Below are 72,089 nucleotides of genomic sequence, written 5' to 3'. Positions count from 1 at the left end.
GCTGTCTATACACACTACGAAAATTTTGTATGAAAATTAGAGATCTAACTAAAATAGAATCGAAAAGAGACTGATATAAGAAACCGACAATTGATAGCATAGATTAAAAATAACACAGAAAACCCAACAGAACCGAGCAATTCGACACCCTTCTACTGACACTTGATAAATCTTCCTTCAAAGTTATATAAAGGGGTTGATGTTCTCTATGCCACAGTGCAGGCTGCGTCCAGATACATGGGTCTGTCATTAGAGGGGTAGAGTGATCATTTTGCCAATCCCATGTGTCTGAACCTGCACACCCGGCACAGAGAACATTAAGCCATACAAAAATATAAGTTATGAGAAAAGATTCCGTGACACCAGTGTCCAGGCCCCCAAAACTGCACACGAAAAGGGAACCCTCTACCATAAGTTAGTTTTATCCGTCAGTTGTGGGACCGATCATCCAAGCCGAAAGAGGCGATAGAAGATAACATGATTCAGATTGCGTTGGTAGGAACCCTCTGCCATAAGTTATTTTTATCAATCAATGCTTCAAAATTCCGAGGCAGACAACTCTCCATCTCTCCCAGTCTCTGCTGACTTTTTCTCCCATCGCTCCTAACTGCCAAGTTAAAACTGCAACTCAAGGCATCTCTCTCTCTCTCTCTCTCTCTCCCTCTGCCTTAGAGTGGATCAGAGGAAGGAGGGGAAAATGGTCCCTTGCCAGTTGCGGCCTTTAACTTTTGTCATTAGCAACATGGGTACCCATCACCAAACGCTACTGATAGTAACAGAGGCAGATTGAATGTTTAATTTCGAATTGAAAGTTTGTTTCATTGTAGCCTCATGATAAGAAGACAGCAATCAAGGTTCTGGTGAATTGTCTTCTTCTACAAAGAGTCATTTATTAACCAATGGCCATTGGCAACTGTGTTCCCTCATCCTTCTTTTAAATATTAAACAAGCCTGCTTCTGCTTCTCACCGTTTAGAGAGTGCAATATCAGCTATGTCCCTAGAAAGTATTGTTCGGAACCTCATATTTAAGCAAGTTGATAGTAAAATCTGTTCTGAACTCTACTACTGTAAGGTCACCCGCAGTAACTGTACATTTGTCCTGTGGATGGGTCACCTAGTTATTCAGTTTTAGAGGCATCAACGTTCTTCTTTTATCACAAGTCGAATAGTTAAACAAGTCCAAACTTCTCAAACACAAATAGTTAAAACTTCAGCCCTAATGTTTTCTTGATAACTATGACATACACTTTATAAATTATAACTATTAAATATTAAATAAGATTAAGTATACATCTTAAACAGATCCTAGCAGTTCCAATTCAACCAGTTCCTTATTGGTCTTTCATCTTGTAACCGTAGGGAAACCCATCCCAGAACCATACCATTCCATTTAGTAATGGAACAGATTGGTTGTGGGTTTCAGCAGCACAGTTCCTAGTTCTAGACCCAAATTAATACCCTTATATGTGGTCCCTCCGTAATCTTTGATTTTGACATCCCAAGCCCTCACACCCTTCGGGGGAAAAAAAGTACTGCAATATAACAGTTTTTTTTTTTTTTTGGGTGGGGGGGGGAGGTTGGGGTGGGTAAAGTGCAATATAATTGTCACGTATGCAAATATGCTAATCAATTTAAATTTTTCCATATCTCTGTTATATTATTCATATTACCTGCCGTATTATTTGGAGAACCTATATTTTCAACTCTTAATCTAATTTTTCATTAAAATTTAATACACAAAAAATGTACATAAAAGCTTTTCATATGCAAAAATGCACTATGATAATTTTGGATGATCAAACCTAATTAAACACCAAAGAATCTGACACCCAAATTTATTATCCATGGCCATCATATGCCTCAATTTATTAAGGAAATATAACATATGACGTGTGACAACATGAAACCTTCACCCTACCATGTATAAATGACGTCTCAAGGAAAGAAAACATTGGTGTTCTGGGTTTTTTTTTTTTTGGGGGGCGGGTGGGGGAGAGAGAGAGAGAGAGATGGGTTACAAAGGTTGGTTTTCTGATTGATTTGCTGCAAGCCTGCAATGGTAAATATTGCTGGAGCATACGAATTTCAGGACCCAATATGCTATCCTCCATTTTTGGATAAAGAATTGTCAACATAATAAAAACTAGGTAAGACATCACCCTCAGGGCAGGAGCAGATTGAACCATACTCTGAGGGATGTCGTAACTCATGTTAACTGTAGGACCAGACCAGACCAACCAACATGGAAATGTTGCATCATCATTGATGATCCACCAACAGATAGGAAGGAGCAAAATAATTCAATTTTAGATAAACCACCAAATGCCTCACATAACCGTCCTCGAACAAAGGGGATTCAAGATCCATCAGCAGTCATGGAGACAGCCATCACAATGCACCTGCACTGTGGACAAAGTAAAATAAGCACCCACCTACCTCTCTCTTCAATACTCAAGTGGCTTTGATATTGGAGCGGGTGTATGGGCTTTGAAATTTTCCATTTGTGATTTTAACTCGCTACGGAAAGACATGAAGATCCTCCGTCGTTGAGCAAAATCCTGGTTGAACTGCTTTACCTTAATCTCAAGGTCCTTCCTCCTCTGTATTTCGAAGTTCAACTCGTTCAAGACATTCTCATTCTGGTCAGTGACCAGCTCAAGTTTCTCTGAGGATTTCAATAGTTTCTGAACCAGAGAGGCCCTCTCCTCTTTCATTAGATTGCACTCTCTTTCCAAGCGATGGCATCTTTCAATAGAAGCCTCCAAGAGCTTGCCATTGGAGTGAAATTCTTTATCCAGGAACTGGTATTTCTCCGTAATTGCGCTAAGCTCACTGCCAAGCTTCAGAAAATGCAATATTTCAAGAATGAATAATTAAAGGGAGAATGAAAAGACATCCACAGGAAGCAACATAGAGGTTCTACATCATCTTCCTACACTGCACTATTGATGTGCAAAGGCAGAAAGGAAAACAGCATAACCAGCGTTGCTAATGACAGGTTTCGAAAAACAGACAGGACATCAAACCGATAAAAGATCTGGTTATAGTTTTCCAATTTAACCACAGGATTCATAGTTGGAAAACTAGAAACTGAGTACTAGAGCAAGCTACCTGCCAGTTCAATCTAGTATTTTTGAACTATGGTTTCTGACAGCTAGCTGTGATCCCTTCATCTCTCTTTTCATTCTATTCCATTAAAGGTTCTATTTATCGGGAAATTTGATAAAGAGGTTACTAACTGGACCAAAAAAATCTAAACCTGGAAGTCCCATGTCATGTATTTGGTAGTTTCTAGCTTCCTATTGAAGTTTTGTTGCTTTCAAATTCAACTCTCTTGCTTTCCAACAGTCTAATCGACTTTACCTATTCACCAATTTAAATACTTTGTTAGTGCTTCTGTATTCTAGTATCCTTTTTTTTTTTTTTTTTAAACTTTACACTTTTATATGCGCTAGTTTGTTTAATGATACACCATTTTGAATCATGTTGTTCAAAGTGTGAGGGGAAACAAACAATAACGCTTCACATGATACAAATTGAGATGTCTCAGCAAGTTATTTACACAGGAGCCTTTAAAAAAAAGATTCATATACAGGACATCACCATTGTTGAATTTCCAATTTGGTCGACATTTACATGGATTATTGAACAATTCATCTTTCTAAAAAAATGAGATAAGAGATTATTTGAACAATGAACAGCCAATACCACACCCAAGGAATTATTTAGACAGACAATGTAGCTACAGAAACATCAGACCCAGAAAATAAACAAAAATTGCCAATATTACGATGAAAAATATAAGAAACGAAGAATGACATTTCAATAATTGTAACGAGGCAGCTACCTCATATTTACTGATGCATGCTGCAGTCCCCCAATACTTATGCTCAACATTTGGTGTTTCCGAAGATGCCAAATTTGTAATTGTGTTACTTAAACACTCAAGAAGCACTTTTTGCTGCTCTCGAGTTAGAGAACTCTCCCCTGTTGCAACCTCATAACCTCCAGTAGCCATTCCAAAATGGGTTTCTAAAGTGGAGAAAAGGGTTATACCAATTTCTCTTGTGCTTGAAAGTAATTCCGCAGCCATTGATTTTTCATCAGCTACAAAACTCTGCTCAGGTAATTGAAAAACTCCATTTAAGTTGTCTCAAATCTATCCTGGCGAATAAATCTTAAAGAGAGAAAAACATAGATAAATTTATTACCTGCATGATCGATAAAACATCTTTATAAATATCCCTGCAGTTTGCTACAGACTCACACATTTTCTGTGGGATTTCTTGAATTAATAATGATTCTTGCTGAAGTTCAGACATCTCCCTCATCAGTTGATCATTCACAAGTAGTTGTTTAGCATGATTTCTCTGCACATAATGTAAAAACATGGGGAAGAGGAGTCAGGTACAAGCACAAACGTCATTATGAGAAGCTAATCCATATTGCAATTATACCTCTACGAATCAAGTATTGAACACCAAATTTGAACAAGAAACAAAAAAATGAACATGCTAACAAAGGGAATAGAGCTTTATGATAAACAGGTACCATTGCGCAGTTGCTATATTGATGCAATATAGCAAACAATGCTAAAAAACTATTTCATTATTCAATGTGGCTTAACAACAAACTAGTGTCCCATGTACTAAGATCTCCTATGTGGAGGATTAAAGACATCCAAATGCCATGTCCTCAGTTAATTCTATGTGCAACTGCTCAAACTATGAAAAAACACAAAAACAGGCAAGACAATTCTATTTAGGGTTAGAGCAATATTTATTAATTAAATCAATCTTCAAACGATTAATAATTCTTAATCAGAATCACAATGGAAATGCGTATGAAAAAAGAAAAGTATTGGGGGGGGGGGGGGGACAAATTGTGAAGTTTCACAATACAATAAAAGCAAAGCATCAATTGTATCCTTAGGCTTTGAACCACAGCTGGTCATTCTCAGGCAATGATGTATTTGGGCTAGAGTTAACAGAGTTTTTACCAAGCAGCCTTGGAACCAGGTTATGGGGAATTTTGAAGTCTAATATCTAAGCAAAATATTATCAGTCACCGGTCTAAGTGGAAGATTTTCACATTTTGAAAGAAAAAGATTTTGCATTGCCCTTTTTCCAAAGGTGAAAAAGAGAAAAGATATTTTCTTCTTTCTTTGGTGGCGGGGGGATGAAGGAGGGGGAAGGGGAGCTGTAGTGGTTCCAGTAGGGAGACTTGAAAGCTTAGCATCCCACCCCCCACCCCCGGGCCGCAAAAGAACATAAACGCCAACAAGCCTTTACTTCATTTTTGCCACCAAAACCAGAATTCCCTCTTAAGGTTACTGTATGATGAAAGTATCTTTATACAATCTGAGGAATATCTGCATTTCTAAACAGAGATCTTTGATTAGCTCACCAAAAAAATTTGTGGGCCTAAAAGTTTTAAACAAATAAAAGTCCTAGAAATGGTGAGAGAAATATGAAACCACTCACCTCAAGTTCATTCTTTTCATCAATAGCATGTTTCAATTTTCTCTTCAAGTTCTGAACTTCCTCTTTGTAATAATCAATGGAATAACCCTGGCAAAGTTGTAAATGAGTCCAACAAAGATGAGAATAAGCAGCCCCAAACATCTATAGTCGGTTTACTTTAAATGCTAGTTAATGCTTGCCAATTGCTCTCTTACAGCCAGGTTCAGTTTGATGTTGGAAGTGGCCTGGGAAGCAAAGGTGAGCAGGGGTGACCTCCTAGTTGTCATGGCGCCAAAGTGAGCCACAGTAGAGCCCAGCCAATGCAACTATCATATGTTATATCCGGAGACACAAACACACATGCACACACATTCAGATGCATTTTTTTTATTTACATATAAATATTTTTCAGGTTTTATGGATAGTCATGTTTAAAAGGTATCTATAGATGGGCACATCAGCACATGGATCAGCCACGTCACAAGTCGGATGGGGCAAAAATTTTATGGACAATTGGTTCCCTATTTGTCAAGTTTCAGCCCAAATGGAGTTGGCTAAATGGAAAAAGAAAGAATTGAAGAATCTAGACCATTTCCCGCCAATGACAGGACAATTGGCTCATCCTTGGATTTCTAATCTATCCAATAGTCTGTCCAAGGACCAACCAAATCATTGATCCATGTGGTAATGTTCTTTGACACTGTTCATGGCACTTTCTCCAACCCGAACCAAGGTTTGTCTGAATATTTCAAACCCCTACCCAGGAGTATTTCTCAATTGAAAACAATGTACAAGAAAAAAGTGGCTCCAATATGGTACACACACACTCAGAGGTCTAACTCATTCTCCATGTTCTTTGTCAACAATCTAGGATAGCATAGTTTTTTTTTCCCCATTTTCAAAAGTCCACCCAGTCCTCTTGATTTGATGAATGCCCATGCAGCCTAAAAACATTATGATGATAAATGATAAATTCATAGTACTTGGGCTCCTGTTGATGACATCGACTTTTGCATGATTTCATATTGCTGGAACACATCTATTAGAAAATCATCTAGTTCCTATTTTAGTTAAGTTAGTGTCAATTTATCAATATCAAAAGGTGAAGGACAAATTTTGACAGCAAAAGAAAATTGTGTAGGAAGACAGATTTTCCAGAAAAGGTTCACACACAACTCACAGGAGATACAGCACTTGATGGCAAAGACTGTGGTTTCCTGCTAGGAGTAATCTGGAGTGAATCAAGGTCAGTAGTAAAGCCTTGGTTCAGTTTCAACCACATGTCTTCATCAGCAACATCACAAAAGTTATCTGGCACTGGGCTAGAATCAGGTAACCTTGAATAATTTGAACGTTTTACAACAAAAGCATTAGGAGTCGCTTTAAAACAAGGTGTCCTAAAAGCATCTGCAGATATTCTCCTGTGGTTTTCTTCTTCCTTGAAGCTCTGTGTTATAGAAAACTGCTCTCACCAATGGATAGACAATCATAGAAAAGCATTTATGCGTCAGTGATGTATATAAGATGCTTAAAGATTTCAACAATAAACACATAGGAACAATGAATATTTTCATGGATCAGTAGTGATTAAAGAAAACAAATGAGCACAAAACTTATCAATGCTTTCACTACCAAAAAAGCAAAACCCAATGCATGATCAAATAATTAAAAAAAGTGAATCACAGACCAATCGTTCATAGAAGATGCAAAGAATGGATGTCGCACTAGTTAAGAAGAATCAGAAGTCATATGCTTAGAACATACAGAGTCTTCCCACAGTGAAGCACATCATACAACTACAGCTGTAGAATGTGGTTTGGCAGCATAAACATGACCTATGAAATAGTTGAAACCAGGAAACCCAATTAAGCCCAGACATGGCCCTTTTAAGAAAATCCAGTTTATTGTTTGTCACTAATTATCTACGAACAAGTCATTAATAATTATGAGTTTCAAGACTCGAAGTCAAGATACATGCAATTGTCCTCAAGATCGAATGATGTTCTGGTTTTAAAAAAAAAGTCCTCAGAGCAATAACCTGGAATAGGTAATTGATTGCTTACAGGTTTTGACAGCCTGGATTTAAGTAGGCATCTAGGCATAGAAACTACCTGTCTACTCAAGGAGAAGCCGACATTTCTTATAGATTTGTATATTTGATTTCACTTGAATGCTTTCCTTCAACATGATGTAGAAATGAATATTGCACATTCTTAAAAATGGTCAAGGGCCCAGACCAGATGACACTAGCTACTGTACAGAAGATTAAAAAAATATATATTTATTATAGAAAATATTTTACCTTCCCCCAGTTCTCCAGGTCCAATCCACTATGCGGAACAGAATGTTCGCTGCTGCTCTATATGAAAATAAATGAAATAGCCATGAATAAGAGAAAAAATAATAATTTGACCAAAATGGTAGGTAGCATTAGAAACCAAAAAGGCAAAACATGAATATGATAATGCAGTCATACCTGAGCTGAGTTACTAGCAATTTCTGAACAAGTAACAAAGCTACTAAGATTATCTATTTTCATCTGTTGTTCACTGATACACCTATCTCGTTCTTTATGTGATCTCCTCTCATCCTCGAGTTCCAGTGCAAGCTTTTCACGTTCTTTTTCATACTTTTTTTTTTTTTTTACCGGGGGGGGGGGGGGGTATTAGTCGTATGACAAACAATAGTAACATGTTCAAGGCACTTAGAATAATGAGTTTAGAAACAATAATCTACCTTGAGCATTTCATTACGCAGTTTCAACATCTCTTGCTCCAGAACCTCCAAACGAGATCCCTAAAAAGGAAAATTTGTTATGTTAACAAGCTCCAAGTCTCTCACATCTCCAAATGGAAACAACTCATTACCTGAAGTTTCTTACGGAGTTCCTCTATCTCTAGTTTTTGTCGCTTTAATAAGGCTGCGTCAGTCAGGATCTGTGACAAAATCAACCAGCTTTAGAAAACAGAAAAATGATAGAACCATAAAGATACAATACACGTACCAAAATTTTGGAAAGCAGGACAGTTCAAACTTTAAAATAGAGAAGCTGGGAATTTAAAAATAAAAAATCTAGGGAAGAATAGAATGCAGCCATGATCCAACGGAGGCAGAAGATCATTATTTGAAGATCCATATTCAAGGTCACGAAGAAACTGGAAGCAACACAATGACTATGGGTGCCACCCAAAATTATGGATTAATTATTCTCCTCTGAAAGAAAGTATCTGTAAGTTTACTAGTATCACTTAAGTTCTAAGGGTAGTATAATTGATTCACTTTCTCCCATATGTGGATAGATCATATTACAGAAAAAGCTTGAAAGTTTGACACACAGGTTTAAGAGGGTTTTACCTATTTCAACACAGTTTTCCTGGAGTGAGGAGCTCCTCTCCCCCCCCCCCCCCCAAAAAAAAAAAAAAAGAAACATGACCACCCCTACTTTCCTATGGGAACTTCAGTCCCATGGTATTCTGAGTAATCAGAGCAGACAATGTGGCAGTAGTACAGAACAATACGATAACGACATAGCATAAAATTTGAAAGACTCCAAAAGTGTGGATCATCTTTACAACAAAAAGGAATAAATAATCCAACTTGAAAATCAAAGAACAATTGCCATTTCTAGATCCTATTGAAAATGAAACACAAAAAACTTGAGGAATTGATTATTTTACTCCAACAATAGACATTTTTATTACACAGCAATCACTTGGGACTAAGGGAGTTCTTAGGAGGGAAAATGTTATTTTATTCCACATTCTTTTAACTCTAAATCTTATATATCACTTGGTATATGTCCATGTTTACATCATATCATCGCAAACATATCATATAAATTCTTCAATTGAAAGTCAATTCTGGTTGTAAGACAAGTCAATAAAGTAGGATGAAATAAATACTCAGACAAAAATTTGCATGAAACTATTGCACAAATTAAATAAATCAAACACTGGAGTGAAACATTTAAATTAACCCCATAGAACAACTGCAACAAACAGAATCAAGCCCAAATATCATTGACATGGCTTCATGATGTCCGAAAAAACATTTTCCAATAAAAAAATGAAAAACTTGATTTTATGATTTTTTTTTATCAAATAAACTTCAAATTGACATAAAACAATTACTTGTCAATGTTCCATACTTCCATGTGTTTTGGATGCAGCTAAGATAGCTAAAATAGAAACTTTTCAAGCCCCAGGCATAATAATCACATGAGGTTTTAGATAGACCAGTTTAAATGACAAGCAGTAAAACTCTAATCTTGGAAAAAAAGTAGTAGAACAAATCATGATGTAACATAATTACCTCATTGACTTGAGCACAATTTGTAATGCGTTTAGCTCTACTGGCAAACTGAAGAGTTCCCTTTGTTTCCTCTATGTGAACCTAAGAGCATCAATCATTTAACATAACAAATCCATGGTGCAATGATGTTGATGAAACATGCAAACAGATAGAGAAAACAACCAACAACCTACCTCTTCTGGAGCTACTGTACAGATGATAGATGTTTTAGCATTACCCCCAAGAGCAGGTTGCAATATACGGGTAAGCTTACTATCTCGATATGGAATATGCCCCCTGCATCAGCAAACATCGAGTTTTAAGTATAAAAACTTCATGAAGGGCCTAACTCATCAATTTCTAAAAGAATTAAGTACCTTTGCTTCCCACCATCACTTAATTTGTATATCACATTTCCAAGAATCATTAAGCTCTTGTTAATGTGTTTTCCTTCCTTTAAACGCACTCCACCAGCTCCAGTTTTTGCAATCCGCTCAGATCCAGCTAAATCCACCAAATTCTAGCCATGAAGAAAATAAATCCAAATAAATCAAAGGCAAGGACAAAAGCACCAAACAAAACAAGAAAATTATGAACAATATTTCAAAAATAAAAATAGCAAGAATTACATACCAAGACAGATACACGGATGGCATCTGAACTCGAATAATCTCCAGAAGAAATTGAATCTGTGCCTTTGCTTTCAATAACCTAATTCGTAACAAAAGGACAGTGAACTATTGAAAAAATAAAAGAGAGCAGAATGCAAATGAGACATGGAACAATTAAACCTCCATCTGAACCAGAACATACCATCCTGAATATGGTGTGGGATCTGCTACTTCGAGCATTCATATTTGTCTCACCAAAGTGCTGATTAGCTGCAAAAATCATATTCATATATAACGAATAGAGGGAAGTAAATTAAATTGGGAAAAAAAATTACACAAGTTCTGTGACAGAAATATGTCAGATCGTCAACAGGAACATACCTTGTCCAAGTTCAATGAGTTTAAGCAATTGTTCAGCATTGTTCACAATTTCCTCTCTCAGGCCTGAAACAAAGATTCCCCGCTGAAAGGCAAAGAAAATTAGTGAGACTATGAAAAACAGAAAACTACTTGCTCGGAGAAGGAAATCTTAGTCCATAACCCACCTCCAGACTCTCATGAATTTGAAGCTTCTGATTCTCTGGGGCAAAAAGATCATTGATTTCTTCATTGTAAATTTCCATGTAGGAAACTCGAACCAAAAACTCCCTGTCAGTTTGCTGATGATATAAAATAGTAAATTAATAAAACAAGAGTCTGAAATTTAACCATATTCGGATAAGCTTTCAAATGAAAAGTAATCCTACCATCTGAATGTTTCGGAATATATCCTTAACAGCTAGGTGAATGATTCCCGGATCATTTTCAGAACCATTCATGGTAAAAGTCTTGCCACTACTGGTCTGTCCATACGCAAAGGCAGTTCCTGGAAATGTCACAGGGACCAACATGGTGAAATGTAATATGAATTATAGACCCAAATACAGCAAGATCAACAGAAAATTCCCCTGCATTACAATATAAGTTTACTTCAAAATCAGCACTGACATGATACACATGGAAGCATGGAAAAAAACTTTTTGTATTCATGCATCATGTTCCTGTGCCCTTTCTGTTGGATATGTAAAAAAAGGGCGTACCCAGTGCACGAGGCTCCCGCCACTGCAGAGTCTGGGAAGGGTCATAATGTACGCAGCCTTACCCCTACTTTCAGTTGGATATGTGTGCCCATCAAAATTCAATTAAATGGTTTAATGTATATTAATTTGCATTTATAATTTTGGGTTGTAATGTGTCCATCATGTTCCTTTGTACCCCCGCCCTATTTAAAGTAAATGCATTGTACCAAATACCATTAGGCTGGTGCTTGTGACCAGGAAAGAATTTATGGATGGTATTCACATTCATTAGTGAATTCCATTGAAATATCTGATTGTCATTAGATGATATTCCAGACCTGGTGGAGGTTTTGTAAATAGTTTGCAAATGATTTAAAATACTATTATTCATTAATAATTATATTTTAAAAGAGTTTTTAAAAAGTTTTGTTGTCTAATCAACTCCAATTTCTCAGGATAAGCTGTTTCGACGGACTAGGGTGGAGAGAGTAATTTATTCCATACCCTTGGGTTCGTTATGGGATATCGTTAAGTGGAGGGACTAAGTTGTAATTAATCCTATCATTTTGAAAAATGCCAAATGAATGGAGGAAAAACATTGTGGTTCTGATTTACAAAAATAAAGGAGATATTCAAAGCTGCAACAATTACAGAGGCATAAAACTAATGAGTCATACTACGAAATTATGGGAGAAGATTATTGAAAGTTTGAAACCCACCTGAGACAAGAAACTACTATTACTGAGAACCAAGTTGGCTTTATGCCAGGAAGATTTACAACAGAAGCTATTTACTTAGGAGACTCGTGGAAAGATTTAGAGATTACAAGAAAGATCTTCATATGATCTTTATTGACCTATAAAAAGCTTATGACAGAGTCCTTAGGGAGTTAATCTGACAAGTACTAGAGAAGAGAAGTGTTTCAAATAAATATGTGGATATAATTAAAGATATGTATGACGGTGTGGTGAGTAGTGTAAGAATTGTAGGAGGATCAAAGTAGTGAATTCCCAATTACAATTGGGTCACATAAAGGATCAGCTTTAAGCCCTTATTTGTTTGCACTTATCATAGATGATTTAACCAGAGATATTCAAGAGGAGGTTCCTTGATGTATGCTTTTAGCTAATGATATTGTTATGGTGGATGAGACAAAAATAGGGATTAATACCAAGCTAGAGATCAACCTTGGAACCAAAAGATTTGAAGATAAGTAGAACGAAGACAAAGTATATGGTGTGTAACTTTAGTTATACTAAGATGGATAATGAGGTGGTGAAAATTGGGGAGATAGAGATTCCACAAAGTGATTATTTTAAGTATCTGGGCTCAATCATAAATAAAGAAGGTGATATAAAGGATATGTGATGCAGAATTATCACCAAACTGGGCTTTTTTTATTAGAAATAAATCTAGGGTTGGGATATATATATATATTGGGCCTTTGATCCCAAGGGTTTTCTATGTAATAGGCCACTTTAATGAGCCTAAACTAGGGGTATATAGGTTGCATACGGGATTAGCGCAATACTTAATTTTTTTTTATGTTTTGTAATTGAACCGGTTCAAATTGGTTGCATCCAATTGGTTCAATTTAAGTGATCATGTGACTTGGTTAAGTGGTCATGTGACAACTTAAGTGGTCATGCGATGTAAGTTGGGTTGGATTAGGACTCTATAAGTCCAACCATGTTTTGAGTCTATTTCCTTTAGTATTCTAGTTTCCTAGTCAGTTTAAGTTACCTAATAGGTTAGGGATAGGGTTAGGCCTTTCCTTTTTAGTGTCTAAGTCTATTTTTGAGTCTTCTATATAAGTTTGTAAGGGAGGCCAGCATTGAATACGAATTTGATTAATGAAAAAAGCTTTTGCTTGTTGGCTGCCATTGTTGTTGCTCCTGTGCTCCTTGTGAGTGTGCATCCTTGTGGTTCAATCAAGATGGAAAGGGATTAGTGGAATCCGATTGACTCCTTGCGCCGTGTCGGCCTGGAGGATCCCAATTTGAAGGTGGTTCTCTCCTTCACTTCTGTCCAAGCTCCTGCTAGTGGATTTCTGTTGCAACTTGTTCATTAAGTTCTTCTTCTAATCCTCTACTCCCTTCCCCAATTGATTCCCCTTTATTTTTGCTTGAATTCCATTAAACTCTAAATCGCTCAGCCATATTTGTCCATCAAAAGCCTAATCCCCTTATCCTTCATTAATTTCCCCAACACCCATAGTCGATCCTGACTTACTGCCCAGTTTTACAGAATTTTCAAAACACTTAAAACTCCATAATACCTACATTATTAGAGTCCTATAAGCCTGCCTAGCCATACCCCCTAAGCCCCCCTTCCATTATCCTAACCTAAGCCCTACATTTGACCTAAAACTACAATTCTGTCCTACTGAAACTGCAGAATCAACAGCCCCTTAGTTCCTTGTTATTGGTCCTGGTTTAATTGGCTTCTAGTGGGCTTTACCCTATCTAGAACTACATTAATATGTTTCACAGAAAATTAAAATAGGATGGATGAGCGGAGAGGTACGTACGGAGTGTTGTGTGATCAACGTATTCCTTTAAAACTTAAAGGAAAATTTTATAGGGCATTCATACGACCGGCTATGATGCATGGTGTGGAATGTTGGACACTTACGACGCATCATGTAGATAAACTCAGTGTAGTGGAGATGAGGATGTTGAGATGGATGTGTGGCAAAACTAGGAAGGATAAGTAAAGAATGATCACAATAGAACTGATTTGGGAATAGCTCCAATACATGATAAGCTACAAGAAAATCGTTTGAGGTGGCATGGCCATTTTCAATGGAGGCCTTTGGATACTCTAGTACAGAGGAGTGATTTGATTTAGATTGAAGGAATTGAAAGAGCTAGGGGTAGACCTAAAATGACCCTAGGAGAAGTGGTGAGGAAAGGCATGCATAGCTTCTTCTTCTTCTTCTTCTCTCTCTCTCTCTCTCTCATCATTGTGGGTGAGTGTAACATAGAGTGAGATAAAGGGTTCCACTGCCCTTGTCTCCATCAAAAGGTTGATTTGAGTGTGCCCGTTCATCTCTGCAAAGATCTTCTATCAAGTGTTGTATTCCTTCAGAGGTACTACGTTTGTGGTACAAAGAGGTAATCTTAGCGGTTATATTTTTGTAAACCCTAAACTACATGATTACTCAAGCCGAGGGAAAAAAAATTCACTTAAATTTCTCCCTGCCATCACTTTTGATGTTAACAATAGGAGGCCAAATATCCTTTGAACCAAATGAGAACGGAGTGTAGCACAAATAATCGAATTAATGGACCAATATTCAGATAAATATAGAAAAATTTTAATCAAAGAAATGGGGAGCATAGGTGCGATTTTAGCACGCATTCTTTTGTGTTCCCTTGTTTCCTCGAAACTAAAGAAAAATAAAATACTTGTATAGATGAATCAAATGCAAAAACGTAAAACAACAAGAAAAATTTTAGTGAAGCGCTTGATCTGAGAAAAAAAAATGAAAAGAACTAATACCATTAAATCCCTCGACTGCACTTCGAATGATGTCCTTGGCAAGAAGATCATAGACCTTGACATTGGTACAGTTTTCATCGAAGACATGATCTGAGGTTATTCATGGATGATCTCAAAATGTTATTCCAATAGTAAGAAAGAAAAGGAGAGAAGACGAGAGTGGGTGGGAGAGGGGGGGAACAAAAGATAATCAGGAGACGGAGAAGCGGAGAATACCGAAAGCATAAGAAGCACCAGAGACAGGGGTACCAAGAGGCCTATGCAATGAGATCCGATTGTCTTCCACCTTCCAAAACGTCCCATTCGGGACTTCTTGGCTCACCGCAGGTCTAACTCGAACTGCTACGCAAATCTTCTCCATGTCGGCTCTCTTTCACCCCACAATCCCCGACAGTTCAACACTTGCACTCCCTCCTCTGTACTCTAAGCCCTGAAGAACATAAACAGATCGCTCCCAATTTTCTTCCAGGCTTCCAGTTCCCCCCAATTAAAGTTTAAATCAGAGGCTGGCAGGCGGGCTATTTTGTTTTTGCAACTAAACCCTTTGTCTTCAGTTTTTTAACATCCAAACCTCATGATGGATCACATCCTTCGTATACATCCCCTCGGGCCCCTAAATGCTAAATACGTGAATACTGAATAGGGTTACAAGTTACAACAAGCTCCAAAGTATGGATGTCAATGAGTAACCAGGAACCAAATACCAAATCCGGATCCTAACCAAATAACCTAAACCAATCCAGACCGAATTTAATATGGTTAGGTCCTGGATCTGAAAATGTCTTTATAATTCAGTACGATTCGAATCCGGATCTACTCACTAAATCGATGGATCTAACCGAATATCCACCTTAAAAGTTAACTTAAAACCTTAAGAGTTAATTAGGTTTAGAGTTTTAATGGTTTAAGACTCTAAGTTGATGGTTAGCCCTTAATGCCTTAAAGTCGTAGACTCACTTACTCGTTAGTCTTTACGTCTTACTAAATACGGATTTCTTCACGTTCACAACTTCTTCTATAACTCTTCAATTCTTCACCTCTTTCTCTTTACCGTTTCATCTTCTCCGTCTCTAGTAGTGTTGCAATGGTTTCATAGTCGATTATTCATCTGCAATAGCCTTGCAATTCCAACCTCCATGCAAGTTGGAGTTAATCTCTCTCTGAGCTTCTTCTGTGCTCATGAGTCCTGAACGAATACAATGAAGGCCAAAGTTAGAGTTTGTGGGATCATCCTTCCAGTTCTCCATTTCCTCTCCTCCATTGGAGTTACTACATTGTTCCAAGGTAAACAAAGATTGCAATGCTGTGTATTGAAGGTATAGAAGTAATGGTCTCTCTCTCTCTCTCTCTCTCTCCATGAGTTTTTTTTTTGGATATAGTAACCGGATGTAGTAACTAGATAAGAACCGAATATAAGAATCTAATTGTAACCAAATCCGAACCGAACAGTTCAAGATCGGCTAGAGTATTCAATTCTAGAATCGATCCAGGACTTGGTCCGAATCTGGATCCCACTACTAGTGTTTGGAACCGAACCGATTACCCAGTTCCGTACCAAACTAACACCCTTACTCCAAAGCTACTGTTGTTTTTGTTCAAGCCCAAGGCCCATTTGATAGTGCCAAACTTTGACTTATTTGTTACAGTCCGAAAAATGGAAACAAATTTTATTAAAAAAGAATGTTTATTACATGGACTATGCTCGTGAATCAGTTTTATTTTCCCATTGTTGGATATGTGTCCATCAAGCTCAAGATTTATAGTTATTTTTATATTATTTAATTTTCATGATTTATAATTGAGCTATGGTTATCCTTAGGTTTTCACTAAAAACGTAGTCCACTAAGAACTTGATAGGACATCTTGTTTATATGGTTATTGCATCATGTGTTCTTCGAAATTATGATTTCAAGATACAAATGTGAGTGCATATATGTATGTGCATTTTATTAGACCATACAAGAATCTTGCATGTGTTACTTTTGGTTGGTAAGTAACAAGTTTTTATTTATCAAAAAAATAAATAAAATTGATAAGTTTCTTATTTGTTAACTTTTATTGGTCCCTTGACTTAAGAGGTCCTTACCCACCCTCTCATTCATCTACAAATAACAATCCCACCGTTTCTAGGGCTGATCGATGCTTCACCTGCAAAATAAATCGCGATGCTTACATAATGTACATTTTGGCACATCAATGATTTATGTTTTCTATAAATCAATGTATTGGATACACAATGTTTGATCATGAACAAAAAGTTGTTCAACAAGAGAGGTTTTTTGTCTGATTGGACATAAATCTAGACCGGGTGTGTTTGTGAAGTGTTTGTAATTTTTTTTTGTAATTAATATTATTTATTAATAATAATATTATTTTATTAAATTATTCTTCATCCAATCATTGACAAAGAATCTTTGAATTGCTATGTTCGATGGACTGGGGTTTGACAATAATTCTATTACATGTCCTACCGTCCATTATGTGATATTGTTTTAGTAGAGGAACTACTTTGCAATTATTATTACAAGTTATTTAATTGGGGAGATAATGCTATTAATTTATCTGGAAATATTTTATATGGGAAAAAGATCTCTACTCGGTGGTGTTTCCTATATCCTCTCACAAAGCACCATGAGATGATGCCTTTGTCCCCTGGTTAGATACCCAGGCATGCTCACCCATTGGCCCAAACGCTTGTGTAGAGACCATGCGACCAAGTAGAGATCTCTTGCCCATTTTATATTTATCATTAATTAGATTAGTGATAAATATAAAAGTGTTTGTAATAGGTAAGATTTATAATGGGATTATACCACTTCCCTCTATTATAACAACAAGGATATTTGTCAATGAAGAGAATGACGGTTAAGAGTCAGGCGGGGATTGGGAACCCCAAACTTGCTTAGATTAGGTCTCTCACCTTACGTTTGATTTGGTATAATTCTATTTCAATTTAATGGGGTGATTTCTATTTTGGAAATTGTTTGCTTTGATTTTTGCACCATATTTCAGTGAATGAGAAATCTGATGGAATAAAAGTCCTGAAACAGTGAGGAACTGATTCAAAATTTTTATTTCATTTGATTTCACAATTGATATCTAATGAGCACATGATAATTTGATGGGCAAAGTAGTAATTTCATGTTACAAAAAAAAAAAAAAAACCCACCCTTCTTCTCCTAATGGTCTCACTCTCTCACCACATTTCCCCAAAGAAATATAGAGAATTTATTCTAAAAAATTAAACTATCAAATGTATTTTTTTTATTCTTAAAATATTTCAAATTGATATAACCAAAAGAATTTCAATTTCTTGACCAAAAATCTATTTATTGACTATTTCATGAAATCAATCTGAAATTGAAATAAAAATTATACCAAGTCTGACCTTAGTCCCACCTTAGTGGGTAACCTAAACTATATAACGAGGAGGAGAGGAGGAGACGGTGATTTTGGTTCTCTTCTCCCCTTCCACCGATTTCTCTCTCTACCTCTCCCCTCTTGAGGTGTGTGGAGGTTAGGGATTTTTTGAAACCCTAGGTGAGAGAGTGTTTGTTATTTGTTTTCCGACCAACGCAAGAGTTGCACAAGTATCTTGGGTTAGTTGAGTGTAGAAGAGCTAAGTTTGCATGGAAGAATTTCAATTGCAATTTAAAAGGTAACACATATCTTCTCCATTAATATTTAACCATATGATACTGATAGATAGGTAATTTTATTGCCAAGTCATATGTTGTATTTGGTGGCCCATTTCAATCAATGGCCCAATCTTCTTCTCTTTAGTTTTTTTTTCCTCTTTCAATAGTCTTTGTTTTTAAAACACAATATTCTTTAACTTTTGAAATGAAGAAGTTAGCTTGATAGAAAATTTTCGATTTTTCAGAAAAGAAGACACTAGATAAATGGCATATTCAAAGTGTTGTCCACACAGTTTGGACCTCAAATTACTTTGATTTGAATATAAACTTTGAATCACAAGTTTGCTGCAAGTGACAAGGGCTGACATCAATCCAGCCATTAATTAAGGCTATTTCTAAGGAATTCTAAGCAGGGTTCCTGTTTTGTATGCATGTATGGGTTTTGGTTTTGGTCTCGGGAGAGTGGAGACTTTGTTGTTGTGTGTATTTCCGCAAAAAGGATACTTCCAATAAGTGGGCAATCATGTCATGGCCCGGCCCGCCCGGCCCAGCTAAGTCCAGAATAGCCCAGTGGTGTGATTATATATATGTTACTACCATGACTTGAGCCCTTCTTGGTTTGTCTCATTCCTATGATCATGACATTGATATGGACATCATATACCTCGGCACCTTCACCCAATGTTTATGAACAGGAGCAATTATGATCGATCTGGAGCAAATTGAAATCGGCCAGAATTACTCCAGAATCGGTGGAGAAAAAACAGAACTCCTAAAATCATATCCTAGTTTCTGTACAGGATCGGTCCCCACCAATTATGATCTGGAGCAAATCGAAATCTGCTAAAATCAGTCTTGAATCGATGGAAATCGACAGAAACCCCCCCCCGCCCCCCTTAACGCTAGTTTCTGTACAGAATCGGTCGATTCGGATAGTTTCTTTATGGTGAAATGATCAGGATTGTTAATTACTATTCTACCCTTTACTCAACAAAGCTTTAATTAGATTAATTATTGTAAAAGGTTTTCTTTCTCCCAGTGGAGTAATTGAGGTTCACCAACCCATCAAGGATCATTATTAATTACTCTGTCCTTTACCGTACAGAATCTCTATGGGCAAGGAGGAGGAGGAGGGATATTGTTCCATTCACCGTTGGTGAAGGGGACTCACTACTACCTCCTAAATTATTTAACCTTAATAATCAAAACTGAGATTCTCAGCCTCTTCCGGTAGAGAGAAATGTGATATTTTCCCAAAAAAACCCCATCGATCCGGCCCCACTAGGAATTTGGAAGTCTTAAAACTCTTCACTCAAGAAGGTTCTGGAACTTGTGGCTGCTCTTCATAGAAAGCCTGACAAGTGGACAAGTAAGTGAAAAGTATAATTGATTTGGCGTGAGGCCAATACAGGATTAAGAAATTGAAACAAAGACCAAAAAAGACAGAGAGAGAGCAGAAGAGACGAAAAAGCAAAGGTAATGGATTTGTCACCTTTGGATGCGATTGCGATAATAAGTACCAAAAATTGTCATTATTAAAATGGCTTAAATAGTTTCATTTTTATTTTAATTTTAATTTTTGTGTTAGAACTTAGAATTAGAAAGGGAGAGATCTAATAAATAGTTATATAAGTGGAATGGCTGTGACAAATCAATGTAACCCTAATAATGAACATCCACTTGGAGACAAAGAAAAGAACAATAAAAGGGCCACCCAAAAGATTCCCTCACTTCCCATGCCTTTTCACATTTGTTGGTTCTACTGTAATGATTTTTAGCTGACTTCTACCACACAAACACACACACACACACACACAAAAGAAAAGAAAAGAAAAGGTGATGACATATGTAAACCTACCCCGGGCCCTATTTACTAGGGACTCGGCTCCTATGCAGCACCATGTTCGGGCTGCATGTGCAGTGCTAGACACCACGAGGCGTGAAGAGATCGTCTTACTCCTGCTCGATTACCTTGTTCGAACAAGGGTGAAGTAGTCTTTTCACACTTTGCTATGTCTAGTGCTGCACGTGCAGCCTGGGCAGGACGCTGCACAGAATCCTTTTGGTCCTTACAAGTCTTATAATTCAGCTATATGATCCATATAGTGCACTATAACAAAAGTTATAGATATCAATATCAGAGGCTGTATCGGTCTCCAGTTATCTAGATATGAATAGTTCATGAATACCATTTGATCGATCTGGTTCATATCCGAAGAAATTTCAGAATTAAAAAAACAAAAAAAAGACAATTTTTGGCTAATACTATTGATTTGTATGGGTATCAGTCTTTGGTGATACCGATAATGTATGGATGGATACAGATCATACAATTATATCGATACTTCAATCCATGTTTTATAATCAACAATCAGTTAAGAGTACAGTTTCCCATTATTATTAGAGATAGTAGGGGGCTCCAATTCAATTGCAGCGGTCTATAAACCTCTGGATATCGCATTGGCCTTACTAGTAGAAGCTTTGATAGTTAGAGAAGGTCTGCTCCAAGGGATCTCGGAAGGTCTGGACAATATCATCATTGAATCAGATTGCAAAAATTAATTAATAGGCTATCTATCTACAGAAAGTCTAACCACCCCCCCCCTCCCTCCCCAAGTTCCCCCTCCCTCCCCAAGTTGGAGTGGTAAATATGATCCTTGATATCAAGTACTTTTCATCCTTTTTTGTATATATCTTGCTATTTTCATCACATTCCTAGAGAGATTAACAAAATTGTAGACTCTCTAGTTCGGAGGGTAATGTTTGTAGCATATAGGACATCATGTCCCATATCCTCTTTTTTGTTATCTGATCTCTATAATCTTGACATTTTATGTCGGCCATGCTTCAATAAATAGATATCTTTTTACTACACACACCTCAAAAAAAAAAAAAAAATACAGTTTCCCATTGATAGGCATCGCAAAAAGAAATGTTCATATGGGGAGAGTGTGAGGTTTATGATATAATACTAAGATGAGAGAATATTGTGGGTTAGAATATGTACATTATCATTCTAGATAGGGATATTTTTTTCGGTCAAATTATTTTGTTAAATACATTAATGATGTAATGTAGATAAAATATAATTGCCATATGACAACTAACCAACTAATACATAATAGCAGAAAAAAATAGTGACAGAGGACAATCGATATCGTGGGTATGTAGGGAAAAGAGGGCCCCAGTTAAAAAAAAGAAAAAGTAGGAGGAGATCGAGCTGTTGCCACGTTTTTTTCCTTTTCATTGAAAAGTTGATAAAAAAAAAATTTCCAAAGGAATTTAGAGATATAGATCAGATCTTGTATGGGCGACCTGTCCACAGGACCGTGTTCTGTAGACAAAACAAGGTGATAAATGATCATCTTATTCACTCGAATAAGGCATTTGGATAAGGATGAAACAATCATTTTCTATTTTATTGTGTCTACGAAGCACGGTCCTGCCAGGCAACTCAATAGTGAAAGATCCAAATTATAAAATTTAAGTAAAGACCAAGTCTCGGATTAAAAAAAAGAAAATGAATAAAGTTCCTATCTCCTTTTCAGTCCAGTGATTCCGAGTCTAGTCTCTGGAATGGAGTCTGGTATAGACGTCTAGTAGTCTCTTTTAACAAGCTTACGAATTATCCAAAACAAATTGATAAATTCACCAGTGGTGAGTGGTGACTCACTACACCTTTAGGACTTAAGTTTTCCTTTGAATTAGAAAAGACTACTACTACTACTACTACTACTACATCTACGAAGTTGCAGAAAAAGCAAAAACAAAAAAAGAGACCTTTGCCAATTATCGTCTTCCCTCTTGATTGCAGAGATCACTATCCCCGTCCGCGTAAGGGAACTATTGATTGATTGAAATAGTGTACACTGTGAATATATAAAAATAAAAAGAAGAAATGCCCTAAAATGAGAGAGAGAGAGAGAGAGAGTTCCGAAGTAGAGTTATTAGTTTTGATCTTAATAAAGATTAAAGAACGTACTGATGATGATGACATTATCATTTTTTTTTTCCAGTTCAGCAAATGCGCACACGTGTTTCTTTTAAGTACGTTACGTACTTTCCTTTCCTCTTTATTATTAATCAACCTTCTTTACTCTATAGTCTATACCACAATGTACAATTCTCCTTTACCACGTAACTCACTGTGAGGATCTTATTAAAACATTTGGGAGAGGGTTTCTTTTCCTCTTAATACAAGGAGGGTAGTGTACCAATTTTTTTTCTTCTCAAAATATGTATTTGTAAATTCTCCAATGGAGAGAAAGATCGAACTCTCTCAAGCTGTATAAGCACCTCCTTGAGTCTTATCTCTCTCATCCCCTCCTATAACATGACCTCTCTGCCTCCTCTTGATTGAACCCACACAAAGTTCCAATCATCAAATGAATTTGCAAATCTAACAAATTCAATTTGTAAATGATTAAGATACACATAATACTCATGTCCCCAAATCAAGTTTTTTCTCCTTCACTATATAATTAAGAAGCATCATATAAATAAATTCAATGTAATAGCTAGAGACGAGGATATCGAGATGGATGAGTGGTAAAACTAAGAAAGATTACACTAAAAAATGATCATATATTCATATTAAAACTGCTTTGGGAGTAGCTCTAATACATGATAAACTATGAGAAAATCATTTGAGGTGGCATGGTCATATTCAATGAAAACCTTTGGATGCTTCAACACGAATGAATGATTTGATTTATATTGAAAGAACTAAAAGAGTTAGAGGCAAACCTAAAGTGTCCTTAGGAGAAGTGTTGACAAGGATCAAGTATGACCTCGAACAAAACTAATTGGAGGACAAGGATCCATGTAGTCAACCCCATTTAGTTGGGCTAAGGTTGAGTTGTTGTACTAAAAGGTAAGTAATGATTATTAAAGAAGAAATAATTAAAATGCACGGATAGATGACAAGGTGATCTATTTGGGATGAAAGATGTACAAGATCAAAACTAACAAAAATTTTAAAAACAAGATACGATATTTTGAAATTCACTTATTATTTACTACATATGGATTCTCAAAATAGATTTTGGGTCAGAATGCATTTTAGAAGTAAAAACAAAAAATAGAGAAGAACCTTTGGCTTGTATCCCCCATAATTATGTTGAACTCGATCATAACTATAAAACGCGAATGGCTTGATCTAAATCGAACACATCTTCGAGTCGGATCTAATTATAACACCACCATGCACCATCAAGGAGGACTACAAACCGGCCAGTTTTGACCTCTTATGCTGACTTTGAAGAACCACTTGTTTATACTTTTATAATATCTAAGAGAAGGCCGCCAATGTCCAAACTTGTTTCTCTGGTCTCATACACATGATTAATTTTCTGTTTCGAAGCATTAGATTGGTCCCAAAAGGACTGAGAACTCTAATACAAAAAAAATTATTCTATTTTTGGATATATAGTTGGCATTCTAGACTTGCTAATACCAGATAACTTGCTTAATTTGAGGACAAGTAACGGGAAGATCATTTGATTAATGTAATCATAAGAGAGATGGAGGTCGATCTCATGAAGGCTTCATTTGATATAAGGTAAATGCAAATATATTTTTTGGGAAGTGAAATGTATTTTACAGGAAAAATCATTTTTGGTACCCTTTGATTATAAAGGAAATACAAATATTTCATTTGATAGTGAAATATATTTTACAGGAATAATCATTTTGGATGTTTGATTATAAAGGAAATACACATATTTCATTTGAAAGTGAAATATATTTTACAAGAAATGCAAAAATATTTACCTTTACTTCTCTTGCAACCAAACAGAACCGAAAGAAAAATATATAAATTAGATAGAGGATTTATGATTACTTGAAAACACTGGCCACATGGTTGAGATCGAGAGCAGATCATGTCCTTGTACAAGTACAGTCCAAGGTCCTGTAGGGTAGGTCACATGGAATCCACTATGGGACCCGAGGGGGGGGGCTTGAACGATAATTGTACAAAGACATGATCCACACTCTTTCTGAAACACATCCCTTTGGCCACGAATATTTAGAACACTTAGTGAGTTTTGCATGGTCCAAACTTAATTGACTGAATCTTTGCTTATTGGCTGTGTGATGACTTTATTATTATCATTATATTTGATGGTTATCATGTAATCAATATAAATTAACAAAATAATATTAAGGGTTCATCAAATTAATTATTAAAAGAGTGATTATAGTGGAGCTTAGCAACAGTAAATTAACTTTTAAAAATCCCAAGTTGAATAAAGATACCTACCTAACCTATGGATTTGCGATATGACCTCAACATATTTCTATAAAGTAAGGAGAAGAGTTTTCTATCTATCTGGGAATGTAACCCCTGCGTCAAGGTGGGAACCAATGAAAACACACCCTAAAGCATGAGAAGGGGTGAGATTTTGAACTTTCATGGCCGGGGGGGGGGGGGGGGGCAGCAGATCGATCATTTCACCCCTCTCTTCTCCGTGTCTAGCTAGGCGCACGCGCTCTACGTCCGAACAGATTTCTTTTTCCATAAAAGGGATAAATAGTAAGGGTAACGTACAGAGACATTTTTCTACTTTGTACTCGTGGGATCGATATATCCATTGCATCTTTCATTGAGTGGAGGACCGGAGGTTGGGGTCTGTAGGTGGTGTTTGGCGTTGGTTGGGTCCTCAATATATATATCAAACAATCTTAATTAATTTAATTAATACTTTCTTTAAAGAAGGAAATTAAGGCCCATAAAATGGGTGGTAATCATGCAATGTTTAGGTAACAAACATTTCATCTAAAATAATGCAGGATCTCATCAATATTAATACTACTACTTATAATAATAAAGCAATAAAACAAATAAAGCAAAAAAGCAATAAAGCAAATAAAGCATCCCACATGACTTTAACCATTACATAAAATGATAGTACGTCTATATATATATATATAAAGGGATATAATTATAAGTGAACTTTCCCATATCTTCTGAAACTTTATCCAACCATAAATGGGGTTATATAAATATTTAATGGAATGAAAGAAGATGTGAATAGTACTGTTCCGTCATGCCAAATTTAGCTCAATGATAAAGGGTTTCCTTAATTAATCTCTACTACTTACTCATCCAACTTTAATTTTGCTTTAGTTGTACGCTTGTGCGCTTTGTATATTATATATATATATAGTACCTTGCATGTGCTTGATGATGTATATATATGTATGTATTGCCCTCTCTGTTCTGGATTCTGGATTTTGATTTCAGTGGACGTACTTGAAAACGAGTTTAAAATGATAAAATTTCAATAGAAACGATCGAGAAGAAGCTAAACTAACAAAATTATTAGAAAAAAAAGAAAAGAAAAAGGTAAGCTTCTTAGTTTTTACACAAGAGGAAGAAGAAGAGGAAGAAGATATCCCAACAATAAAAACCCTTAGCTAGCTTAGGTTTCACTGAAAACATATCCAAATTTTGTTTTCTTAAACCCAAATCTCATCACTTATATCTTAAACCATAATAAAACTTTAAAAAGTAGCCCAAAAACTGCCACTTGAGACTTTGGTAGCTGAAGTTGAAACTCCTCCAGCTTCTAAAATGTACAGTTGAGGAGAGAGAGAGCGAGAGAGAAAGGGATGGATGATAGATGATGGTGGACGTACTTAATTGTTGTTTGTCCTGTCGTCTTGTACTTTTATACAAAAAATAGAAACGATGACGTTATTTTCGAGTCCGGATAGGAGTTGGGACCTGGTAGTAGTAATAATGGGGTTAAGAAGGAAGGAAGGAAGGAAGGAAGGATGGATTTTAATTTTTTAGGCAATTAAGGAGGGGGGTTGTTGTTCGTTGATCACTTCGTAGATGGAGGAGGAGGGGAGGGAATTGCATGGCGACGGGGACGAGAGGAGGAGTTGGTGTTGGAGCTGGCGGAGCACCAAAATCCGACGGAAATCCGAGAGTCTTTGCTTGAGAACGACGGACTCCGAACGGAGCCGGTCGTTGTCTGTGCGCATGAGGTGGCAGTGATGATTCACGAAGCCCAAACGGTTGGCAATCTCCCGGTTCTCGGTTCGGAGCCGGTTCATCTGGTTCCTTAGGCCTTCTAAATGCCTCTGTTTTCGCATTCGAGACCGCCTGGCCGATTCACGATTGGATATCATACGGCGTTGCTTACGCTCGTCCACGGCGGAGGCCGAGAAAGAGACCGGCGGCTGGTTCGATGGTTCGTCTGAGCCGGAATTATTGGAGTTGACAGGCTCGGGTGATTGATCGGCATCCTGGTTGGGTTGGAAGAAGGAGAGCAGGTCATCTTGGTTCTCCCAAGGCGTGAAACCGCCTTCGAAGACCGGAAAGGGCAATCCCAAGATGGTTTCGGAATCCAACATGGTAACAGTCGGAGGAGGGACTTTAATGATAATAATTTTAAGCAAACAAGGAGTGGAGGAAGGACAGAGGGAGAAAGGGAAGAAACGCTGGGTATGAGTTCTCTATTTATGGATCCAAGCCCACCTCCTCCATTATTGTTTATTATTTTTATTTCTTTTCATTGTTCTTTTTTTTATTTATTTATTTATTTTTAGTGGGATGGGGGTGGGAGTTACTGTGTGAGGGCGTGGTGCTGGCTGCTGTGACTTCGAGAGGTTGAGACAAATGAAGTGGTGATGAGTGAAGATCAGTGAGGTTGAGAGAGGAGAGAGGAGAGAGGAGAGAAGGACTTGTATTTACGTTGCTTGAGAGGGAAAGTATAATATAGCTGACGACGCCTGTGGTAGGGCCGTAGAGGGCTTCTTTTTCTCTTTTCCTTTTGGTTTTGATTGATTTCTTATCCTTCTTATTGAGAGTTGAGAACTTGAGATGGTGGCTGGAGCCTGGAGGTGGAGGAAAGTAGGTTCGCCGCTCGCCTTATACGATATAATCCTATTATTATTAGGAAGTTGAGTTGGGAGGAGCACTTAATATAATAATAATAAAGTAAGTAATAAAGAGAAAGAGAAAAAGTTAAAAGTTGGGTTAAGAGCGGAATGGCGGATCGATCGTGACCTCACCTGTGTGAAATGTGAATGGGGGAGTAATGTAATGGGAGGTTGTGTTGGGTTTTGAAAGCTCTTTTTGGAGTAGAAGAAAGAAGACTAGAGAAGAGGGGGGGGGAGGTGAGGGCCTATGGGGTAGAGTTTGGGTCACTCCAGTCCAGTGAGTGTGACATAAGCTGGTGGGACCCTATTCTCCTTTGAGGAAATAGCTTAATCTCGAAGGAACGTTGCGGTACCTGCTACCCTGGTGATGGCCGGGTGATGGCTATTGAATGGATATTTAGCAATCCAGATACCCGCCCATGAAAATCCAAACCACCACCACTTCCTCTTCTGGCGGGAAGGGGCTTCTCAATTTATGAATTGTGATCATCTCTACCAGCTGCTCACTCCTCTCCACCAAGAGACGCAGATTTTCCTTCGCCCACCAAAGATTTTAAACTCGGGTGTTAAATCGGTCTATAATACCCTACAATCAACCCCCTCCTATCTGAAAACCTAGTGATCGGATCCAATTCAAAACCCCTAAATCGGCTAGCTGCTCCTGAATGTCCAAAATTGGAATTGATCCTAATGGATTCCAATCCGAATTAAGTGAATTGATTGGTTCAAAATTTTAAAATAACGCCTCACCCATCGAATCACTCACCAAACTGATAGACGTCCACACATTTCATTCATCAGTGATGATTGATGTAATCATATGACCATACATCCCTCTTTTGCCAAGTGGCTCCTATGATGGACTACTGACTATTGACTAACTAACTGACACCCCCACCGATTCCCCCTCTGAGCTAGAAGAGCTCAGCGGCCCAGCCATGGTATCTTGTGGGGGCACAAGTGTCCGATCTGGCTCTGTACCACTGATCCGTATCGTATCGACACAGAACTCAGCTTCTAATGACTGACGATGTTAAGTTGTTTTTTTTTTAATTTGTTTTCCCCCTTCTTCTCCTTCCTATTACAAAGTAATTAAAGTAATTTAATAGTAATTAAGAACGGAACAAAGCACTAAAAAGAAAATCATACTCTACTTATTAATGCACGTTAATGATAACGAAAGCTGCCGACCGCCTGCACGATGAAGAATGCTCTCCACCATTTTATATTTAAACAAATTGACATAATCTTAATTTCTTCTCAAAACACTCCTCTATCTCGTGTGAATCTCTCCATTTAGGTGCCTGCCTTTCAGGATGAGTAAGAGTCATTTTTGTGTACAATGTTGGAAATTTTTAATTGTAATTTTGATGCTTTCTTCTTCCCTTTCAAAGCTTGACATATATGCTTTAATTTCAGTATAAAGAGAAAATTAGGATGAGTTTGGAGAGTCACACATGACCTAATCATCCCTCTGGATCCATGATTGATCGAGTTGATAATAATTGATAAAGCTAATCATCCACTACTATTAGCAGCTAGCAAGAGTAGGGTTTTAGTAATCGGTATCCTTAATTTTTGGCCTCGATCTCGATACCAATCAATCCGGATTGGATCAATCTAGATGTACGTTTATCCTATTTTCTTTAAAAAAAATAAAAAATAAAAAAATTAAAGTTTTTTACATTTTTACCCCTTTCTGTACCGATCCAACAAAAATTTTCCTTTAAATAGTAAAACTCTTCCCACCCCCACCTCAAAAAAGGTGCGGAAAAGAAAATTAAAAAGACACCCATAGGTTGTAAGGGTGTTAAGATCCTTTTTATTTTTTTATTTTTTGGGAGGTGAGATTATAAGGGATAGATCCAATTGGCATTAGCTAGATAACTATTCAGGGATTTAGTATACGGTATCGGTTATCATAGTATTGGTCTTAATTATTTGATATCAATACTGATATATACTGATCGACAGTACTATTGGATTGATCAAATTGGACCATTTGACCCAGAAAAATATCGATACTATTGATTTTTGGACCTTTTTACCCTTCAATGATACTATAGTGCGTGTAACTACCATCCTCCTTTGTGGACGTGTAAGTATTGGAATAAGACCATGTCTACTATGGTACTACCGTTGGTAAGTGTATTTAGCTGAGTACGTATAGTGTGTTGAGTTGTTAGTGATGAAATCCCATGTTTTTGAAGGAATTTTAAGAAATGAAGGAGAAACACCATTGTGTTCTCATTCATGCATGGTTATTCCTTCTCGATCTATATATCATTCAAGAAGATAAGGTGTAATTAAAATGAGCATTGACATTGTTCCAAGAGTCTCATCCATGATCCAACCACCAAAAGGGTGGGATGATCGAAGAGAGAATCTCTTCATGTGAGTGAATAATTAAAATTAATCCTTAAGAGACACTTAAAATATGGGAAAAGAAAGGATATATACGACAGTAGTTGTTGTAGCACACGTCCTCTAGCCCATATACCTATATTTATATATATATATATATATATATATACTCATTAAAAATGTATGTTTTCTGTGTAGGTATATGATGATACACCGTACCGGCCGGTCATTAATGAATTTATAGTAGTGTTACACTCTTTGTTATTGACTTGACATGTAAAATGTCAATATATATAAGTGAACCATGCACGTACGTATCTATCCCTCTACCTTCCTCCCTTATAAAATATATAAGTTTTCTTATAAAAATTGAAAGGGAAGGAAGGTAGGGGTAGAGAGATGGAACATGCATGAATAATTATTATTATTATTATTATTTTCATTTTAGATGATTTGCTCGTATATTCAAACTCCAATAATGTCAATTCAGATCGTCATGAAAATCTGAGTTTGGGGACTTAATTATATCGGGCACGCAAGTGTACACACACCCCACCTTTCCCTGGAACACACACACGCTCACACACACACCCATGAGAGTCAATGAGTGGAAGAGTCAGTCTCAGGTTGTCATCATCAAGTGTGAGGATCAGAAATGATCGATCAGAATCTCACTGGGTGGGGGGGGGGGGGAAATGAGGAATATTCAGGATTCAGGAGTTAGAGTTAGGTGACCCGTGTCCGGCGTCCACTTTCTTTCATTCATCTAATAATAATAATAATAAATCCTAAGATTATTATTGTTAATTTTTGGATAGGTTAAGTCTTAGATATTCTTCTAACATTTTGATTTTTTTCCCTCTCTTTTGTTGTTTCTCCTTTAATTTTCTAATATTGTGTTGGTGACAAAGGAAAAAAGGGAGCAAAATCTCGTAGCTAGCTAGCTAGCTAGCTAGGTGGGTGGGTAGTTGGGAGAGTGGTTGATTGTTGGGCCATGGCCTAATGGGCCACGCCAACAGGGTAGGGTGTTTATATATATATTGTACAAGAATCAACAACGTAGATTATTATTATTATTATTATTGATGTTGACAATAAATAGTTGGCATGGGAAGAAGAAATTAAGGACAGTAAAAACAGCAAGAACATCATCAAGTAGTGTTAATTGGACAAAGTAAAGTATCTCATATATCTCAGTTATAAGGGGTAAGGGGGATCGAGGCCGGGCGGCCGGGATATATAGATACTTATTATTAAGTAGACAGAGTTGGCAGCTGAATCGTCCGGCGTTAATAAAGAGAAAGAGAAAGAGAAAGAGAAAGAGAAAGAGTTAATTATTAAAAGGAACAATTTACGAGTTGTGGAGAAGAAGAAGATGGGAGGCATGAGGCCGACACGAAAAGTATCAATGCGAATCTGAAAAACATGGGGGACAACCCAATTAAGACGTACTCTTGTCTCTCTTACCTTTCCTTCTTGCTTTAATTAATTCGATCTTCACTTGTGATTATATATTGGACTATCCTACTACTATATATCCTCCGAGGCCCATGGGCTTATTCTATGAATGCACTCGTTAAAATGAAATTGTATAATAATGATGATGATGGCAAGGAATATTCTTGGTAGGTAGTTGTTTTAGTTAGAAAATTAATTAGATCATTTTTTTTTTTAAAGTTCCATATATATATATATATATATGCAAAAGTAGTAATTAATCCAAGCTAGCTAGGTTCCATATATACTTGCATGTTCTTAATTAGGTTCTTCCTTGCATGCGCCTACATTACTACATTTTTTCTTTTGAGGGGGTTCATAACATGCATGCATGGATGGTTGGGTAAATGTACTATAAAGTTAAAAGAAGAAGAAGATCGAAGAAGATGAGTAGGTAGGTAGGGTAGGCTTCATCTGAGACCGATCGATGAGATAGATACATATAATACCCGGCCCTCTCAAGGACTCGATCTCCCGATCATATATAAGGCCTGCTCGACCTGTCTTCAATTCAAGAATAAGATACAGTTAGTTAGTTAGTTAGTTATTAGCCTCCCTTTAGAGGAAGGAATAAATGAAAGAGGTTTCCAATATTATATATATATATATATTATTCATTTACAAAGGAAAGAAATAGGGATGCATGGAATAATAATAAGGAGAAGCTGCAGGATATATATTCAAATTTTTAGGTAGTATTGGGCCATGGGGCTGGTATCAAAATTACAAGCTAATTAATTACTTAGGGATATCGCGAGATGATCGAGTAGTGTGTCTGTTAAGCCAAGCAGCCACGTACGACTACTGAATTTATTGAATATGATCCTCAGTCCTCACCGCTTTTGCATGTCCAACAAATAAGGTGATACTCTGAGAAGGTACAAATTAAGAATTGCGGCTGTGGAGACTCCAGATTGCTGCCTGCTCTCTTGTTAAGTAAACCAAAAAAACACCACCCATCAATATCATTCTAATAAAACCGGTTGTTCTCTAGGTTTTTTTTACTTCACAATACATTTTAAATCCAAAATCTATTTCAAGAATACATACCAAACACTAACTTTATTAATGAGATTAGATTAAAAAAAACATAAACTCGGATTTTTAGGATGAGGTGTTATATATAGGGGGCTCACATTGTTAAGTAATTAAAATGGTGGAAAACACATTCAATGGTATTTAATTTTATGCAAGGGAGAAGCGGGGTCATTTCATGTCACAATCGATAAAATGTGTCAAACCTTGGCCTCGACTCTTGACAAACAAATAACTCAAGTTTGTAGGAATGATCACTTCACAAACTTTTAGAACAAAGTATCTAGCAATTTATTTTTATAGACCCCACATGAGAGATCCTGTTTCCATCTGAGGAAAAATTGGACAAGAAACACCGGTCACAATAATTGATCAAGCCTTACCTAATATGGGTTTCGGTTGGGTAACCCCCAAGAAACCAAAAGAGATTTTTATTATAAATATAGAATGAGTGATTGATATAAACAACTCTCAAAGCCCAAAGAAAGGCATAATGCATGACTTAAAGGGGCAATACCTACTGCCACTCCCAATGTTTTGGTTTAACTAGGGATGGCAAAATCTCCACCAACACATCTGACCAATTGTTTCTCGACAAAACCCGTGATCTTAGTTGGAAGTTGGGACAAAGAATTTGGAAAACAACTTCCAATTTCTTTCTATGGATGTTGTTTTCTCCCTAAAAGTAATGGTATATCAAATGTATGACAACTTCCAATCTACGTTGTCAATGAAGCATCCCGCCCCCATCAAGTATGGTTTGATTATTTTTCTCGTTCAATTGGTATCCAAATATGTTTTTTCTTGTCATGTATGATAAAAACAACTTTATTTTTTAGGAATTTTTTGTTTTTTTCCTTTCAACTTTGTTTCGTTTGTGAAACATGTTTCTTGCGCTGCTCAAATGTTTTCCACCGCAATTCATAATGGGTCAAAATTTTTTTGGATAAGTGAACCCCAAGGTTGCTTGCTCAAATGTCAAATTCAATTCAAACAGAATTGCCGACGTTGTAAAATAAAAATTTGAAAATAAAGGACTAATAAGAAAAGAGTATAAACCAAGACATGGATCACAGAGAGGGTAGATGGCAATACACAGGACAGTTCTTTGTTGAATTAAGTTCTAAAATTTAACACATGGCTATTCCAAAAAAACCTCTCCATCCAATGATCAGAATTACCATATATGTTAAGAGAGCGGGAGAAAGAAGAAAAAGGGAGGTTTTGTGCTAATTTTTGTTAAATTTACCAATTTACTCCATTTCAGTAGCAATTCAGTGCATGTTCATTAATGGTACCGTATAAATAAATATTAACAGTTTATAGTGATAAACAATAAACAACTCTTGAGTTGTTCATGAATTTATGTTTAAATTGATTTATTTTACTGAGAAATGGGGATCATAAATCATATCAAACACATCTATTGTCTGATACACATAAATTTAAACTATACCAAAGAGAGCCTAAGTTATGTAAATTGGAGAACCAATAAAGCCAAATGGAGGGGGTAAAATCATATCCAAAGAACTCAAGTCATAGATCAACCACAGCATCATGAAACTTAACTGTGAATATGGGGACAGAAAAACATACCAATATTTGAGACCTTTTTTGACTGATCATTTATACAACAGTTTCAAACCCAACCCCCCCCCCCCCCTTTTTCCTCAAAGTCCTAAGCTAACACAAACGTTAATATTGCTACGATCCTAAACCACACAACACATTACAAAACAAATGGTAAGTAGAAACAAGCAATATGAACAAAAAGGGAGGAAATGTGTAGGAGGGAAGAAGAGACATCCTACATACAGCTTAGACACATGTACCCAATCGAAGTTGTGCCATTAAAAGGTGGTGGACCTCCTCATGCCGAACTCATAATCACTGTAGGAGGCTGAGATGATCATAAATTCACAGGAGGGCTACCCTGTGTATGGATAGAAATGACAAAATAATTTAGTATAATGGGAATAAAAGCATGATAAAAAATAAAAAAAAAAGTGCCTTGGTGGTCCAGAACAAAAATAATTTCATGAATGGGAAGGACAAATGTCATTACACACTAGTAAGAGATTTTTCTTTAATTAAAAGTGATTTGAAAGTGGCATAACCAAAATGGCTTTGCCTTCTCTGAAATGGAGCTATAGGTACAGACTTACCCTGGAAAATGTCATGGTAATTGGTACTTTTAGATATCCAACACCTATTTTTTTTTTGGGTTGGGGGGGAGGGTTGGTGGAGAGAAACCATCAGCACACCTACATTTATGGGTTTTTCACACCCACCAATTAAGGAGGCAACCCAAGAAGGTTAGCCATCTTGCCACTCCAGCCTCTATGGATGTGGCAAGCTTTACCCAGGTTACTTCTACCACATGGCAATAGGAATGCCTTTCCATAATTCCATGTTTTATATTAGAAAAAAAATTAATGCAAAAATGTTTTCTACCGCATGTGCAATAAACAACCCTTGTTCTATGTGGCAAAGACTTCTAAGGAAGACGCATGTGCCCTAGGAAAATGATGAGGTGGTGGGAAGTCCCATCTTGGTCTGCAACCACAGAGAGCACTACTCTCTTGTTACAAATTCCAAACTCTAAACTATATTACCCATACACAACATAATGAGAGCACAAAAAGGTTAGACATGAGATTCAAATCTGAGCACCAGATCTGTCCGCATTCACGGTTGGCCAAGACTAAAACTTTGTTTCAATATCCAAGACCAATACCTGGTGGCCTGGTCAGCAGACGCGGTAGATCAAACCCCTCTCCCCCCAACCCAGTGTCCCAGTCGCTTGTCTTTTCTGAAAGATTCTGTTGGACCATTATGGCCAACAGTTTTGATACATGGTTTTGTTGACCAGTTGAACTTATTGGACACAGGAACGGGTTGGACATCAGGTCATGTTTTGTATGGTTGATTTGGTTCACCATGATGGCATCTGAGAGCGTCTCTATCCAAGAGCCTGGCAGTTGAAGAATATGAACTCACCTTGAACAAAAGATCATGCACAATGTGTTCCCAAGGCAGTGATATGGACATCAAGCAACATTTCAGGGGCAACATCTCTTCATCAGATCTCCTGGCGGCAGAAGCAGCAGCATAAGCATGCTTAGCTGCCACAGAAGCAGCTGATGCAGCTTTTCGGACAATTGTACTGATGCCAAAACCTTTCTTGGACATCTGAACAGGTGAATGAGGGCCTGAAAACTGCTGGCTTTGATCTACATCAAAGTAATTATTCAAATTATTTTCAATATAAGCTATCTGAAAGCTATGCTAAATTGCATATAATTTCTTAGATCTAGTTTCTGGCAGTATCTGTTCCAAACCAGATAATTTAAAATGAACTGTTCTGAAACTTCTTTGAAACTAATTCAGTCTTTACAACAACACGTGATTTAGAAAAAATCTTTTTTGTACACGGATACTGACTAGTAAGACAGTGACTACATGCATAGAAGTTTCTAATTGAATCTTGGATATCTATGTGGCTGAATTTCCATTTATTATGATTCAAACTATATCTGTGGAGATTTAAGCATAGATACGGTACTCTTTATGCCTATGTATTGGATTACATGTAATTCCTAAGAGTTTTTGTTATTAAAACTCTCACAGCATTAAGATTGTAAGTCACAGTGGGAAAAGATGATATGTTATGTCTTCCCTCAAGCACAAAAAAAATGGAACTCTACAAAGTTCACCAGATGGACAAGAACTAAATCACTCCACCATAAGAAAAAAAGGATAAAAGACAAAAGAGGAATTAGAAGAAAGTGGTTTATCAAAAAGTAAATAAAAAAGGGAAAAAACTGAACATCTTAAGCGACACAGCCTGCTACCCTTAACAAGTCCCACCACCATTAACCGCCCATGCTAGTTATTTGAGCGTCACAACCTTTTCTTGACGTCTCACATCAAGGTGTAACACACGCAGATCCAAAATAACATTAACAACAACTACTACTAAGCCTAATCCCAACTAAATGGATCCTTGCCCTCCAATCAGCTTTATTAGAGGTCATACTTGATACAAGGCATAAGTTATGCATGTCTTTCCTCACCACTTCTCCTAGGGTCAATGTAGATCTGCTTCTGGCTCTTTTAGTTCCTTCAATCTGAATCAAATCACTCCTCCATATTGGAGCATCCAAAGGCCTCAATTGAACACGGCCATGCCACCTCAAATGAATTTCTCGTAGCTTATCATGTATCGGAGCTACTCCCAAATCAGCTTTAATATTGTCATTCCTTACTTTATCCTTCATAGTTTTCCTATTCATCCATCTCAACATCCACATCTCCACTACAATGAGTTTATCTATATGATGATTCTTAACTGCCCAACATTCTGCACTATGCATCATAGCTGTTCATATGACTGTCCTACAAAATTTTCCTTCAAGATTTAAAGGAATACACAAATCACACGACACGCCGGACACAGCTCTCCTCTCCACTTCATCCATCCTATTTTAAATCTTTGTGAAACATAATCCTCTATATCACGTTCTTTATTTATGATTGAGCTCAGATACCTAAACTAATCACTTTGTGGAATTTCTCCCTCATCAATTTTCATTATCTTATTATCCATCCTAGTGTAACTAAAGTTACATACCACATAATCAGTCTTCATTCTAGTTATCTATGCAGATCATGGGGCATTTTCTTCTCTATAATGCACCCAAATATTGACCATCTTTGTGAAGATTTACTTGACTCGTGAGAAGTAGAGAATGGAAGAACCGGAGAACTGAAAGAGCTTTTTTTATGGTCATCAACTCTTTTAGTAGAAGGTATTGATTATTTCTCTTCCATGCTATGTAGTGGTGGAGGGCCAGAAGGGAAGAAGGGAAAACCCTGAGAAGAAATCAGAGTTGTAGGGTAGAGAGGAGATCGCAATAAAGAGAGAGAGAGAGAAGATCGCACATGCAGGCTCTCAAACCATAACTATTCCATTCTATTCAATCTGAGTTTTAATTGCACGATTACATGGTATAAATAGAAGGAACCAAAACACTCCTATTCTAACTCTAAAACTGAAACATAATAAAACTCTATCACTGCCTATACTGTATTCAAAGAAAAACCGAAGACTAAAAGATAAATCCAAATAAATAAATAGACTACTAATATCCTACTAGACCCAAAAACTCAAACTGGACCTCCTGGTTCATCTCCATCTGGCTCCCCAAATGGATTTGGGTTGGTCCAAGGTAGTGTACCTGCATCAATTCCCCCGGTGTTGAGAAAAACTGACCGGCATCCATAAATATCGACTTTGATGGGGTGATGATCCAGCATCTCTCATGATCAACTGTGATGATCTTTTGATAGTCGTTAGTAAACGACATCTCTTCGATGGGAATCGGACCATTGATTATTTCTTCAGTTGCAACCTTGATCAGACCGTTAGCTTGATCATTACGTTTGTTGGCTACCTCTGTCATGCATTCTGAAGATTCTAGCATGCTTTACATCTTATCATCGAAGCGATTATTATTATTGGCAAGCTCCCGACAATTTGTCTTGAAATCAATAAACCTTGTATGGAGATCACAAAGTTTTGCTTGTAGTGTACGGATATCATCTCTAATCGAAAAAAGTAAATCGTACTGATCAACCTCCATGATATAGCAAGTTTATGATGACAATGGCAAAATTGTAGATAAAGTGAAAATCATTAGAAGGCAGTATCGTAATTATGGGACATTCACAAAAGAGAGTATAAAGAATAGACGGGTAGACTTGGAAAGTAACTAAAAAAAAAAAAGAGAACAAACAAAGATAAGAATAGAGGGGAGGGGTAACTCTGGAAAATGAAAAAAAATAAAGACTAAAAGTAATAACTAGTAAAAGAGGGAGTAATATTGGAAAATGGGGAGATAAGGGAGAACTTATCGTTGCAAGAGGGTGGAAGACGTGTTGGAGACTTGGAGTTGTCTTCTACCAGCAGAGATTTCGACTTCGACAAGGAAAAGATTGAGACTTCGAAGGAGGATGGTGGTGGAGGAGTTGACTGCAGCGAGGAACCAGGTATGTAATTTTTTTTGAGCTCCATCTCTCGCTCTTTCTTCTTTGCTCTCTCTTTTTTCTTTTTTTGCTGGCGGAAATGTAGGGCGAGAGGGTGGGGGTTAGTGCTGGGAATTAAAGGGAGAGGGATTTTTTTTATTCGACTTCTCTGTTTTTTAACAGAGTCGATTTTCTTTTCGGCAAAGGGGTGGGATGATTTTCAGTGAGAATCAAAGGGGATTCCTGGTTTGGAGGGGGATTTGTCTGTGCAATTGAAGGGAGAGATGGGTTGGTGGAATCGAAAGGATAGGATGGGTTAGGGTTTCACTGGAGATGGAAGAGGGTTGCAGCAGGAAGGGATTGGGGTTTCAGTGGTTTGAGTTCTTTTTTTTTCGCGGTCACAGCGAGGGGAAAACAAAGGGAGAAGAGGTTACTGTTTGGAGTCGGGAGGGTTGAGGAGATGGAAAGTAATAACGCAGGTTTTTTCTTTACTGCTGGTATCGGCAGTACAGTAACAGGAAGAAAAAAAAAAGAATGGAGACGAAAAGGAAGGAAGAAGATGGATCCTTCAGCTCTGATACCTAATCGATTGTTGGGTGAAACTTCTATTCAATTCACCATCCCCATTGTTGGGTTACATGCAAGTATTTAAAGAAAGAAATAACAAGACTCCTAGTTAGACTACGAAACTAATAATAACTTGCAAACTCAAACTCTAACTTTATCCAACTCCTACGTAGTCAAGCCAAAACAAATAAAAGACTTGAATAAATAACCTACTAAATAACTAATTCCAACCCTTATTGGACCAAAACCATTGAGCCAGTTCTGTTTGGGTTTGGGTCTCCAAATCCTACCATGCTGGTCCAACCAGCCAAGTGATACTGCATCAATAAGATTATGGGTGAAATCAAAGTTAGCTTTATTGAAACCTGAATATGAACCCATGCAAGTAAGATTTTTCTCATAAGTGATTGTTTTTCTTTCCTTTCTTCCCGTTCTTTTTTCAATCTAAAAACCAAATTAATCAGTCATTCCAGAAGATAAACCAAAGCAAAGTACTTAACATGAACTGAGCTCTTCAGGCATTTGATTGAGCTATATATAGCTAAAGCACACACTGGAACTGGTCCTGTATGAGGAGAATTAAGTCGATATCCAGTGACCATATTGAAGAGAAAAACGAGCTATTGACAAAAGTGATTGCAATAATTGATGCCTATAGTTTCTGAACAATATTGATAGGGTGAACCAAGAGATATGCTTCATAACTTACGTGTAAGAAATGTCCTCCAATTTTCCCCCTTGTTCATCATCAGTATCGGTTATTTCAAGTCTATCCTTTACAAATACCCGAATTACAATAAGGATTTTTATTTTAATTTACCTTCGACACCAGAAACAGCTACTTCAACTTCTCCACGTCCTCCAGGACCCTTCATGTAAAGTCTATCCGTTTTAGCAGGAAAATTGCCAATTGACAACAAGCTCCCAAATCGAGATCTCCCAGCTGCAAATGGGAAAAATAGGAATAAAACTTTAAAGCAAATCAAAACATGACAATTTTTACAGCTAAAACAGAATCTATGAAAACCAAAATATTGAAGTTGCTGACAAGTTGCCAAATTTTAAATCACTAAAATATCATGCTGTGTTTGCTATGCTCTATTTAAATCTTATATATCTTTCTTGTTTCCAAAGTCGAAGCATGAGAAGCTGCAGTATACGGAAACATTTCAAAGCAGAAAAAGTGACAAGAGTGTAAGTCACCCTGGAGGGGGGAGGGGGTAGATTTATCCATGTCAGACACATTACCATATGAAATATGAAAAAAATTGAAGCTAAAGATACAAGAATTCGACAACTTTTTTCCTGTAATGGCAGGTTATATATGCAGAAATGTCAAAGTGATTTTAGAACCAGCAAATACGATGTTCCTAAAAAAAGTACTCTCCCACACAGCTTGCATCTGAAACCAGCAGGTGAACTATAACCACTCAAAAGCTTTTGCAGATAAAAAATGATCCCTCGTATCTAATATGGTGACGGCAACAATAAGATTCAGTTTGGATTATGAAAATCCAGACAGATAGTAATTGCCATGATTTATGTTTAGATAATAGAGAGACATGTGCACATCATGGGGAATTGCATCCTCTATCTCCGTACTTCAATTACCACAATCAATAGGAATTCAGAGCTCCATCGAAACTTGTGGAGTTTGATTTTTATTTAGATAAGGGAATTAGTAGCCTTAATAGGAAACTAATTTGACAGCTTGACTACTCATCATTAGAAAAATTCAATGTAAAGCTGTCTGGATTCTCATGATCCAAAATTCTAAACTGAACCTAAGTTCTCCAGGAAGAACAAAGCCCCAAAACATTTCCCTATTTTTTAAACATAAGGCCCAAAACTTAAGTACATCTTTGGCATTCACCACATAGGCTGGTGAGGAGAGAAGACTACCCCTCAGGTCCTACAGTTCCGCATGTACAAATACAATATTGACCACATAACTGCAGCTGGGGACATTCTCCAAAGCTTTAGACCTCTCAGAATCCATCTTTGACACCATTTGGAATGTCTAAACAACTCCAATCCTATATCAAACCTTTGGGACAAAAGTGAGACGAAGAAGTAGGCGGGGAACAGATTTTCAAACCCTAAGGCAAAGAAAACAAACACTTGGAATTACTAAACCTTTGGATTAAAGATGCAAGGTCATAAATTTGAGACAGTCACATGATTAATGTTCCTCGCCTCATATGCAACTACTGACATATCTTTAATCTATTTTCAGCTTTTAATGGATTAGAGTAACAATTGTTCTAGATGTGTAAAGCAGAAACCTGAGAAAACCTAAATACATTTAAGATTCAACTACAATCAACAATAATATAACACATCCAAATAAGTCAAGGCTAATGGAGAGAGATTTAAGTTGAAGCTAGATAACTGAAGCAGACTTACCATCATATGCTTCTCTAACCATTTGATAACTGACAAATCCTGAGAAAAGAGTAAGCTGCAGTCGTAAATACACAACTGTCAAGAGATCCTATGAGATTCAATTACCAAGTAATAATTTGGACAGTCAATCAAATCAATGACCAAGACCTGCACTAAAGCTAAGAGGCATACAATTGAAGTCATGATCTTTACTAAAGAACTCCGATTGGAGAGCATTAGCCACTAGATTCCACCATGCTAAGCATTGGTTTTGAAATCCCATTTACTTAACGTAACACCATACATTCTACAATAGCTAACTTCTCAAACATTTGAAGCAAGGAAATACAAATAATTTGACTCTCACGTAAGATGAGAGAAGCCTGAGAACAGCTAATCAAATAGTAAATCCTATGGAAATGCAATGTGTTCTCCCAAAAAATGCATGTCATCCACTTTAAAGTTTAAACATTTATGTTGTCCATCTCACAAACTGTGAACCCCTCCAAATGATAAAAAAAATATTGATCATATGTACTTGAACTGAACTCCAGTTGGGGCACTCTTTCAAAGTTCTCAAACTCTCCAACGTAAGAAGAGAGAAACCCGACAGCAGCTAATCAAACACTGAACTGCCCTATATGCCATGTACTGTAAAAAATAAGTATTCATATCAATACAGGGACTCTTTTGAAATTCTCAGACAACAAAACAACAACTCAAACCTTTGAGTCCTTGGTCCTTCCAGAGTCAATGTCAATTTTCAAGGAGGAAATGTCACTAGAGCTGCAATCATGCATGGGCTTTTCAGTAGGAAATGCTGCACCATCATGTGCATTAAGAAGAACGCAGTAACAATGATCCGTTTCTGTCAAAACCTGCAATAAAGAACATAATCTTAAGATAAACTACAGAATGCTTCCACAAGAGTATCTAAATTTTTTCTTGGGAAGAACTTCAGCAGGAAAATTGAGAGAAGTAAAAGCAGAGCAAACCGAATTACAATACAGATGAAATCTCACAGTTGGTCTGCCCAAAAGAGAATCCTGGAGCAAGAAAAGGAGAAGAGAACTAGGAAACTGTCATGCAGATTCCTCAAGTGGGAAAATTAATCATACACAAAATGTCAGATTCCTCCATAGATATGTGTACTTGTTTATCCTTTTTTCTTTTCCAAACAGAGATTACATAAGTGGAGTTGTATCCCTTGCTAAAGAAGTCTGCAGAAAATGCAAGATTGCATTTCTCTACCACCCAACCTTTTATAAACAGAAGCACTAACTTATTATATTTATAAAAATAACATTCAAATCATTTTGACGAGTGTATTGAAAATTTTAGTGGCACATCAAAGCTTCTGTCATTTTTGGAAATCCATCTTGCTTTGAAAGAAACTATCCAGCATCCAGATACAAATTTGCTAATGGGAATATACATTCCCTTAGGGCACAACTGGGTTGGGCTGTGCATACTTACTCTTCAGGGACAGGGTGTACTTACATATACATATATGATATATCTATATACCATATCAAATATCTGCATTTTATGTCCAGATCATACCTAAGCTGGGCTTAGCTCAAGGGCTCAGCCCTAACCAGCCCAGCCTGATCCTCATTCCTGGATTTTCCAATCCTAGTGCAGCTTGCCCGCTGGAATACCCAGCCGAAAAAATTGTGTAGGCCTTGGGCCGACTCAAGCTTTCTGGGCCAAAGTTGCACCTCCACATTCCCTTTTTTGAGATCCCTAGCATGCACACTTAGGTTTTCAAGGAAGAGTTTGATGGATGTAAATATCATTCCATAGATATTTGGACTGGAATTGATGAACAACCAACATCGATATTAATGTTTATGGTGATGCCATCTTGGTTCTTTGAAGAGAAGGCTCCTCAACTTGAAGACTTTGTTCCTAATATTCCTGCCTCACCAGAATTCTGTCCGGGAAGTTTTAAAGCTGCTAATCACATGTTGTTTCCCCCTCATCAGTCATCACCATAAAGTTTGAGGTCGGATTTCTTCAAGCCAGGACAGCACTTGGAATCTTGCAGATGGTTGCAAGAAGTTCACCTATTCATCGGAGATGAATGTTTTTAAGATGGGGAGAGTTGATGCAGATCCAAGCATCCGCAAGGAAGACAAGCTGCCCTAACCATAGGGCCATAGTTTAGTTTTATACTTGGTTTATTTTAGCTTTAGTTCATTGTATACTTAGTTTTTTTTCAGCTCTTAAATTGAACCGGTCCAACCAATGATCCAATTTAAATGAGTCTTTTCTATTGGCTAGTTTTGTTTTAATCCTATTGGCTCTTAGAGCATCTTTTAAGTAATTGTTTTAAAGCAATGTTTTGTCCCCCCTCCACGATTTTTAGAGGGAGAGGTTTTAGATTTGTAATAGGATTGGGCCTTAGGCCATATTATTTATTAATGAAAACGTGGGAGGCTCCCCCACAATTTAGACTTTGAAAAATTCGATCTCTTTGCTGCTGCCATTGTTGCTACTGGTTATCTCCTTTGAGAGTGAGTCTTGTGAGTCATATCAAAGTGGAAGGGTAGGTGGATCTCCTATGACTCCTTGCATCTTGTAGATCGGGAGGTTCTTCTTCAAAAATGTCTTCAAGGTTGCTGCCATTGAAGTTCTTTCATTACAAGTAAGTTATTTACAGAATTCTGCAAATAACCCTTCTTCTTCTCATCCTCTAACCTAGACCTACATTCCCCAATCGATCCCCTAAACCCTAGCTTCATCTACTGTCCATAAAACCTAATTCCCTCCATTAACTTCAACCTAATTTCATCCACAGCTCCATTTTCATCATCCCTACACTCGACAGCAGCCCCTGCCCCATTCCACTATTGCAACCCTAATTCCCCTTAAACCCTAATAAAGCCCTACAACAATTAAACCAGCCTGGACCTAAGCCACCATCAAAACCACTCCATATTACACTCAACCCACTCTCTCACTGCCAATATCACTCGACCAGAACCCCTCCCTTAAATTCCAACTCTAAACCCTAGACCTCATCATTCCCTTCATTCCCAAAACCCGAAACCCTAGACCTAAATTTTCTGAAATTTAAAATCTCATTCAAACCTAATTCATTAGAACCCTTAAAACCTGCCTAATTTTACCAAATAAAACCAACTCCATTCTCCCAAGTATAACCCTAGATTTGACCTAAAATACCCCAACCTGCCCCAATCGGCTAGCAGTTTCAGAACTACTGATCACCTGGATCCTAGTAGGATCCTATCCTATCTAGGACTACATTAGGGAGTTCATACATACTCCTGCAGGAAGAAAAAAGGACATCAGGGTTTTAAGAAGAGGAGGTTTTTCTCCCTTTGTTGGCATGGGATATTTTCAGCCCATTCATTGACCAACTCCACCAGCCCACATCGTGGGCTAGTTACTTAGCTGTTATTCAAGTCTTTTTTACTTTAAGTTGTTTTATTTTAGGTAAAGAACTGTACCTAGTGTAGAGGGTTTCCTTTTAAGTGTCCTTTTTGTTTTAAGTTTCCTATTGGCATATGTAAGTTTCGGTAGACAAGATACTCAGCTAGGGAGTCTTTTATTTAAATAGACTGATTGTAGGCTATTTTCCATCCAATGATTTGATGAACGAAGCTTAGGTGAAACCCACCTAAGACAAGAAACTACTATCTCGGAGAACCAATTTGGTTTTATGCCAAGAAGATCTTCGACCAAAGCTATTAACTTACTTAGGAGGCTCATGAAAAGATTCAGAGAATGCAAGAAAGACCTCCATATGGTCTTTATTGACCTGGAAAAGGCTTATGACAGTCCCTAGAGAGTTAATCTGGCATACACTAGAGAAGAGAAGAGTTTCTAGTAAATATGTAGACATACTCAAAGACATGTATGTGATGGTAGGGTGACTTGCGTACGAACCGTGGGCGGGCAAGGAAACGAGTTCCCAATCTCAGTTGGATTACATCAAGGATTGGCGCTGCACTCATCATGGATGATGTAACAAGAGACATCCAAGATGAGGTTGCCTGGAATATGTTGTTTGCTGACGATATTGTTTTGGTGGATGAGACAAAAGCAGGGAATAATGCCAAGTTGGAGTAAAAAGGTTTTAAGATAAGTAAAACGAAGACGGAGTGTATGGCGTGCAACTTTAATCACACTAGGATGGATCATGAGGTGGTGAAAATTGATGAGAGAGAGATTCCGCAAAGCGACTACTTTAGGTACCTGGGTTCAATTATAAATAAGGTTGGTGACATGGAGGATGATATTGCATAGAGAATTAAAATAGAATGGTTGAAGTCGAGAGGTGCGTTTAGAGTGTTGTGTGACCGATGTATTCCTTTCAAGCTTAAAGGGAAATTTTTATAGGACAGTCATACGATCGGCTATGATGTATGGTGCGAAAAGTTGGGCTGTTAAGAAGCATCATATAGATAAATTAAGCGTTGCAGAGAATCAGAGATGAGGATGTTAAGATGGATGTGTGGCAAAACCTTGAATGCTAAATTGAGGAATGACCCTATTAGTGCAGATTTGGGAGTAGCTCCAATCCACGATAAGCTACGAGAAAGTTGACTAAGGCGGCAAGGCCATGTTCAACGGAGGCCGTCAGATGCCTCAGTTCAGAGAAGTGATTTAATTCAGATTGAGGGAGATAAAAGAGCCAGGGACAGGCCTCAATTAACCCTAGGATAAGTGCTGATGAAAGACATGCTTGGCTTAGGCCTTGTATCAAGTATGGCGTCGAATAGAGCTGATTGGAAGGCAAGGATCCATGTAGCTGACCCCATTAAGTTGAGATAAGGCTGCGTTTTTTGTTGTTGGTTGTTGCCTCTTTTGCTGCTGAGATTGCTGTGAGAGACGGTGAGGAGTAAGAAACTTTGTGATTAGAGGGGTTCTGATATAGGACAGTTGATGAGAAATCAAAGGTCATAAGTGTCATATAGATAAACTAAGTGTTGCAGAGATGAGGATGTTAAGATGGATGTGTGGCAAAACCTTGAATGATAAATTGAGGCATGACCCTATTAGAGCAGATTTGGGAGTAGCTCCGATCCATGATAAGCTACGAGAAAGTTGACTAAGGTGGCAAGGCCATGTTCAACGGAGGCCGTCAGATGCCTCAGTTCAGAGAAGTGATTTAATTCAGATTGAGGGAGCTAAAAGAGCCAGGGACAGGCCTCAATTAACCCTAGGATAAGTGCAGATGAAAGACATGCTTAGCTTAGGCCTTGTATCAAGTATGGCGTCGAATAGAGCTGATTGGAAGGCAAAGATTCATGTAGCTGACCCCATTAAGTTGAGATAAGGCTGTGTTGTTTGTTAATGTTGTTGGTTGTTGCCTCTTTTGCTGCTGAGATTGCTGTGAGAGACAGTGAGGAGTAAGAAACTCTGTGATTAGAGGGGTTCTGATATAGGACGGTTGATGGGAAATCAAAGGTCATATCTCCCCCTTTCTATGCTCTGGTTCTTCTCAAGTATTGTTTTCATATGTTATTTATTGATCTTTCTGGAACCAGATTTAATCTGAGATTTTGTGAGAATATTAGCTATTCAAGTTGCTGGTTATTGGTTGTTACTACTGAGATTCCTACCTGGCGGCAGCCCTGTTTTAGGGCTCCTTATGTAAAAATCAACACTGCTGATATCAGTGAATCTGTCCATCAGATTCCTTTCATCTTTGGGGGTATTAAAGGACCATCCAAGAGTGACCTTCAATCAGGCTTTGGAGGTGATCTGATCCCTTGATCTGGAGATATCAGAATTCTCCTAAATCTGATCTATTTTATTTCCAGATTTGAAGATTTGACTGTTGACCGCAATCTGACCATAGGATTAATGCTGTACTTTGGGGTTATACTATCCTAACAGCCTACGACTACCTTTGACCAGAATCTGAACCCCATCCATAAAGGTTGACTATGACTCGATTTCTGGTTTAGGGTTTCTTGAGATCCTGTTATAGGGGTGTGATATCTGAACCCGTGTTCAGTCTACCTATCCCCCACCAATGCATTGTTGACTCTTATGAACAGGTTCATGCATTCATCAATTTCTCCTTACGATAGGATTCTGCAGAAATTGGGGTCCAAATGATCACAATTCACATCATTCACCACTGGAGATTCTCAGTGGGGACCAACTTGTATAATCAACCAACTCTCCCAAAATCTAAGTAGTCCGATGTCAATGTTTCCCGCTTTCAAATCCTCAAAGATTTTTTTTTTGGGTAGAAAAATCCTTCCAAGACTCGGGATTTTCTTCCTATAAATGTTACTCCAAGACATTCTTTTTCATATATACTCTTTTTCTTCTACATCAAATCCCAATCCTCTTTGATTTCAACATGGTGGCAGAGCCAGAAAGCTGCAGCATTAAAAAAGAACCTCCTCACAACAGATCCAGCCTCCAATTACACTATCAGATTATAATTCCTAGGCTAGATACCAATAAATGTGCTGTTAACAATTTCTAGTTTTCTCTTCATGGTATCTAGCACATGTATTTGCCAAAAAAAAAGGTATCCAGCACATGTATATAATTCTTAAATATCTGAGGGCAGGATCAGATGGAGATTCCTTAGAAAGGTAGCAAAAGAAAACAAGGATGATCAAACCCTAATATATTTAAAGAGAGAAAAAAGGACAACAAATTTATAACCTTCCACCCCACAAAAATCATCAATATGTTAAACCATAACATATCAAAATCATGTAAGCCATGATAATATGCAACCTATAATATTCATGCATCAGATTATTACATAGCACAAAGCAAAAAAGCATCTTACTACTGCGTCAAATGTGGAATCAAAATCCTCAACTGCAAAACAAATGTCTGGGTATGCAGGAACTGTTTCTACTTCCTAAAAACAATTAAGTGAAGATTTGTTAGTCAAAGAAAATTAAAGCATAACAACCCCCCACCTACCCACCCACCCACCCACCCAAACCCCAACCCCCCAAGAAAAAAGAGAAAAAGAAAAGGGGACAAAAATAGAAAAGAGATGCACTAGCCTTTCTTGAGTCCAGATGGAAATTAACCCGACTTGGAGATGCATATACAGTCTTCACAACCTGCAGAGATGTGGCATGAAGCATATAAGCACCGAATATCCAAAATCAAACCTGACCTATATTCATAGGATTGTCTCCCTAGTTTTGATCTAATGGCTGTTAGGGATTCCAGGCACAAACTGGAACTAAAGATATTAACATCAAATCCAGATACAAAAAGTATTATGCAAACCAGCTACTAAAAGCACACATCATTAACTTATTTCACGCTAATATTTCAGCTGATATATCATAGCTCTTTAAATTCTGCGAGATTTGACTGTTCTAATTTTTAACCTACTGTAATTTGAATAAAATGGAGAGTGAGAATGAAGGTGTACAGCTAGTATCTATTAAACTACTGACTCACGTTGAAGAGGGTGAAACAAGCATTACATTAATGAGTATGCAGCATGGTACCATAATGTGACCAGGGCACAGCATTGCAGATATGCTATCAGAACAGAACCATGGCTTCCTTGTTGCTAGGGACAACATCATCAAACCGGCTTGTAAATCATTTGAATTCCCCTTGTATTTTATATTGACTGTCCGTAATTGTTAGTTGACATGTTTGAATATAGTAAGTTTTAATCGATAAAACAGAGTATATTACTTTGTCTGCCCTTTATCCTATAGAGCAGTTAATTATAATTCTGGCTCCCAAACTTGTCACCTATATTAATACATTAAGCAACATAGGATTCCTACTTCCCCGCTTGGTATGCCAAATGCTGGGAGGGCTAGTTCCCCTTTACAGGCAAACTCATTTTTTTTTTAAAATAAGAAAGAGATATAATTAGTTACCAAATGGTCAAAACTACTCATTCCCTCTTTCTCTATCTCCATCCATCCAATCAAAAGTTCCCACATGAAACTACAGTTAGGTGAATAACCACACATGTTATGCTCAATAGTTTTAGTTGGGTTTTGGTCAAAACTACTCTCTCTCTCCATCCATCCATCCATATGGAACTACAGTTAGGGTAAAACACCGCAAATATGTTACGGCCAATGGTTTTTAATTGGGTTTTGGTCAAAACAACTCTCTCTCTCCAATCAAAAGTTCCCATAAACTGCCATTAGGGTAAAACACACTATGTTATGGTCAATGGTTTTTAATTGGTTTAATCACACCACATATGTCAAGAATCATTTTTTGTCATTTTGAAATGACTAATAGGCCCCACAATCAAGAAGGGATGAACTGATACAATCTAATTAGACCCTATTAACCATCACTGGGGGATTGCTTTACAAGGAATGGTAGGGCATTATACTCGTGTTTTATAAGTGTGAACTAGAAAATCCCACTCCAACCTGGACTTTTCAATACCCTCCGAAGTTCATGTATTGAGCATGTGTTGAATTTAGAGATTATGGAATATCCCTGATTTTGGTACATCCAAACAAATGATATGGAATTCATGCTTGATACTCTGATTCCCGATTTCAAACTAGTGAGATTTAAGTGCATCCCAAGTGAAAAGATTTTATTCGTAAGAAAAGAAAATAAGAAAGAACTTTAGAAGAGGAGAGATAACCAGTAGAAGAAACCGCTTTTCATATGACCATACAAGACATTGTTAACTCCCCACAAAATTAGGCTGTAGATACCTTATATATAGGAGATAATGGTGTCTCGGATCCATTTTGAAAATTCTGAAGAGCCTGAATACTGAAACACAACACAAAAGATTTAATTACAGAATGTATGGTGGAGTTATTTACTAATGAGAAAGAATTAGAGGAAAGACCTTAAGATTTGATTCTGAGGTAGAGAAGTTATGAAAACCTAATTAAGAGATACATCTCAGAAAATACAAAAGTTTTTTGGGGACAAAGGTAATCTGGGATCACAACCCAAAAGAACATAAATTAATAAGCAAAATTACATTTGCCAACAAGTACAACCATCGGCATCCTCATAATTACATCTGAAAAGATCATCAGGGTTTAAGAGGTAACAAATTGATTAAACACTCATATCCCAGTAGAAAAGAAGCCAATAATCAGCAACATAGTTACTGTCTGTATGGTGGTCCATAACCCCAATTACCACAACCTTGAAACTAATTAATCTATTCCATATAATCACAAGGACGACTGCCCAAGGTCTATCCCAGGTCCCCTCAATAGAGTGAGCAGCATAGGAATAGGTCAATTGCAATATTTAGAGGACTGGTTTCCTTTTCCAGTGCAAATTAAAGGCAAGGTTTTAGGTTTCGGTTTTGCCCCTGGTTTCGCCAGGCCACAAAACCGAGTTCTGCCGAGATCTCGGCGAGTTGGTGTATTTTTTCCCGTCTTGACTCGGTGGTGGGTTTCAGTGGCCATATGGCCAAGATAGATCCTGAAACTTGACATCCACCTTATTTTAGGCCTTCTAAACACAATGGAAACATTTGTTTTTACAAATTCAAATCCAAAATGATACTTTGACTTCGGACCCTAGGTTGGTGGCCTACGGCATACGTGAGCTCTACCCTAGGCTATTCCACACAATATTTAGAACACATATAATTAAATTAGATTTGTAAAACAACTTAATTAAGCATTAGGAATTAAAAAACATCAAACCATAAACTATTTAAGCATTAGGCATCTTATTCATAATCATACATGGTGATGGTTTGTCGGTTTGTTAATAATTGTTAGAAGCTTGGAAAGAGACATAAATTAAACAAATACAAGTGTAAGTGTGTAACAAGTCCTACCATTTGAGAGTAGCTAGTACTGAAACGAGTGTCGGGCCAGATCATCAAAATGACCATGTTGTTGTTGTTGTTGTTGTCCAATCAAGCTTTGCTCTGATTGAATCACAAACGCTGGCCATGATATATTATACTGGAAGTAATGCACGAACAAACTTTGAGAAGTTTTTTTTTGTTTGAACCACAAGCGAAGCAGGCGAAAAAGCACTCAGAACGAACAAATATTACCAAATCATTCCCAGAGCCCAGTTCCATTTTGTTTGAGGCACATAGAGGTTGCTGAAAATTGTATAAGATTTTAACTTTGGCCGTCCAAGGGGGTAAGCCCCAGTACTCCCAATTTGAAAAGAATAGAGAGTGGTTTCCCAAAAGAAGAAACGGCTGAAGAAATAGAGTGCTCATTAAAACAAAAATCAGGAACATTGAGCAGTTGAATCCAGACCGGTATCTCACGAAACTCAGTAGAATCACAATGGGGTTGAAAAGGAGAACCCAAAAAGAGATGCAATGGGTGTTCAGAAAACCACCATGGAGCTTCAGAGAGGATTGAGTTCCTCTCCTGTTGCAAAAAAAATTAAACAGAGAAAAAATCCCCATCATAGACCATAATACGTCTGCCCCCAAGGCATGCCATAAAAGGCGAGATGATTTTTTAGGGAAAGTACAGGTGGGTCAACCCATCCAAGAACCATGCCAAAAAGAGTGGATGGTCCCGCCGGTAAATGATCTTCATCAGCCTCAAGTGAGGAATCAACATCACACTGGTGGGAATGGCAATACTTATCGTGGTGGAGACTAGCAGAAGGATACTAGTGTCGGGAAGCTTTAGGGCGAGATGAGGAAGAGGAAGCACCACGAAATCTTCGATCGCAGTGGCGATTTGGTCCCTTAGCATGCTCTTGAAGACCCGAAGAAGGGTTTAGGTTGGAGGGATCTGGTAAGCAAGGATGGTCAGATCGCAACCCCAACGGAGGATGGTTGGAGGAAATCCATCAAGAGCGTCTAGCCGATGAACCTTTAACAGAGGGTTTAGGGTAAAAAGATCGGTTAGAGTGCGCCATTAATGGGTAGATGATGTGTGAGGACCAAGGAAAAGGGAAGAAGTAGGAAAGGTAGCGTAAAGGAAGGAGGGATTTAATGCCTTGGTATGTGAGAGATCAGAAAAGGTACACAACACAGAAGATTCCCATAAAGGAGAAAAAGGAAAACAATAGGAAAGGAAGGAGAGAGGGGGGAGACAAGTAGTCAGAAAGGTTTGAAATTAATTGGGTACTGTTGAACTCCAAAAGAGGACATAATGACAACTCTCTCTCATCTTAAGTCTATTTTTAGGACTTCTATATAAGTTTGTAAGGGAGGCCAGCATTGTACACGAATTTGATTAATGAAATATTGGCTTGGGCCTTTGTGAAAATCCTGAGATAGGATGGATGAGATGCCCAGGCTGAGATGGCCAACCCTACGTTTTCCCATTCCATTCCCCCCATCCCCTTCCATCGGTTCTTGATTCCAAACCCTAATTTTGTTAAAATCGATCTCAAGAATGCTACAAGCTGGTGGGATTTCTTTCAACTGATTGTCACATCGATTTCTTGAAGATTACCACATCAAGATCATTGCTACTTCAACAGGTTACAAATTTGTGGGTTTTCATTTGTTACTTCAACCAAGGAAATTGTTCCCTCATTTGAGTTCCCATAGTTCTCTTGGTTCCCTCATATGATTTCTTGTTTATTGGAGGGTTGATCCTGCCTGGGATTAGACCTATCTGGTTCTAGACAAAACCATACCTTGGTTAGGGATCATTATTTTTGGCCTAAACTAAATGTGGTTTTCATTCATTTATGTTGTTGTTGATAAATACACAAAGATGGCACACTTCTTTCCATGCAAGAATACTTCTGATGCTTCACATTTTGCTCATCTCTTCTTTAAGGAAATTGTTCGACTTCATGGAGTGCCAAAGTTTATTACATATGAACATGACACAAGCTTCATGAGTAATTTTTGGCGTGCTCTATCAAATCTTGTAGGCACCCAACTCCAATTCTCAAGTGCCTATCATCCACAAACCGATGGACAAAGCGAAGCGGTTAATCGTTCTCTTAGAAATCTTCTCTTTCCTTGCAAGCGATCATTCGAAGCAATGGGATTTTGTTTTATCTCAACCCGAGTTTGCCTATAATAACTCTAAATGTCAGTCTACACAAAGGGCACCATTTGAAGTGGTTTGTAGGAGAAATCCTTGTCATATCTTGGATCAAGTATCAATTCCTAATTTGGAAAAGGTCAGCATGGAAGCATAAGAATTTGTCAACCACATCAAAGTAGTGCAAGAGCAAGTGAAGGTCCAACTACAACATGCCAACAACCACTATAAGGAAGCTTATGTTCTCGGCACTGACATCTCGAGTTCAACAAAGAAGACTTGGTTATATGAAGAAAGAGAGGTTTCCAAAGGGGACATATAACAAGCCCAAGAATAGGAAGATGGGACCATGCCGCATTCTCAAGAAGCTTAGGCAGTTGGGCCTAGCGCATACCTTATTGAACTACCCAATAGAATTGGAATCAATCCCATTTTTAATATTGCCGACCTCTATCCATATCATGGAGATCCCAACCAACCCACACCTGATGGTGAGAATGTGAATCTTCCACCAACTGATCTTCCCAAAATTTTAGAGGTGCTTGATTCAAGGTCCATTACCACTAGAAATAGGTCTTACACACAATAGCTTGTCCATTTAAAGAACAAGCCTGATTCAAAAGATACTTGGATAAGTAAGGATGAGTTGAAAAGGTTTGATCATGACACTTGGAAGAAGTTAGTCGCTTCAAATTCGAAGACGAGTTTGTTCAAAGCGGGGAGAATGATAACGTGATGGGCATTTAATGCTCATCTCTTTTTCTAACTCTCCAACATCTCTCATACCTTCGCTTTTCCTACTCTCCGACGTCTCTTTCTTCCCCCTTCTCTCAACGTGTCTCACTTCCTCCTCCTCCCCTTCATATACATTTTTAACTTGGTTTGAAGGGATTATTGACTAATTTCTACTTCTTACTTTGGGTTGTGCTCTGTAAGCCCAATTGAGAGTTTGAGATCTTCTAGTGGTGAGTGAGTCCCCAAGAGACCCAGAGTTAAGTGGTCCTCCCTGACCCTTATTACTTTGTACTTGATTCTGTATTTTTGCAATAGAATACTCTCCATTTGCTACCATATTGTGCAATTCATTTTGAGCAGCACCATGCTGCCTGAATTCCTCAAACGCAAGCCAAAGTCTGGTGAAATGTGCCCTAATAAAGCTAACAAACATGTAGGAACATACCCAAGGTATCAGTACAATCTCATGATTTTTTTTTTTAAATTGATGATTCCGAAGTTCAAACCCCACTATTTGGGAAGACAGTGTAGGATGAGAGGAGTGGATTACATCATTTAAGGTAGACTTCCATCCCATCCATAATGCTGCCTGAAGATCCTTGACCATATCCCAATTGCTGATTCTAATGGAATATCACAGCACTTTAGGAAACAAATTATGAATAGAGCAAAACATGGGTTTAGGAAGAAAATTATGGACAGAATCAAACACCGTTAGACACCATGTTAATTAAGCATATTACGAATACATTAAAGGTGACAAAGAACTAAATTCTATAAGAATGATGATCCGCTACTAGAGCAAGTAAATCATAAAAGGAGCAATACACTCAAAAATAAGCATCTTTAGGGCCACAACAGGACAGAAATTGATATTAACATCAGAGTTAAAGAGAGTGTCTAAAAAATTTAATGAGTCAAAGCAAGAGTAGACACATCATAATTATACAGGTGAGTAAATTTTACCTACAGATTGCAACCGTAACTGTGAACGAAGTGTGAGCAATTAAGTTTAAGTAAAATGAGCGTCTCCAATCTACATCACCAGCAGTTTCACCCATGACTTTTTCCAACTGGTTGACAAATAAGGACAGAACCATATTAATCTACAAATCATCTTTGAAATATTAGATCAAGGAATTATACACTTGCCAATCTAAGGTTGTCAAAATTTTGACAGCATTACATGCATAGCTAACTATAGATACTAGATGTAGCCAAATATTTTTCTGTAGTACATCTCAGTGTGAAAATCAATGTAAATATTACTGTATATATCAAAAGAAATACAAATTATCAATTAAATGAAGTGAGCCAACAAATTTAAATATCTTTATTAACTAGCAAATTGAAAGGATATCAAGAAGGCATTCACTTGCTTCCCCTCCCCCCCCCCCCCCCCAAAACAAACAAGTGAACAAAATGTCAGCCAAAATGTTGCATGTGATCTTCATGACATGCTGCACACTTTTTTTCGTCCAACACTGAGAATTCCAAAATTGCTATAAAACTTATACCAGACTCCCGAAGGCAAGATGTTGGAATAATGTTTCATTGTGGTGAACAGTAGGCAAGGGTGTGAGTTGTGGACAAAGAGATGCGTGTCAAAATCAAGCAACTAAATATAGTCCAGTGACTGGACAAACAAAATATAGAAATGAAGCACCACGCTTGCAATAGTTTCATTTCCTACTTACAGACGTTAATGAACTGACAGGTTCCTGCCAAATCCCTTCCTAGAATATTAATCTTATGAATTTAAAAATAGAGAGTTGGGAAGGGGGGGGGGGGGAAGAGCTTATCTAAATAATGCTAGGATTAACATTCGTTTGTAGCAAGTATAGGAAGCTTGAACTTATCTTCATGGTTTACCTTAGGTGCCCATCTCCGTACGAAGTAAGGAGGGAACCCTTCCACATTATCATTAAAACCATATCCATGCAAGGTCTGAAACAACACATTCGACATGAGAACTTGATCACCAAACTTGATCAGCAACAAAAGATGAACAAGCAACATTATAAACTGCTACACGCATAGGAGATCCCATACTATTTTCCTGACAAAAAATATAAGATCATCATCTTGGCGTCCCCTTGATTCTCTACCACAAATGAAATACATATCCAAAATGTCATGCCAAAAGTGTGGATCCATTTCAACATCTGAAGCATCTTGCTCATCGACTGTTGTCTTTCCTAACAAATTTGAGTGCTTCCTCACCATGCTTAGCAATTCATACCTGCCAAGCAAACAGATGAATAAAAGATAGGCCAACACTTGCCTCATGTGACATCGAACAGAAATTTGAACCCCTTGAGAGGTTGACAGTTTTTTTTTAAACAAGTGAGATTTTATTAAAGGGCTAACCATACTTTACAAGGCTTCAAAATCAGAGAATATACACTAAAATAGAAAAAGTCAAAGAAACTACACCAAAAATGACCTCTAGTCTCTTTTAATTTTGGATAAAATGTCAAAAAAATCTCTACAAACAAGTATTCGACAATCCTATTCCAACTAGAATTCTAATAAAATACAGGACATAAACTTAAAATTAAATCTGAATTCATATTCCTATGATTCTCTATCATGACCTAGCTAACTTTTTAACATAAAAAGGATTCAAATAACAACAAAATTTGGACTAAGCTAATCATATTTGACTAATCCCGTATCCTACCCTTAGTTTCAGCCCTACAACCCAATAAAAACCCTTGAACCAAAGGCCTAACACATATGTAACCCACCAGAAGGCTTATTTACACTAAAATAAGCCTGTTAATATGATTTGCATCACAAATCCATTGGTAGCATCCCGTTTTCTGTCCAGTCGTATCTGTGTACAAGTTCTGTGAAATACATTACTAATTTTGGGTCAAACTTCCACATAATAACATTCTACCCGAGTTGATGGAATTATACCCACATGTCAGTGCATATGAAGGTCGAAATTCTGGTTGCCAAATCTTCAAAGTTGGGTTGTGCCTAGCTGCAGTCCAAGGCCCTCCATAAAAAGTATGTTGATGTCGTGCTCTACGGAGAATTTAGAAATATAACAGTCCAACATAAATGATCCAACGAGGAACCTTGGTTTCCATAAAGCCAAAACCCTCATAGGAGATTGTAAAAAAGGCCGTACCCAGTGCACCAGGCTCCCGCATTTAGCAGGGTCTGGGGAGGGTCAAATGTACGCAGCCTTACCCCTGTTTCTAGAGAGGCTGTTTCCAGGACTTGAACCCGTGACCAAGCGTTCAGCAAGTGAGCACTTGACATAGGAGATTGTATGATATATATTTCCCATGTAACTTGTTTCGTTTCATGATCTACTACCGCGATATTGTCCATTGGGTATTCATCTCCTTATCACTTAGCTCCCACCCGTTGGTTGAGATAATTATGAGTGCTCTCAATCCAGTTAGATGAGGGTTTTTTTTTTCCTTGCCCTTTTTAATTATCAACTTTGGTAATAAAGTTAGGTATGTTTTAGTTACCAAGCAGAGTACCTTTAAATAGTAACTTAGTTAAGGATGAAACAATTTATTCATGTAGGTTTCAAACTAGCATTTTCAACCTCCACCAAACACAAGAATGGTATTTCAGCTGGTACTTCTTCAGCGGCATTAGCCGTGGTTGTCAAGTTCTTTTGTATTGATGGCAGTTGATTCTTCATACCTTCATCCTCAGAGGAGGTAGTCTAGGTTTTTGCATCAAGCGTTGCTGACAAGATGTGTTGACTGATAAGTTTCTTAAGTGATTTTCAGTTTTCAAGGTTAGCAGATTAGCCATCTCCCCTAGGAAGTATTTCTAAAAGCTGCTTTTATAATTTTTAAGCTAATTATGTATTGCCTTTCTGGTAACATAATATCTTTACTAGAAACCATCAGAATTTCGGGAGTTCCGTATCTTAGTTTTGCATTTCACAAATTTGGTGCCGCACCACTAGTTGTTTTGCCCCACTTTTTTTTTTTCTCTTTCTAATTTGTTTCTTTTTCTCTTTAACAAGAACCAATTCTCCACAGGAAATGTATTCTAAAATCATTGAACCCGTCCGAACCAAATAATAAATAATTGTGAAGAATAAAAGAAACCATGCAACAACCGATCAAATAAGAAATAGCATCATAACTGCATTCCAGAAAATATTTATTCGAATGAAACGATAAAGAAGAATAAACAGGACAGTTACTATGCCACTTATGTTTCGGCAAGTAGTGCCTTGAGGGGGTGACAAACACTAGGTTTCCGTACCTGCAAGGTGTTTCTCCTTCTTCTCCAGCTGCGAGCATTTTTTCCTTATTCTTTTCTTTTTCTCTCGTCAAATATTATTTGCTGATATACGTCGCTCTATGAACTTCAAAGATCAAATGGGGCATCTATTTTCCATGAATTGAAGAAAGCAGTTATGGGTACCACAATCCACAACTCTGACGATCTGACCTCTCGCAGAAGACCAAAGACAAGAGAGTCCTGATTGGTAGCTGCCAACTATTCGATCCGAGTCCAGACTCAAGACTCCAGAAGCAAGAAAGCGGTAACTTCCCGTATGGGGAAAAGGGCCGGCAGTAAATAGGGTAACCTGAAAGGATCCACGTGACATTATGTGAAATTGTGAATCCAGTGGGAAGTAGCGAGATGAAAATACGTTTCGTGATTCAGAGAGGGGGGAAAGGATAAAACTTCAGGTAACAGCGTCATTCGTGCTACCCTTACGTGGAGTCCATCGGTCACTCCGTCAACTGATTTTTTTTATCCCAGTATTGGCCTTTCACTTATTCGTCTATTCTTCTTCTTCCTCCCTGCATCCCTGTACTCTCTCGTTGTCAAACAATGCCCAGACAAAGCTCAAAAAGCTCTCTGCAATAGAAAGTTTAACAACCAAAAAAGAAAAAGAACCTCAGAAAAACAAGAATCAACAAAGAATTTCATGCAATCACGAGGAGAAGAAGAAATCCCAGTCCCAACTCGTCAACCTATGAATCCCTAAAAACGGACAGAATCAGAATTAAAAAACGGCAAGTAAACACTAGCTCCAGAAAAACTAAAACTAAAACTGCACTGAAAAGCAAATCGTTTTGCACAACTAAAACCCAGAAATATCTTTAACCATAATCCATCACAAGCAGAAACAACCAGAAAATCCACCACATATATAGAGGGAGAGAGAGAGAGAGGGGAGGGAAAAACCAGCTGCTTCGAAGAAGTAAATCTGAAAACAGAAGAAATCACATCAGAGAAGAAAACCGAACATTTTCACAAATTTTCCACTGATTCACCAGAAAATAAAAATAAACTCTGAGGAAACTAGAAAGAAAAATATTGAGACAGACGTGAGCGAGAGAAGAGGAATCGACAACAAAAGCAACAGTGAGCATTTTGGGGGGAAAAACAAAAAACTCCTTATGAACTGATAAAGCTAGTGAAAACCGAAGTAATCGAACTGCATAAAAGAGAGCCGACCCAAAAGTTTCTCATTATTACAGATCATATTAAGGAGCTTCGCGAAACTGGAGGAAGAAGAATTGAAAACCAGAAGATTATACTGCGTCTTTACCTACGGATGATACGGAGTCTATTCTCCCATCAGTTGACCTTTCAGACGAATTTTGTAAATTGGTTAAGGTGATAATGATTTCTGTATCTACTATATGATTATAACTTTCTTGTTCTTGTTTTTAACATTTTTGTTGATGCAGGCCCTAACCCTTTTTTTGGTCAGGGTCTCCCATTTTCCTATTTAAGTCTATTTTAAATGGATTAATAAAATAATGGGACGCAGGCGGAAGATGAGACGATTAAGTGAAAGGGTAAAATTGGGATAAAAAAAACTTCTCTTTCTTTTGTTTTTTTTAAATAATAAAGAGGAAAATATAGCGACACACCCCTTAACTATGGACTGTTTTCCTCTACATCCCCTCATCTTTAAACCTTTCAAACACACCCCTCACCTATTGAAAGCATGTAAACTACTCCATCAAACTAACTTGAGTTTACTTTTAAACGTCAATACTCATCCCATCGTTTTTTAGGACCAAATTGCCCAAATTAAAATTTGAAGACGAAAATACCCTTTTATGGGTAAATACACCAATTTGGATCCAAGCTGCTCGGCAGGTCCCTACTACCAAGACACAGCAAGGCGGTAAATGATCGTCTTACCCCCACTTGGGCAAGGCACTTGGGTAGGGGCAAGGCGGTCATTCCCGCCTTGCTATGTCTTGGCAGTAGAGACCTGTCGGGCAACTCGACAGTAGAGGATCAGGGTCCTAAATACACCCCTTCATCTCTAAAACCTTCTGAATCAGTCCATCGAGTTAACTCACTTTTACCTAACTAACAAAAAAATTTTAAGTTACTAAAATACCCTCTATACCTTAATACACTAAAAAAGAAAAAAGACCAAACTACCTTAAATCCTCCCACCCTTCTAGTTACCCCATTTCCCAAATCTCTCACGAACTCCTCCGGTAATCTCTCTCTCTAAAACCCCTCTCTAGTCACTTTGTCAAATCTTCGCCTTCCTTATATTTTGGCAAATAAAATCACTTCCCCACTCAATTCGTCAGATCTTCTGCAAATAAAATCACTCCCCCAATTTTACAGAAAAAAAGAAGGGTTTTTTTGACTTCTAGAGTTCACCTCTTAATTTTCAAGCCTTAGATTTGTTCGAAATATGAAAATTTGCAGAGCCAAAGGGAAAAAGAACAACCAGATTTAGAGAATTATCAATAACTTATTCAAGACATATTGGATGAATCTAAAACTCTGCTCGAAAGGTCAATTCAAGATGTAGAATAGGTCTGTAGAACATGATCCAGATCTGATGGTTGGATCTCAAGTTATGGGGCATTCCTACTCTAACTGGGAAACTAGAAACAACCCAAAAAATTCAGAATCGATGCAGGCCTTTAGGTTTCAAAACAGCAATCAATTAACAGTCTATCTTGATGATTGAATAGAAAACTGAAATTAGATTCAGCATATCTAACTAGAAAGTTGAAATTTTCAGAGTCGAACTAGTATTAAGAACCCGAAATTTCTATTAGAACTCAAAGTTATAAAACAGAAACTGAAGACTTGAGTTGTATTTACCCCTAAAAGGTAATTTCATCTTCAAACTTTTAATTTGGGCAATTTGGTCTTAAACAAATTGTTGAACGAGTATTGATGTTTAAAAATAAATGGCAGTTAATTTGATGGACTAGTTTACATGCTTTCAATAGATGAGGGGGTGTACATGAAAACAGGCCATAGTTGAAGGGGTGTACCTATATTTTCGCCTAAAATAAAACCACTCAAAATATTGGAAAATGCTCATCATAGTAGTGCATATAATAAAATTTGAATCGAGTTTTCCTTTAGCCTCAATTGAATACTTTGACAGCAGCTTTTCAATGGACAAGAAAGGATATTACGCAACAATGGGGGTATGTTCGACTGTCAGTAAATAAGAGGATGTTTTAAGACCCTAGGATAGGGGGTTGGACCCTTTCTGCGCTATGAAGGATCCTTAGATATTCAATTATTGAAATTACCACATCAACCCTTTGTATTGCAAAATCAGATGCACTTAGCTCAGGTGCACTGCTAAGTGCCAAGTATGTTCCTTGTTTGGTAATTGTATACGAGAAACGACGACAATTGCCAAAATGCCAAGCGTAGTTGTAGTGTGGTGCGGTAGGCCCATACTCATCAGGAGGTCTTGAAGCCTCCTGGACCTGATCACATCCGAATTCCAATCCAGATCCTCTATGGTAAAGGTGTCAAAATGGAACTGTAATATGAATCGGAATCGACCGTTTACGATTGATCCAAATCGCACCGCAGAAAAATGATCCGGTTTTAATTTTATAGGTTCTCTTTTCGGTTCGGTTTTAATTTACATCGCAAAACTGTGGTTCTAAACTGAATAAGAAATCGAAAATACCGAATAGAAACCGGTACCTCTTACTCAAATATTAGCTCATGCGTCAATTGGATTAATTAATAACATAATAATTACTTTAATAAACATAATTATTGCATCATACTTGAGACATAAAATAAGTAAAATGTCTTAGATTAACTATATATTATATTTATTCAAGTATGAATTGAAAATGATGGATGATGTTAAAATGGATTAACAAAACCCTACTTTCTAATTGAGGAAATAATTTGTTTATTATGTGAGAGTCTAGAAGAAAAGAATGAAAAAACAAAGAATAGGAAAGGAAAAGGACGGGTGCAAATGGGAAGTTTTTTTTTTTTTTTTTAAATAATCACATAGGCATGGGAAATAGCATGAGTGAGGGAGTTTGGGAGGGAATGAGGAAACACGGGAATGTAAAGGCCTTGAATACCGAGGTTTTCTTCATTACTATTTCCCAAAACCGACACTACACAAACCGTATGTAAATCGGTTGTGAATCGGATAACAAAAACCGAATAGAAACTAATAAAACCAGACTGTATGCAAAACGATTCTTATTTTGACTGATTCCTATCCGGTTCAGTTTTGAATTCACCTTATCAAAATGTAAACCGCACTACAACCTAACCAAATAACCAGAATCGCCCAGATGGACACCCTTACTCTACGACGCACTGCCCCAACGGCCCCGTGATGTGTAGACACAGGGCCACGTGTAATGACCACCTTACTCCCACCCAGGCAAGGCACTCAGGTAAGGGTAAGGTGGTCATTGCGCGTGGCCCTCTGTCTGCGGAGCACGACCGTTGGGGCAGCCCGCGCCGTAGAGGATAGGGATCCTCCTAATTCTGTGTGGGCTTTTGGACCAAATTCCAAACAAACTGGGCTTGACCTATAACTGTCCCGGTGGATTTGCCAATCAATGTCTACTTGGAGTTAGAATCGGCCCAAAATTGCCCTAATCGGCTGATTAGATCCCAATTTTTAGTATCGTTTCTTCTGCGGAATGATTTTCCAACCTTTATGGGCCCAATGAAGAGGGTACTCTCCATTCTCGGGCATTCCCTGTTTCAAAATCTAGAAGGTGTAACAATCAGCAGATATTGTTGACAATATCGTTCACTCGATCTACACAGTATCTGATATTTCTTTATATTTCAGAATTTCATAGAATCAAAATATGCAAAAAAATTATTGCAGCCGATGGAATAACTTAATAAAATAAAGGGGGAAGTTTATAGGCTAGAAAGGGAGAAAGAAGAAGAAACAGGAACCAAATCAACTAATTGTTTTTATTTCACCATTCAATCAATCACAATTAAATTTAGTGTTTCTTGAGAATAAATTCCTCTCCCACAAACCCCTCATCTATAATCTCAAGTCTCAACTGGCCAAAATCAAATTTCCCATCACTGAAGTCATCAAGAAAGATGAACACTAATGTTGTCCTAGATTGGAGATTAGACATGATTTGAGAAAATTTTAATTTCCTCTGCATAATTTTAAAAGGGAATGCCCTAAAGTAATTTGTAGTTCAATACTTACAATTGTTAAAAGACATCAGAATTAAGCGTCCCCTCACTTGCACTTGCCGATTCCAGAACAGAGAGAGATCAAAAGCAATAACTAGCAATACTAAAGTAATTAACATTTTTAATCAAACCATGCATAGAGAGCCATAGACATGAACGAACGAGTTGCAAAATTCATAGACTCATCCATAATCGAAAAGCCCGTGAAACTGGAAAGAACCATTACTATGTACTGGAATACTTATTTACTTAATAGGTTTTTTTTTTTTTTTTTTTCATATATAATTGAGACGAGGAAACGGAAGAAATTAAAACCAAATCAACAGCTAAAGGCACCGGAGGTATATGCAGAGTTTCTGGAAGACCCATATTATTTATTTGGGTTCTAGCTAGTAATCGTTATCCACGAAGTCCTCCCTGGAGAACCCACCTCTCTTCTTCTCCTTACCAGTTGCTCTTCTTCGGGTGGTTGCAGCTTGAAAGTTGCCATCGTGGGAGATCAAAGGCAAGTCATTGGCGTCGTCCGTGTCGCCTTCGGTTGCGATGTTGATACAAGAGCAGCGCTCCAGTGACGCAAAGAACGCAGAGGCGAGACCGTTGACGAGCCACACCGCCGCACCGTCGAGCTTCCCGCACACGGGTGTGCCGGCGTTGCTCGTCGATGTACGGATTCCCTTTGAGTTGAAAAGATTGGTGCAGCTCGTATAAGTAGAACTGCAGGATGTTGATGTTGTTTTTGTTGTTGTTGTTGTTGTTGTTGTCGTTGTCGTCGCCATGCCCATAGAGCTTCAGACTTGAAAGCTTAGGAGATTGCTGGGACAACAGAAGAGAGAGAGAGACAGACAGACAGAGATGGAGATCGAGAGAGGGGTCGCGTAGAGACGACTTAAAGCGGGTTTCGTCGGGTCCTCTTTGTTCCTTTCTTTTAAAAACAAGTAACCCTTTTCACTTCTTTTTCAGTTTTTAAACTTTTTTTAGCAAAGTCTTTTGGTCATGTCCATGGAACTTATAAATGCGGTAATTTACGAGCTTAAGATGCTTAATTACCTAATGTATCACTAATGTATTTGCTTCTTCTTCAGCTTTTTCAAACAAATTATCTCTGGTAATAGTTTTCCTCGATGGTACACTTGCTATGGAATCTTTAGAGTTAACGGTGTCAAAAGCTGGCACGTATCTGAATCGATCAGTTGAAGACCAAGACTGATCCGATTGATTACTCAGGGTGCCTTATTCAAGCCCTGATCGATTACTAATCAGACATTCCTGATGCAAGGTAGTGGCCCAACGGTTGTTCGACAAGGGCTGATCAAATACTACGATGGATCGATGATCAACTGTTTATTCAACAAAGAGAGCAGGGGGGTGTAGGGGCAGGGGCTGAGCAACCCCCATGGCCCTCCGATTAAAAGTTACCCCTACCCTTATCCGTAGGCCTGTAAACGTATCAGATTCGGCTCGGATACGGATCGGATGTAATCAGATTCGGATATTTTTTTGGTCAAATTCGGATACCTCTAAACGGATTCGGATGGATTCGGATGCGGATCAAATTCAAATTTGCCTTGTGCAACCCGAACCTTCTTCCCCTTAGTGGATACAATTCATTCTCAATCCATAGTTTTAGATCATGATTCTCTTTTCCTCATATTCTAGAACCTCTTGAACCTTAAAAAACCCTCAAGATCATTATTTACTTAATTTTTTATAATTAAGTATTCATATTCGGATTTTTATCGGAGTATTCGGACTTTTTTTCGGATATCTCAAAATGAATTCGGACGCTTCAAAACGGATACGGATGCGGATCGAATTCAAATTTTCGATTATCCATTTCCAGCCCTACTTATCCGCTTCCTTCTATCAGAGTAGAATAAAAAAATATTAATTTTGCCTAAGATTGACTTCCATGGAGCGGGAGTGCAACCAAACGTAGCCTTAGTGACTATAATCAGTATAATCAAGTTGTAATCAAGCTTTAAACAGGTTAATTGACTAATCAAATTATTAACAACCCTTAAACATGCCTTAAAATGAGCTATAATCGGGTTAAATGATCTTAAACGAGCTAAATGGTAGCAAGAGGCAGGGAGTGGTGGAGTGGGAGGGATGGAGCAGAGAGGGGCGATCCGGGGTAGGAGTGAGTTGCCAGAGGAGAAGGTGCAGTCTAGCCCTCTGGGGTGACTTGCGTTCAGGCAATGGATAGGGTTGGGGGTTGATTTATCAGGACCAAATTAATTCCCCTTTCATTTCGGAACATTAAGAGCATCTTTAAAATGCTCATTGATTCTTGGAGAGGTTTTGCACTGGTTCAATCGAAGTGAACAATGAATTAAACCGGATATACCAAACCAAATTCCACTCCCAAATTGATTTCTCCAAGCAAAAATAGAATCAAGAAGTAGGAGTTGAACCAAATGTATCCTAACCGATCAACCAAATAGAAACATGTCCATTCCGTAACCTACAAGACATGATTACCTAAATGGGCGAAAATGGTGTGATACCTTAAATTGGTGTGGACCTATTGAACCCGACCTAAAGTGACCGATGCCAATCGGTTGATACCTAGACTTTAGACTATTTACATATGTGACATTGTGATAGTTAAATATATAGCGAATGATCCGAATGCAGTACATGTCAAATTTTAGGTTTGAAATCAAATTTCTGCCTCATCAAGTAGCGTTTTCTGTTTCTATTTTAACCATCCATGTGTTTTTTTAATTTTATTAGAATTTTACAGCTTTGTTTTGCCACCGCACTAACTAAATCGCGCGCATTGAAACTCACCATCCAAACAGAAGATCTTGCGGGTAATCAACCTAAAAAACATTTAACCCCATATGACATGTCTCATGCATGACAAATATTTCTGTCATCCATAAATCTATGTGACAGTTGACATTCCGACAAGTTCTCCCTCTTTATATAAAGAAGATGCTTTTTGTCATAGCGAATTTGACATCATCATCCAATCGTATGTAAGCTAACTCTATTTTTGGATAAAGTTTTCCTACATGACTACACCCTCTTTAGTTTACAGGTTTACGACTTCCTGGATAGAACAAAGCCCTTTAATGAATTGACCAGTTTGTCCTCGATGAGAGGGGTATTGGATCTCTCAACCTATTATGGATACATGCAATTATTTATGTAGGTTTTTTTTTTTTCTTTCATGGAAAGAGATCGTTGTCTAGGTCCCTAGAGCTTGATGTGCATGCTGGCTAATGAGAATGCACGCACAAGCATCACCTTAGGTAGGATTTCTGCCTTTCCATAGGGGCAGTGCTATACTTTCACATGCTTCTATGTCTCCACGTAAGGAACCACGTGGGCCATGCGACCAAATAGCATTCTTCCCTCCCTCCTAATTCCCTTTTGTTGTAGGGTTAACCAATGTAGGCATTGTCATACGGTAGCTATTCAACTTATACAAGCTCTTTTCTTGGTAAACAAGATTAATGATGATATTGTTTTCTTTTCTACATGAATTCTGATTTTGTTTTCTCACCTCCCAAAGAAACTAATAATAAATAAATAAATAAATAAATAAAAAGGAGAGGAAAAAGGAGTAAGGATGGGAATAGCTTGTAAAAAGGTAAAACGGTAAAACCATTATATTTTAGAGAAGAAGATTTAGATTAAAGTGGGAGAATCCAATACCTATCAATTGGCATTTGATGTTTTTGTTTTGGCAAGCTATCCTTTGTTGTGTAGCAAAGTAACACTAGGAATAACTATTGACTTGACAACGAACTTGATGCTCTGAGGGCTGTAATGTAATTAACGATTTGACAAGCATAGAATCAGGGGGCGCGCATAATGTTAAGGATCAGACGGTGTTTGTGTCTGCGTGTGGAATCTGATAGGGGCCATTAAGAAGTAGTGTATATATCTGAGTCCAGATCAGCTCCTACATAACGACTCTTCATGTATGATTTTGTGACAACACGTACATAATTTTTTTCTTCTACAAATAATGTTCCTCATAACACTCTAAATACCAATATGGATCGAGGTGCATTTATAGAAGCAAATTAAAGGACACGTAAGCTCTACATATCTCTGTGGGAGAGCAATGGAACATGGAACTCAAGTCTCAATATAGCCATCTTTCGGAAGAACCGCTAATGGCATTGCCGTAACTTGTAACTCATATTGTTAGTGAGGTGAAGATAAATACTAAAAACTGTTTAAATTGAATAACACAGATAATTTTATTAATCCTACATCGATCGTGAATGAGAATTTCTTTTCCTAACTTATTAATGATTTTGAAAGGACATCTACAGATCGACTACAGATTTCACTGATGTTAATTAATTTATATTTATTTTAAGATTTATGTTAAACAATAGAAATATATAAAATAAATAAATAAAATGATGATGATGATGATAATAATGACGGATGATGGGGATGATATAATGGGGAGCCATTTGATCAGACAAAGACAATGATGAGACCCTAGGTGGGGGGAGTGGTACTCATCATACTTACTAGCTTACTTTAGTAGTCACTGCCCCCACCACTTGACCAGCCCCACCCCACCCCACCAGGGACCAACACCTTTCCGAAAATTCAAATTGCACTGTCGACCAGTAAAGTCTACGTAAAGACCACGAGATTGCCTATACCGTTGGATTGTAATATTTAACCTTCCAATCACTGTAGCGTTGCATGGTCTGATTCGAGGGAATGGACCCTATCTTTAGCAGTAGTAGTCCATCATGACCCCGTGATTCTGCTTTATCCTTTAGCTTTTAGAATAATTATTCTTCTTCTTGGGATCATAAAATATTTACCTTTTACTTTTTTGATACTATCATTACTATTTACCGAATGGTGAGATAAATATGTTTGATTGAAAATTGAAATGTTTAAGTTTTGAAGTGGGGAAACAAATAGAGGTAACGGATTCATCTCACGCTGTCAGCCTGTCACGTGTCCAGTCAGGTAATGATCGAGGTGGACAAGCATGCTTGTTTGTGTTAGGGTTCCACATGAAAGGTGGAAATAATAATTTTAATTCAGATATGAATAATCCTATGTGAAGATTTTTAGGTATTTTGAATATTTTTTTTAATAGTCTAATTTTTAAAAATGAATTTTACCCGAATCCCTAATACTAAGTGGTATCAGAATCTCAGATTGTGGTGGAGTAGCATTTGTTCAACCAATAACTCTGATCCATACATATATATATATATATATCAGATCAATATCAATATCAATATCATCTGGATATTAATACATATAGACCAATACGATAATGTGATACCAAGATTTAAATCCTTGTCATAATTCACGAGTCACATACACCTATTCTAGAGTCCTCTCCAAGAACCAAGAAATTCCACTTAATACCAAGTCTTACCTAAAATATCACAAGGACATGAGGCATTGGCAAATTATTAGAGGGTCGGGTTCTGTACCATGCGACCTACTGTCAATTATAAGCAAGTCACTCCCATCTCGCATTCATAAATTAATCTCGTGTGAGATTCCTCTAACTTAAAGTTATATATATTTTTTTAGAAATAAAAGTTTATTTGGTTAAGCCCCTTCGGGTCCAAGTCCAACTAGCAGATTTGCACCAAGACTAATAATTTATCAGGACAAGATTCCTCATGCTGCTAGTGTGGGAGACATTTTCCACGCCACATCAATCACGACAAAGGAAACAATTTCATCAATAAAAGAGCTCACATGAATTGGGAGGAGAGAGAGTATTAGTGCAGTTTCCCATGGGGACATTTTTCCTAGACTTATAACACGAGAACTACTTCCTTATCTAGTTTAGGCTCTCTTTGGTATCATTTTTATTTTTTATTTTTGCCTATTTAACAAAAATCATTAATGAAAATCATTTTTTATCAAAATGCAAAAATCGTTTGGTAACCATTAGACATAATAGATTGTCTACTAAGAAATAGGTTTGGTATAGCTATATGCATAATGTTTTTTATGGAGATGATGCCCTTCTTCTCCAACTTTAAAATCAAAACCAGGAAAGAGAGAGACTTATACCTTCGAACAACCAAAAATCTTGATCACAAAAACCTCTGCTCCGAACAAACAACTGTCATTGACGAGGTATCCTCTATTTGCTTTCTAATCCAAGATTATCTGATCATATACGTTCCTCGGACTGCTTGTCTCGAATCTGATTAAAGACGAAGAGATTGAAAATCACATTGATCTCCCATGAGGGAGGGAGTGAACTTGTTTGTGCTATCACCAAGTAAAGAGAGATATGGTTTGTTTCTTCTCTGCTCTTGCTTCAAATATGAAAATAGAAATCACGGAAACAAAGAGAGCTCTACAAAGGATGCATAACAGGAACAGAGCCCACCCCACAGCGCCACAACAAACCCATGAAGCCTTATCTGCGTCAATAACATGATTCAAATGTCCATTATTCAGAGTTCGCAACCTCAAATAAAAAAGCAAAACAAAAACAAGAATAAGAAAAGTGGAAACTCCGCCATTGGACAAAGGAAGATGTTTTCCTAAACAGATGAATATCAAGGAAAAATAATTAAAAAAAAAAAGATGAAGAAGGAAAAGAGAAACGATGGACTGAAGAAAGAACTTACATTGCTCCTTTGATCAACAACAAAAACAACAACCAAAGATGAAGGAGAGAAGGTAACTCCTACATAAATTCTGGCTGGTTTCTGAAATGATAAATTTGGAACTCAATCGACGGGCCACTAGAAATCTGGAAAACTTGTTTACGTATCCTTTAACTTTTGTAGAAGTGTTGGAATCCACAAAGGATAAGGAATCAGGGGTGTTCAAGTGGGGATTAGTACCCTATTGTGAATCTTTTAGAATGGGTTAAAATTACGTTGAGGAAGTGAGTGGAGAACAACAAAAGACGATAGTGGGAAAGAAGTGATAATGAGGAGGGTGAAACGGAGTTGCAGGGATAGGGTGGGGCGAGGTTGCGGTACAGGGTGGTTGGGGGAGTGAGGTTGCAGGAAGAAGAAGGCGGAAGGGTGGGGGGGGCTTGATTTTCTAAAACCCAAATGAAATGACTATTTTACCCTTCGAATTTGAGACTAATTAACACGTGTTCATTAAAGTGCCGCATCATAAATGGCTTTCAACCTCTTTTTGGTTTTTGGTTTTTTTCAATCCTTTTAAAATAGAAACAAGTTCCATAAATGATACCAAACACAACCAAAAACGTTTTTTAAATCAAAAATCAAAAATAAAAACTATACCAAAGATGGCCTTAGTCCGGACATGGAAGTTTACTGACTAAAGTTTGGAATCACACGTGGTAGTATTCAGAAAGACATTGTTCAATTTTCAAAAATTGTCTAATAATTTTCCCTAAATTTTCAATGACTGAGTTTCTCTACACTATGGATGTGTAGGGAATCTCCACTCCCACCCTCATTGGTACCATTGCATTGCATTGCATTATGAAGAGGTAATTTCAACTTGAAAAATAGGGGGTGGAAGTATAACGAAGTAATGATGGTCCAAGAGTCAAATCACATGGTTAAATCACTAGTGGAAAAGAGATTTATCTACTCAACCGGTGAATGAAAACCTAATCCAATTTCTAAATGGAATTAATGAAATTTAGATAATTCTTTTAGGGAACATACCTCCGAAATATTTTGCAATAGTTGCAAAAACAATCTAAGAAATTTCCATTTGATTAATCTTCTTTCATTGCTCTCCTCCTGTTCCATGATCTCCATCACCAACATTATCTATTCTTCCGTAGTGAAGTTTGAAGATAACGTTGTTTGTGTTCACTAAACAGGTATTTATTTGGCTGGCTTAGACTCACTAATTAGGGTTGTCAATTATGGGATGGATATTATTTGAATCTCTATTCATATTTGATGCTATTCAGCTAGATACAGATGTACCAATATTTAGCCTTGACTAAGATCAAACCCATAATCAATATCCGATTATTTATTCGGTCTGAATCTTGATATATGCGCATATCCAACCCGATTGATATATAATCCCTCCTGATTATTTTTTAAATTCATAATAAACAGTTATCTTTATGTTGTCTCTTACCCCATTGATAGAGGTCTTAGGTGTCATTCTAATATAAAATTTAGTGTCATTTTAAGGTAATCATTTGTTTAAGTAATTCCTCAGACATTGCCTCCTGACCTAAAAACTGCTCCAGTTGGAACCCTTCTACCAAAAGAGAGATCATATTTGGCTACACAAGTTTTGGGCTGAAACCAGCTCTGCGGCCCATGATCAAGACCCAATTCTAAGTTTGCCAATAGGTAGGCCAGGTCTGATGTTTTTTGAGTCTACACACTCTAGGGCATTTATCAAAAAAAAAAAAAAAAACACACTGTAGAGCATAGAACGGGTTCATACCTTGAGGCTAGTGGGTGGGTTGGAACTAGGGTTGAGTCTTACACCTCGTCAAATTACAAACATGTTTGACATTGGCTTTGATTTTATAGGTGTGGTATCCCTTCTCCTATGGCAAGGGAGGTATTCTTTCATCGTGGGTCATGATGGTGATGGCATAAGAGTCAAAAAGCAAGGGAGGACACTTTCATGCCCGTATATTTCTGGGTTTTCTTTCTACCACGGTTGTGGAAAACTTTCTCTTTTATTATATAAAACTGCAACTTGTTTGGTTGAGCTTGGGATTTAAGG

The 72,089-nt window shown here is 37.6% G+C and overlaps 3 protein-coding genes across 3 annotated transcripts; all 3 read right to left on the bottom strand.

Moving 5' to 3' along the window:
- Positions 1–3,510: 3,510 nt before the first annotated feature.
- LOC122657453 (kinesin-like protein KIN-7N) lies at positions 3,511–15,341 on the bottom strand. Its single transcript, XM_043852159.1, has 18 exons — positions 15,143–15,341; positions 14,927–15,016; positions 11,111–11,229; positions 10,910–11,023; positions 10,746–10,827; positions 10,567–10,634; positions 10,387–10,464; positions 10,131–10,273; positions 9,948–10,050; positions 9,775–9,855; positions 8,331–8,399; positions 8,200–8,259; positions 7,940–8,092; positions 7,766–7,822; positions 6,644–6,925; positions 5,485–5,571; positions 4,213–4,371; positions 3,511–4,118 (listed from the first exon to the last, which is right to left on the bottom strand). The coding sequence occupies exons 1-18, from the start codon at positions 15,285–15,287 to the stop codon at positions 3,744–3,746; spliced, it is 2,265 nt and encodes a 754-aa protein (XP_043708094.1). The 5' UTR covers positions 15,288–15,341; the 3' UTR covers positions 3,511–3,743.
- Positions 15,342–26,358: 11,017 nt separating this feature from the next.
- Positions 26,359–26,928, bottom strand: LOC122658146 (basic leucine zipper 4-like). The gene has a single exon (XM_043853052.1). It carries the CDS (start codon positions 26,926–26,928, stop codon positions 26,359–26,361), a length of 570 nt encoding a protein of 189 aa, XP_043708987.1.
- Positions 26,929–33,844: 6,916 nt separating this feature from the next.
- On the bottom strand, positions 33,845–58,496 carry LOC122660091 (uncharacterized protein KIAA0930 homolog). Its single transcript, XM_043855267.1, has 12 exons — positions 58,233–58,496; positions 56,034–56,223; positions 55,854–55,928; positions 54,948–55,054; positions 50,004–50,064; positions 48,348–48,407; positions 48,122–48,196; positions 42,057–42,209; positions 41,353–41,407; positions 39,767–39,889; positions 35,353–35,585; positions 33,845–34,285 (listed from the first exon to the last, which is right to left on the bottom strand). Exons 1-12 carry the CDS (start codon positions 58,268–58,270, stop codon positions 34,262–34,264), a joined length of 1,194 nt encoding a protein of 397 aa, XP_043711202.1. The 5' UTR covers positions 58,271–58,496; the 3' UTR covers positions 33,845–34,261.
- Positions 58,497–72,089: the final 13,593 nt, after the last annotated feature.

This window comes from Telopea speciosissima, chromosome 4 (assembly GCF_018873765.1).
Source record: "Telopea speciosissima isolate NSW1024214 ecotype Mountain lineage chromosome 4, Tspe_v1, whole genome shotgun sequence".
Lineage (NCBI taxonomy): Eukaryota > Viridiplantae > Streptophyta > Magnoliopsida > Proteales > Proteaceae > Telopea > Telopea speciosissima.
This window is presented reverse-complemented; position numbering and strand designations above follow the sequence as displayed.

What these genes read in the sequence shown, in the direction of transcription:
- LOC122657453 (XM_043852159.1), bottom strand. Translation starts at nt 15,287, where the DNA reads ATGGAGAAGATTTGCGTAGCAGTTCGAGTTAGACCTGCGGTGAGCCAA. An exon ending in GTACAGTAGCTCCAGAAGAG is followed by an intron (nt 9,856 to 9,947) that starts GTAGGTTGTTGG and finishes TGATGCTCTTAG; the next exon opens with GTTCACATAGAGGAAACAAA. An exon ending in ATGAAAAGAATGAACTTGAG is followed by an intron (nt 4,372 to 5,484) that starts GTGAGTGGTTTC and finishes CATTATGTGCAG; the next exon opens with AGAAATCATGCTAAACAACT.
- LOC122658146 (XM_043853052.1), bottom strand. Translation starts at nt 26,928, where the DNA reads ATGTTGGATTCCGAAACCATCTTGGGATTGCCCTTTCCGGTCTTCGAA.
- LOC122660091 (XM_043855267.1), bottom strand. Translation starts at nt 58,270, where the DNA reads ATGCTCGCAGCTGGAGAAGAAGGAGAAACACCTTGCAG. An exon ending in TATTTTTTGTCAGGAAAATA is followed by an intron (nt 55,929 to 56,033) that starts GTATGGGATCTC and finishes GTGTTGTTTCAG; the next exon opens with ACCTTGCATGGATATGGTTT. An exon ending in GAAGGACCAAGGACTCAAAG is followed by an intron (nt 41,408 to 42,056) that starts GTTTGAGTTGTT and finishes TTACGACTGCAG; the next exon opens with CTTACTCTTTTCTCAGGATT.